The 72,089-nt window shown below is 26.9% G+C and overlaps 4 protein-coding genes across 8 annotated transcripts in view; 2 read left to right on the top strand and 2 right to left on the bottom strand.

The window, feature by feature from the left end:
- Positions 1–11,397, bottom strand: part of LOC129981011 (putative transmembrane ascorbate-dependent reductase CYB561 homolog) — a 13,183-nt gene extending 1,786 nt beyond the window's left edge. For all 3 annotated transcript variants that reach the window (XM_056091600.1, XM_056091601.1, XM_056091602.1), the window contains exons 1-4: positions 11,254–11,397; positions 7,777–7,992; positions 4,068–4,276; positions 2,297–2,451 (exon numbers count right to left, since the gene is read on the bottom strand). In XM_056091600.1, coding sequence (XP_055947575.1) covers positions 2,297–2,451; positions 4,068–4,276; positions 7,777–7,972 — 560 coding nt within the window. In that variant the 5' untranslated portion in view covers positions 7,973–7,992; positions 11,254–11,397. The remainder of the gene's footprint in view (positions 1–2,296; positions 2,452–4,067; positions 4,277–7,776; positions 7,993–11,253) is intronic.
- An 11,969-nt stretch (positions 11,398–23,366) lies between these two features.
- LOC129980651 (uncharacterized) lies at positions 23,367–27,529 on the top strand. The gene is made up of 4 exons (XM_056091031.1): positions 23,367–23,989; positions 25,481–25,787; positions 26,344–26,521; positions 27,371–27,529. Exons 1-4 carry the CDS (start codon positions 23,671–23,673, stop codon positions 27,527–27,529), a joined length of 963 nt encoding a protein of 320 aa, XP_055947006.1. The 5' UTR covers positions 23,367–23,670.
- Positions 27,530–27,877: 348 nt separating this feature from the next.
- Positions 27,878–34,393, bottom strand: LOC129981202 (proteasome subunit beta type-3-like). The gene is made up of 6 exons (XM_056091941.1): positions 34,265–34,393; positions 33,503–33,687; positions 33,275–33,382; positions 32,087–32,264; positions 29,663–29,757; positions 27,878–27,988 (listed from the first exon to the last, which is right to left on the bottom strand). The coding sequence occupies exons 1-6, from the start codon at positions 34,265–34,267 to the stop codon at positions 27,940–27,942; spliced, it is 618 nt and encodes a 205-aa protein (XP_055947916.1). The 5' UTR covers positions 34,268–34,393; the 3' UTR covers positions 27,878–27,939.
- A 233-nt stretch (positions 34,394–34,626) lies between these two features.
- On the top strand, positions 34,627–69,571 carry LOC129981168 (rho GTPase-activating protein 21-like). 3 transcript variants are annotated; one of them, XM_056091883.1, is made up of 21 exons: positions 34,627–34,805; positions 40,141–40,265; positions 44,074–44,232; positions 44,334–44,370; positions 44,625–44,805; positions 45,748–45,802; positions 47,295–48,543; positions 49,778–49,837; positions 51,869–51,992; positions 52,080–52,131; positions 54,556–54,690; positions 55,000–55,089; positions 56,551–56,748; positions 58,165–58,336; positions 59,122–59,270; positions 60,021–60,329; positions 61,990–62,079; positions 62,209–62,334; positions 64,768–64,897; positions 65,273–65,974; positions 67,477–69,571. In XM_056091883.1, the coding sequence occupies exons 2-21, from the start codon at positions 40,263–40,265 to the stop codon at positions 67,917–67,919; spliced, it is 4,464 nt and encodes a 1,487-aa protein (XP_055947858.1). In that variant the 5' UTR covers positions 34,627–34,805; positions 40,141–40,262; the 3' UTR covers positions 67,920–69,571. The 3 variants fall into 3 exon arrangements, with proteins under 3 accessions (XP_055947858.1, XP_055947857.1, XP_055947859.1); XM_056091882.1 differs by having other exon boundaries at positions 58,165–58,339; XM_056091884.1 differs by lacking the exons at positions 34,627–34,805; positions 40,141–40,265 and adding an exon at positions 43,728–43,973 and having other exon boundaries at positions 58,165–58,339.
- Positions 69,572–72,089: the final 2,518 nt, after the last annotated feature.

The raw sequence follows: 72,089 nt of genomic DNA, 5'->3' as shown, positions 1-72,089 counted from the left end.
GGATTTTATGGACCGAGACGAAACAAATCCCAGCTGTGTTTCGACGAATTCAAAAGGGAATCACTATTTAAATTTCATCTATTCCCCTTGCGAGCATGCAAGACCACATTTCTAAACCAAACGTATTTAGTTTTTTCATTGATTCCCCCCCCCCTTGCTGTTTTCCGTTTATTTATGCAAATACTAATTAATATAAAATCTTTGCAGTTTTTCATTTGTTTATTATATGTAATAACTTTGGCTGTTACTATTAATTTGCAACTGTGTTTCGAAAACTCTAATCAAAATAATTGATTTAAAAAAAAGTAAATTTTCAAAAACAAACTTTAAAAAATATTAAAAATATATTTTTTAATAAAAGGTAGTACTCAGATTTTTATTTTTAAAAGAATAAAACTTTTTTTTTTTTTTTTCATTTTGTTTCCGAGTCAAAATGTCTAAGGAAAGTAATTCGAATTACAACGATTGATACAGTATAAGTAAAAAATAGGAAGACAATATTTTCTACTTTGGATTCCACTCCAATTAAATCTCAAAAACCATCAATTCTGCAATTTAGGAATCTAATTTGAACTAAACGTTTATTTACATAAGAAAAAATTATATTTGCTCATGCCAAAGTACTTTTAAAGATAATTTTAATTTTTGAATCATATACCGTGCGGCAATGCGAGATAATCACTGACAATGTTAAAGAGTGTTAAACAGTTTTTAAGTTTATTGCATCTGTATTTGATAAATTGTTATTTATGATATGAAATTACAATGTGTTTTGTGCCGGCTTTTTTCTCCCATCGAGGGGGCCCTCAGAAATGATGACGGGAAGCTTCCGGCATAGTGGGTGATTCTTGCCACCCGGTGGGTACAGAAAGGGTGACGAGTGGCTACTTCTTATCGATGACGGGACATACTTCCCACAGGAAAGGTTGTACCGTAGCCGGTGATGGCTCTTAAGACTCAACCTATAATTCCCGCCATTGTTGCTATCGTGGCGGTTCCATGTGCCTTCGGGCTGGTCGGAATAGCCGGTTATGATTATGATTATGCCAGACTTGAATTGTCTTTGAATAGTTTCAAAACAGGATGTATGCAAAATAGGCCCATATAATGATGATCCATTTTTAGAAAATAATTGTTTGTATGGGAAAGTTACTTTCCCATGAACTGATTCTTTAAGAGATTTGGAATACTTATTGAAAATGTAACATTAATTAAGAGATAAGTTAAATCCGTGTAGAAAGAAAACAATTCGATTAAAATAATTCTTTAAAAGTATTTTGTCCTTTGTAAGTGTACGCGAAGCTATTACAAGCTTAAATGAAAGAATTGAATTAAATTTGGGTGATTCATTTGTTTGAAGAAAAAAAATATCAATACATTTGGATAATACTGATGATGAAATCGGCATTTAAGTCTTATAAGAGCAATTCCACTTGTGATTATATGATGCCTCTCTAAATAAACGTATCATCATTCATTAAGAAAAAGGAAAAAAAAATTATTCAAAAACTCCTTGTCTTTTACTTGCGTAATGGTCTACAGCGTTCTGCTGAATGTTCTGGTATTTGATTAGAAATGTTTGTTCCTACTAAATACCACAACATTCTATAATTTTTTACTTAAAGGCTGATACTATAGAGATTAAAACTTATAAAATATTTCTGGTTTTGGAATTTGGGCAGCAGACAGGAGAGATTTCCAGAAACTTTTATTGTCTAAGAAGCTTTTGTGCATTTTAACCTCTTCGGCGTCCGTAACCCGTCTAGCGCGCTCAAGTGAAATTTCTGCAGGGACGCGCTTCAAGCGTTCTTCTACATTTTAAACGTTTAAAACGCGTTGTAAGTGTTTAATTGTTTGAATTTTTATTTTTGTTTGTTCTAATGAGGCGAAAAACAAATTTTCGAGGACAGGAGAGGAGGGTGGGAGAGTTAATTCCTCAATAACTTTAAAGCAATATAGCAAAACAAAAAGCTACTTTGAAACTAAAAAAAAAAATAATAAGCTTTTTAGTGACATTAATTTTTATTTCCGTGCATTTTTTTCTTATTTTAATGATTTTTTAAAATTCTCTGTAACGATATTTTTTATTGTTTTAATTACTGGATAAAATCATGCGCTTCCTACAGTATTACTGTTTTTGTGTGTATATTATTACTACTATAAAATTAAGAGCAAATTTTAAAATTAAAATAAATTTTGGCAAATAGAGTCTTAAACACTGATGCGATATTTTACAAGGTTTAACCTGGCTCTGACTAAACACGATGCGAACTTTAGTTTCATTACAAATACTTACAGTGAAGCTTTGACTTTCTCCATTATTCCTGAATGGCAACTCAAGACAGCCAGTATGAAAATAATGGTCCCAAAAAACTGATGATATTGCAGATATATTTTACGTAATGATGATTTCACACCGGGATAAAGAAATGCAACAAACCCGCAGAACAACTGCAATTAAAAGATAAATTTCATCCATTTTGAATCAGTACACTTCTATTTTTTAATCAATTCCTTTAAAATAATTCTTTTCCAAAAGTTAAGATTATCTATTAAATTTATTTTTAAAAAGCAATGAGCATATAGGTAAGACATTTATTTATTATATTCATATAATGGAATCAATTCATACTCATATGACGCTTATTAATTATCATTACAAAATCAAGTTACATTTAACATTCATTGTGTATATGAGCGGTTTGTGCTTCATTGTAAAGCGCAAGAAAACGTGCAGTTAATATTCATTCGCAATTGCGTTTTTATACTATCTAACATTTCATAAATTAATACTATTGAATTTATGTCAAGTGGAGTTAATTCATGCTTAGAGGACATTATTTATTTTGCTGTTGTTGTTGAAATTAGCTGTACCAACAGAAGTGATCTTTCCGAACTTTCTTGCATAGTATTTGATAAAATTGTTATTCCATCTCCCTCTGCGTAAAATTTGAGCAAACCAGAATGCCAAAATTGATCAGATTTTCAGAGTTCCGCATCTGAGCAATTTGTGTTTCATTGCATACTGAAAAAATTGCACATTATATACACCTTTTTACGGAAGATTCTATTATCCTACAATCTTTGCAAATTAATCCTTCAAGTGTGGTTAATACACAAGCACTAGAACACCGAAGGTATATTTAGGAGGCCTTTTTTCCGACTGATTGAAACTATAACTTTACGCAAAATTATGATTTTAGTGAGTAGATTACAAATCAAATTTCATATAACTATGTCAGTGTATTTTTAAATTATTTCGTTCACGTGCATGCGAGTGCTCATATCGACAGATAATGAATTCCTAGTCGGATTCCTTTCAAAATTTAATAAAATCGACACTTTAGATGCTAAATCTGTATACCAAATTTCATCTATGTACATTTTTTAATTATTGTGTTCAATTTTACTCCGACAGCAAGCCCAACACACTTCTTCTGAGCGGAATTTTCCCAAAATTTGATAGAAATCTACAAATTTGGTGTAAATATATCAAATTTCATCTATCTAATTCAGATGGGCCGCGGTGGCCTGGTTTTAAGGTCTCGGCTCGTGAGCCGCAGGGCTTCAGGTTCGAGATCCAATTCCGCCGAAGAACCGTCGTGTAAGGGGGTCTGTTGCACGTTAAATCCGTCAGGGCCAAACGTCCTCCAACTGCGTGGAGAGGGGGTGCCAGCTCAGGTGTCGTCCTCGTCATTTGACCGCGGTTCAAAATGACGAGGTCCGTACCAAAATAGCCCTAGTGTTGCTTAAAATGGGACGTTAATATAACTAAAACTAAAACTGTCTAACTCAAAGTATTTTTTACTTATCGTGTTCACAGACGAACATAATTTCAAAAATGTGTTTTTCGAACTCGAGGGAGGGCTGAAAAATGAAGATTCGTTAAAATCTTGAGGTGGAATTTTTTGACGATTTATTTTTATACTTCGAACACGAGAGAGTAAAAAGAATGCCTCGAAATAAAGAATATACACAGTTAGCTCATATACGCTGGAATGTTTGCTATTGACTTAATTGAGTCCATCATGAATATGCAATAGAAAAAAATTATATTTTAAACTAACCTGCGATGCAAACAGTATCACTGTTCCTAAACCAATCCAACTGTGTAAACTGTACAAATTAGGAATAGGAACTGTTCTGTAATCGTGCGAATCAAAGACACATTTCAACGATATAACTGCCAGTGCAAACGTAATTATCATGGTAGCTGTGTGGAGAAGCTTCAAAGTTGCTTTTCCTCGATAATATAGTGTTCTGTACAGCAATAAACCTGAAAGAAATAAAGTTTCAGAAACTGCAATCTTGTTTAATGATATAGCTAGTTCAATGATAATTCTGTATCTTATCATTCTATCCACCAATTGGATCCAAAATTTGACTTAAATCTGCAATTTTGACCCAAAGACCAGTGAGGTTGCTAGAATAAGTGGCGCCTGGGGCATGATATTATTTCTACGCCACTCAGTGATCTTTCTCTTAAAAATATGACTTACACACTCTAATATTTGGATCCCACGACGCTATCTAAAGCAGCGTTCACACGAGGCCAACTATTGCGCTCAACAAAAAGTCACGCTTACCTCAAGAACCTCACGTGATTCCAATAGGACAATGGTAGATAATTTCCTCGTCACGCCTACCTAAGGAACATCACGTGACCCCAATAGGACAATAACAAATGGTTATTTCATCGGGACATCTATTTGCCATTATCTCATTGGGGCCAACTATTTGCCATTGTCCCTTAGGGGTCACGTGATGTTCTTGAGACTTTTAATTGCGCGCAGTAGTTGTCCTTATGTGAACATTGCTTAAGACTGGCGCTCAAGACATCTAAAGCCCTTTGTTTCCCGGCCACTACATCATATAAAATACCGCACGTCAAATTTTATTCATTTAAGTTATTGAGTTATCACGTGCGTATACATGCAAATATATAGATAAATAAATGCACTCCCCCTTTTGTCATATTTGATCTGAAAACTAATTTATCATCCAAATAAACAATTTGGATGATAAATTATATATGTCGAGTTTCATCCATTGAATTCTTTGCGGTTTTGAGCTATCGTCTTCACATGCATACGGAAGGCAGATATATTTCATGGAAATTTCCATACAAATTTAGTGTAAAGACCACATGTCGAATTTCCTTGCTGTAGCTTTATGCATTTTTGAGTTTTGGTATTTAGAGATAGACAAACAAAAAATATTCCAAAAATGAGTTTTTCGAATTCCGGAATATCTAAAAAGTGAAAATCTGGCAAAAACTCGAAATCGATTTTTTTGTCTTTTTCTTTTTTTTTAAATTTTGAATGATTAAAATGCTTTTTCTTTAAATGCGATAAAGTAATAACTATATATAATTTGATTAAATAATTTAATGAAAAAATAATGAAAGTTATAGTATAAAATACATTTCTTATGATCTTTCTTAGCATCTTTTCAGCATAATTTTTTAAATCTAATTTTTACACTGTTTATTTGAATGACTTAGCCTTTTACTCACTACAATATTTAAAGTCTTCCTGTTTCAAAATCTTAAAATTTATCCATCTTTAAAATACACTTTATTTCAGTTTTTTTTCTTTTGTAAACAACGGGAGTTGTTTATCCTAAACTTTCTCACGTACTCTCTAATAAATTTGTCATGTCAGAGAGCTCCTTGCATGGCAATGTCGTACAATAGTTACGAAATATTAACTTTTGGCGTGTATTTAGCATTTTCACTGAATCTATCATGCCATCCATGGCGAGCTTTTTGGCGATTAATCCCTAGTATGCCGTTAATAGCCTCCGAAAATCGAATTTGTGTTTTAGACAAGTTTATCTCGTCTGAAACATATATCTAACACAAAACCGCACTTGTAGTCACAAATTCTCATGACGAATTTGATATATTTAAATCATTGCGTTTTTGAATGATCGAGTTTACATATTTTCTGAAAGTACAGACCGACAGATCGTCAACCTATTGTTGGTTTCGACTCAAAATTCAACAAGAGTGTGTCTACGTTACAGATATTAAATCTGAATACTGAATTTTATTTATCCAGCTCACTTCATTTTGTAGTTATAGTATTAACATATACTTGAACAGCCTGACAGATGGACTTCCTCTGCACAGATTTTACTCAAAATTAGATAGAAATCTGCAAATTTGATGTAAAGACCGTATACCAAATTTCAACCGTCTAGCTCAAAGCGTTTTCAAGTTATCTTTGTCTTAGACAGACATTTTCCTAAAATGTGTTTTTCGAATTCAAGTAGGTCTAAATCGTGGAAATTCGCTAAAATCTTGAGTTCGAACTTTTTGACGATTACTATACTTTCTCCATACTACGTATACGAGAAAGTAAAAATTTGTTTATGTCATCAAAGATAATACTAACTACTACTCCGAATTTAATTTTTAGTTGTTAATTAAATCAGAATTTAACTTGTTTATAATATAATTCAAATTTTTATCTATTTTTAAATTATGATCCACTATAGAGATATAATATATATATATATATATATATATATATATATATATATATATATATATATATATATATATATATATCACTTACTTCCTCTCCTTATTTTGAAATGGCGAAATTAGATGTACGCTGCTTTGTTCTTTTTATCTAATTAGTTTTCTTTAAGTTATTTTAAGATCTAATGACCGGCGTCCTGTCATAGGGATAGCGCGTCTTCCCCGTGACCTGGGCGTTCTTGGTTCGAGTCCGGTTCGGGCATGGTTGTTTTTCATCTGTTCAATCTGTGAAATGTGTGATTGTGCCCCCCTGTAAAAAGGGGTTGTGAAGCGATGTGATGTGTGAGTAGCTAAGACGTACTCTTGGCTCTAGTTGACGCTACTACTACTAATCGGTAGGGCATTGGATTCGCATCCCTTGGGTTGGGAGTTCGAACCCCGCCTCCCAAAGACTCTCCATGTGTGTGGTGGTTGGCGCACATATAAATCTGTCGTGGTCACAAAGTTCTCCATGTCGAGAGTAATACCACTGGGGGTACTGGTTCAGAGGTGATCGTTCTTTGATTCAGATCTAAATTACGCTGTGTGGATGAGTGAATGAACACCGCCCCGTAAAAAGGGTTGTGATGCGTGAGTAGCTAAGACGTACTCTTGGCCCTAAATGGCGTTATTGAAAAACAAGAGACGCTCCTTTAGCTTAAAATCGCAGACTTCGTCAGCGAGCTTGTCCATGGCAAGTGCCATTATAAACAAAAACAATAAGATATAATGACAACATTGTGTCAAATTATCCATTTAAAAAAGTACCAGTAGCTTATGTTTAATATAAATATTTAATAGTATGCTTCAATTTCTTCAAAGTTATTTGATTATATATTTATCTTTGAAGCGAAAGTGTCAACGTTTTTGCTTTTTCTTTACATTTTGAAATAAACCAAATAATCTACTAAAATTGACTTCGCTTCATAACAGTATGATAACAGCGGGAGTAGTTTCCCCCAAGCTTTTTCGCATACTCTCTAATAAAGGTGTTGTCTCAGTGAACACTTTCCATGACATTGGTTAACAATGTATTAATTTTTGGTATTAATTATTAACCTTAATATTAACTTTTGGCTTGAAATTAACAAATTTATTGAATCTATCGTGTGATCCTCGGCTAGTGTCTTAGCGATTAATACCTGGCATGTGGTCAAAAGTATCCAAAAATCGGTTTTTCAGATTCGTTTTCTTAGAAACTTCCCCTAAATAACTTCCTAACAGCCACAAAAAGCAAAAATAATTTTTACCTTTTCCATATAACACGACCAATCCCACTATCGCACATACGGGATGGTAATTAAACTGGTGCAAAGGATCTTCTTGCCATGCAAATCCACCAAGGTAATTTTTGGTCCAAATAAGAACCAAAGCAACATTAAGAATCCCTAATACAGTAATTAATCCATATATTATTTGGTATTCTTTCCTACTGTGGTACTCCATGCAGAACCAACCACAGGAACCTAAAAATAAGAATATAATGAGCCACATACATTTAATATACGAATAGATCTACATAATCCTTTACTTAAAGAGAATATAAATGTGACCAAAAATCAACTATGCAATATCAATCATTAGATGTTTCAGTTTTTTTTTAATACTGAGTGCATTTAATTATACAAAATCTAATGTCTGATAAAAGATTTCCTACAAGATATCCGGGAAAATAATATTAAGGGGCTATAGGACTTGAACAATTAAAACAGACTTCGAAAGCTGGTCAAATGCGATTCTTCTTAATGTAAAGAAAAATTCTTAGCCTTAATAGATTTTTTTTTCTTTTTGCCATAATATATAAGACATTTAACCTTATATTTGTGAATTTTTAAATCAGTGGAATAATTTTCATTGATTAAAATATATGTGGGGAAAAAAAACCCATGTTCCGTGTAAATTATCGAAGGCGGAATGTGTTTGCGTGCAAAGTTTTTCAAAATATAAGCAACTTATATAAACAAATGTTACACCAATTTTCTCCCAAAAGACATAACTTGATAACAAAGAGACATCTTCTTGATGTCAAAGAAGATTGACATACAAAGAGATAAATATTTTAATATACTGGAGTTATTTTACTTTTTATGTTGTTAAAACGTGATAACGCTTTAAAAAAACATTTTTAGAATATGAGAAAGCTCTGAACAGAAAAGGTGTACATAATAATATTTTGATTTTGCATGATTTTCTTTATTATGTGTTTATAAGCGCCTGGAAAATTTCATATTGATACGATGGGCAATTCGTGTTTAATACAGCACGCAAGCTCTGAAAATATAGTATTGGAAAAAAAATGACTTTAAAGTAAACATTTCTGAGTGAAAAGTCAACAGTGACTTGCCCGTTTTTGATTATAGCTTTTAAATTAATAAAAGTACGCACAAATGCAATACCAAAAATTATTCAAAAGGAGTTGGGCTATCAAATGAACAAAAAAAAATTAAAAGTTTAAAGATGGTGAGATGGTCGGCTGTACACAAGAATCCCTTTAAGTTATAATATTGCACTATATAATTATCCACTATTAATTTTTCCTGAGATATCGGGAAAGATAAATCTAATAAACAGAGCTAAATCTCTTCTGCAAAAGGTTTGAATGTTAGTTGTAGAAATACCTAATCTTTGGAAATACATTCCTTGGTCAATTGAGATATTCTTTGTCAACAGCTGTGTATAGAAAAAGCTTATTTATTATTCTCCCCTGTTTATTCCTCAAGATACTAAGGAAATAACAATCAAGATAAACAACCGATAGCTAAAGTAGCTTTTTGAACTAGTTCGGTATATATTTGATTATTGACATTTAATACAGTGACAAGGAGAAATGATATTCGGCAGGATAATGTAATCTAAGCCCCTATTTATATTTGCCTTTAAGAACATGAAATCAACAGAAACGTGATTTGTTTTTGTATCCCTTCATCCTTTAATGACTCTGGGTTATCCATATCTCCTCGTCGTTCACCTCTAGAAACAGGCTTTCAATAGAGAATTCAATTTTTAATGAAATACCATTTTTATCGATAACCGATTTGAGACTGATTTATTCTTTTATTAATATATCATCGTTCTATCAAAGAATTTTTAAAGACGTTAAAATTGAATTAAATAACATGCTTCAATTGCTTTTGCAGAAACTTTGTGAATTTTATGATGTAGTATAAAGATTAAGATTAAATTTCAGAGCAAGGTCATTCCTACAAACTCAATATCTCATATAAAAAAATAAACTTAAAAAATCAGACGGTTATAAGTAAAATATTAGTAATATGTAACTTAGTTTATTTATTACATGCATACAGCATAACAGATTAAATGTATGTAAATATATTTTAGAGGATGCGTGCCGAAAAGAAGAAACTTTTGAAATTTTAAAACTTCGATTTATTTCACCACCTGAGGCATAATGTACGTTTAAAGAATAAATAATAAGAAATATGCCAGTCTACGTCGCGACACAACAGCATAAGAGACAGAAATTTTCCCCTTCGATCATTTTATTGTGAAATTTTAATAGGGATTTCTTTGACATGTTCGATTTAGGATAGGGAATCTTAGGCATCTTTGAAATAATGTGTAAGCATTAAGGATTTTTATCCCTTCACTCAGAGAGTGAGAAGATGCTGAAGTGAGCAATTTTATAAAACGCGTGTAGTATTAATTAAATAAAAAGGGGAAATTAGATCAAGAAATAAGTGAACATTTTAGAATGAAATTAACATGGGCTAAATTAAGATAAAAAATAGGAAATTAATTAGGATTTAAATTAGATTAAGAGATATCATTACATGTATCTGTTAAATTTAGTTCGTATCGTTAAGCAAAATTTAGTGATTTCCATATCTCAAAGACTATGGAATCAAAAAACCTCCAATTGTTGTTTGAGAGAGCTTTAACTTATGTTTTGCTTTTTGAAGCTTCAGATTATCTATAAATCTTCAGATTTCCAAAACAGAATGCCGATATCAATAATAATAATAATAATAAAAACTTTCTTAGTTCGATTATTGAAAACAAAAAAAACTTATAGGTAGGTTTACTGAATAGCTATACTGAAATATAAACTCCCATATCAATGCGATTCATTGTCAAATTATCTATCAAGAATTCTCCCTTTTCGGAACAAATTGACAATTTTTAACAAAATAAAATTTTAAATTAGTAAGCTTCGGTAATTATTGAAGTAAAGACATTAACCTGTTTGTTTTCCTCTCAGGCTATTTTTAAAAGTTTTAAAATTACTCGTTTCCAGTGTCGTCCATCCAGATTTTTAGTTGAGTTAAAAATGAAGCCAGTGTACGAAAAAAGGTTTGAAAATTACAGCATGAACAATTCATTCATTCATTATTTACCGAATTACTATTAAGACATCACTAATTATGAATTTGTGCAGCAAAATATATACGAAGTAACATTTCAGGAATCAATAAAGCGCTGATTTATTCAAATTCCGATGTTTATTTTCCAGAGACAAGCTTATTAAAATAGGAATTGTTGAACGGCAAAATACCATCAAGTGCAGTCTATCCGATAAGAGATATCATCTAGCCACTTAATGCACGATTTCTTCTGTGAAAAACTATTCAAGAAACCAAACCAAAAATCAGAGGCTACTAGAAAAGAAGGCGTGAAAAATATGGCTAAGCCTAAACACAGCTAATCATTTTTAACCATGCGAATTTGAAACATGTTATAGTAATCTTATAAGCAAATATGTTGCTTACCACAAAGTTCAATGATCTTCAGGTTCCTTATTTCTATTTTTTACTGGTTATTTTGACATCTGTTCAAAAACGAAACTCACGAAAACTGTCATAAACCCGGAACAAAAAGCTATCTCTTTCGCCTTGTGATGTCTGCCTGCATTTTTAGCGTCTACTCTGTTGCGAAATGCTTATTTCACAGTTCGCTGATAGCGAACTTTCAGAGTTAAATTTGACCCGAGTTGCATTTTTTACTACTCTTCGTAAATTGAAAGCAAAATAAAAGTTTAAAATTCCTATTGTTTGTTTCTGATTAGATGGGGAATTTTTCCGTTGATTTTATTGTTAAACACTTATTTCATTCTAGAGTAACGTAGTTTGTAGATGTAGTTCAAGAATACTGCAATTTTCTTCCGTTGTCATCTTTTCATTTTAATAAAAAATAGATAAATAAAATCGCCTTCTGTTCTTTTATTTCTTCGTATACGTATTTTTTTAACATGATGATTTATAGGCTCGCTTACTACATGCAAATTGACTAAAGTGACGTGAATGATACAAAACTGATTTAAAATGCTCTATAAGGCAGATTGTTGGGAGTAGTTTATATTGTGAATAGTAGGAATACTAAGAAAGGCAGTTTTCAAGATTTTGATTAGATTTTTAATTAAAAAGTAATCAAAATTTTAATATTTTTATTAATAATTTCAAAACATAATATTGCCCAAGGACCTTTTTCACTTTCTCGTATACGTAATATAGAGAAAGTATAGTAATCGTCAAAAAGTTCGATTTTGAAGAATCTCCAAGTTTTAGATCTCCCTGAATTCGAAAATCATATTTTTAGAAAATGTCCATCTGTCTGTGACAAACATAACTCAAAAGCACTTTGAGCTAGACAGTTGCAATTTGGTATGAGGACTTTACACCAAAATTACAGATTTCTATCAAACTTTGAGTAAAATCTAATCTGAAGTCCATTTGTCCGCCTGCTTGAATATAAACTAATACGATAATTTCAAATCGAAGACAGCTAGATAGATAAGATTAGGTACACAGATTTAACATTTATAGTATAGACACCTGTAAAATTTTGAGCGAAACCCATTTACAGACTGATTGTCTGTCGGTCTGTATTTTTAGGAACAAGTAAACACGATGATTCTAAGACGCAGTGACTTAAATATTTCAAATCTAATATGTGATTTTGTGACTATCAATGCAGTTTTGTGTCAAATTTTTGTTTCAATCAGTTGTGAAAAATGTGTCCAAAAATTAAATTCGATTTTCGGATACTATTAACAGCATGCCAGGGATTATTCGCCAAAAAACCCAACAAGAATGGCGCGATAGATTCAGTAAAAATGCTAAATTCACGAAAAAAGTTAACATTTTGTAACTACTGTACGCTAGTGCCAGGCAAGGCGTTCTCAGGCATGACAAGTTTATAAGCAGAGACTATTTCCGATAGTTTTTTCTAAATTTAAAAAAAAAAAAAGCATATTTTTAAATATAATTCATAGCAGTACTTCCCGCAATTATTCACCAGCATGTTAATAATAATTTTAAAAACAATTTTTGTGTGCATATTATTGCTGCTATACAATTAAGAGAAAACTTAGAAAATAAAGATAGACGAATGTAACCCCAAACATCAACATGCTACAATGTTAAGGATTAAATAATCTCTAGGAATCTCCTTTAATTTAAAAAATAAGAACTTTCCATTTACTAAAAAAATTATTTTTTCTATTTCTCGACAATTTTTTTTTTTTTTTTTCTATTTCCCGACAAAATTATTATTTTCTATCTTCCAATTTGATCTATGATTTAACTTTCAAGTTCGAATTAGAAAAAAAAAAATTATACATAAATTTATCAGCGAAGAGACTTATCTTTAACTTCATTTTGTCAAATAATTGGATGCAATTCCACGTACAATTTTACAGTTTTTAGACTCTTTATCAAAAAATAAAACTAAGAACATAAAATCACCTTCCGAAAATCTAGCTGACTTTTATCCATTGCGCAATATAATCTTGTAATTGATTTTTTAGAAAATGTAACATGATTTCATTTATTTATTCCGTATTACTGTGTAAAAACAGTAATCTCAAAATATTGCTTTAATTTACACTTCATATTATTAAGCTAAATTCAAATGATCTACAAAAATACCCTCTGACATTATTTTTCAAGGATAAATAACTTCATTTTCATGTTGCAGAGTATTTTTATCCTACTGGAAAATTTAATCAGCCTAGAAAGTGATAAAACGTTATTAGAATAATATTACAAGTTTGACTTGGATACGTTTAAACTCTTTTATAAAACCAGCGAAACGTTGTTAGAGCCTAGTAACTTAGAATCATCGTGACATGATAACAAGGACATCTACTGTTCTCCTAGCTTATGCACCCTTTAACTTGAAGTCATATATTTTTTTAATAAATTACTTAAATTTATTCAATTATTATAATTTATTCAAATTATATATACATTAAAATTATTCATTATTATATTTATTTATTTTATAGGATATAGAATGCATTGATAAATTTTAATTAAGTATTTTCTTATTTGCTGTTTCATGCATTAGGAATTTACATACTTGCAGTTGTAAAGAAATTTATTTATTACTCAAACTCTTATTAATTTATGTAAATAATGAATTTCTTTTCTTCAGAATTTTGATTCTATGGGAATGTATCACATTTTCTTAACATTTAAAAACTTTTTAACTCGCTTTCTTATTTATCTATTGTCTGTGGATTTGGTATAAATGTTTCGATCGATCTTAAATTAACTTCCTGATGAACTAGAGACTTGAAATTTTAAACATAGCTCAGAACTGAATGGAAATCCAATATTAATTCACTTTCTTATCTGCTAGTTATTAATTTTGTCAATGTGAGTAGCACATTCAGAAGTTGATTTAAAAATTGAATGCAAAATTTTATATACACAAGACTGAACGTAAGAAAATAATTATTTAAATAAATAAAGTTTTTATTATATCACACTTTTAAAATGGACAAAAAAGTATAAAATAATTTCTCTTGTTCTGAAATTGTTCTGAAAATTAAAGGTTGTGAAATTCATAAATTTTTAAAATTCCAACTACAAATTTTTAGAACAATCTGTATAAGCTTATAATGCTGTGTGAAACTGGAAAAATTATTTTACTTTTTAGTCCATGTCAAAAATAGGGTATATTATAAAAAAATCAATTCAAAAAAAATATCATGTTAAATTTAAATATTAGTATAATAAATTTGTGTTATGTTTCTATAAAAGCAGCAAATAAGTATATATATATATATATATATATATATATATATATATATATATATATATATATATATATATATATATATATATATATATATATATATATATATATATATATATATATATATATATTAAACTTTAATTTCAACTTAATTATATTCCAAGATTTTATCTTAATTTAGCTCATAGTAACTTCATTCTAAAAATATTCTCTTATTTCGTGATCCAATTCCACTTTCTCTACTTAATTAATTCAAGAGAAGCTTTATAAAATTGCTGAATCGGCTAAACGTCAACACTTTCACACGCTTGGCATGAAGGGGTAAAAAACTGTTCAGTAAGCAAATTCTTTTTAAAAGATCCCCGCGTTTCCCTTACTTGTGATTGACATGCATCAGAAATCCCCATCAGAATCTTAATAATATATTAACACTGTGAAAAAAGATTTTCCCTATCAAAATCTCAGGTTATATAAGAGGAGGGATAATTTATTTCGCCCTTCTTCCTCACTTCTGCTTTGTGCCGCGCTGTGGCGAACGCGAAATGTTCGCGTCTTTGTTTGTAAATAATTATGCTTTCCCAATGGATTAAAAAGAATTTAAAAAGATAAGAGGTCTCTTCACTGTCTTCAAAACTGCATCCTGCTTTACAACAAATAATGTTATATATATATATATATATATATATATATATATATATATATATATATATATATATATATATATATATATATATATATATATATATACTGAAAAATCTGTTGTTAATGTTAATGTATAATTACAGAAAAATTATATATTGAAATTAAAGAAAAATGTCTAAAAAATAATTTTGGTGGGATTATTTATTTCGAAAGTATTGAGAAATAAATATTAAAATTTTGATAAATTTTCATTAAAAATCTCATAAAATTTTTTTTAAAATCTTTTCTTTATGAGAACGTACGACTCGTGAAGTATGTACCAAATTTTGTACACTGAAATCTGCACTGATCTGCCCCATAGAGATGAATTATTTTTTTCATTATGCATTTCGAATGATATAGTTTCCTTTTTTTTTTTTTTTTTTTTTGAAATATTATCTAACTTAACCTTTTAAATGGCAAATGGTGAAAAGATCTAGCAACAAATTTTTTTGAATGCACATTTTAAATAAGATATGTATAATATATTTACGTGGTCTTGAAAATTTTCTAATTAATTCCTATAATTAAAATGAATTAATTAACAAATTGAATGCGTTGATATCTATGTACAAAGGCATGCTTACTATATGCATGTAAAACACTTGGAACTCTAGGTCTGCCATAAGAGCCAATGAAAACAAACAGTGCTTCTGAGAAACCATGCCAAATAAAGAGTTAAAAACATTAACACGCTAATTTGTACGAAGAGTGATGCAGATATTCAGCACAGTAACTAGCTTTAGAATTATATGCAAAATTCATGTTTTCTCTAATTTATGGGACAGTGAAAATGTGAGATCAATTTAAGTACAGAGAACTGGATTAGCTTCATGAATACATACAACCTGACAAATCTGCATTTGAAGAACTGGTTAATGTCTAAGAAAAATTATTATGCAGTTCAGTTTTCTAAATCTACTTCATTGCATTGAAACTAAATATTACAGTTAAATATTTATTTTTCGTTTTTCCTGGAACTTAAATCGAATTATAGTAAAGTATTGTAAATACAGGGTGTGGTAGCTTGATTGGTAGGGCATTGAATTCGTATCTCTTGGGTTGTGAGTTCGAACCCCGCCGACCGAAGACTCTCCGTATGTGTGGTGGCTGGCGCACATATAAATCTGTCGTGGTGACAAAATCCTCCATGTCGAGAGTAATACCACTGGGGGTACTGGTTCAGAGGTGATCGTTATCTGATTCAGATCTAAGTTACGATTTGTGGATGAGTGAATGAAATTCGCCCTGTAAAAAGGGTTATGGAGCGTGAGACTAAGACGTAATCTTGGCCCTAGATGGCGTTACTAAAAAACAAGAGACGCTCTCTCGTCTTAAAATCGCTCACTTCGTCAGCGGGCTTGTCAATGACAAATGCCATTGGAAACAACAACTGTAAACACGACAAGTATTAATTAATCAGAAAAAAAATGACATTTTCAACAGTGTAGTAATCTATATTATAAAAAGAAAATTATATTTGCCAAACTGTTATGAGTTTGTAAAGGCAACTCCAAATTTGCATTACGAAAGAGCCGCTACAGAGCTTAATGCATTGTAATAAATTCAAATGGATGCATTGATTGAAAAGGGATTAATTGTGACCAAATTGTATAAGTATTTAATGACCTTTTTTAATCGTATTCTAAAGCAAAAAAAGCGGGTGTAGATTTATTTATTTATTTTTCTTTTTTGCATTTTCTTTGATAAGGAATTATCTGCACTCACATGAAATTATGGACCGGATGCAATATCATGAACATCATGAGTGCTCAGATTTTTATTTTTAGAGCTCTACGCATGCTAATTTTTTACTTCAGAACATAGTGAAGAAAACCGAATATACATTAGGTGCCTTGTTTTCGATTAAAATTTGACAGAGAACTACACATTTAGTAATAAGAATAGGCCACATTTCATTTAACGGAGGTATCTTCTTATACATATATGCGAAAATAAAGACCTTCAGACAATCAATTTTCAACTGTTTACGGATTTGATTTCAATTGTTGATTTCAATGTTTTCAAAACTGGTTTCAATTTTCAAATTAATTTCATTTTGATGAATTTGACTCAAAATTCCGTAAATATCTACACTTTAAATACTAAAATTGTGTTCCAAAATTAATTTCTTCATGTCATCATGGTTTTGAGTTATCGTGTTTCCATGCATGCGAACTTGCAAATTGACAAACGACCAACTCTTTGACGGATTTTATTCAAAATTTGAAAAAATCCTAAATCTATATACCAAATTTTATTCATCTAGCTCCCTTCGTTTTGGAGATATCATCTCCGCTTGTACTATGATAACCATACAGTTTTCCTGTGAATGGAATTTGTTCAAAGCTTGTTAGAAATCTACAAATTACATATAAAGTTTGCATACAAAATTTCATCCGACTAGCTTGAAGTGTTTTTGAATTACCGTGCTTACATAGAGATAAAATTCCAAAAATGTATTATTTGTACTCAGAAATGTCTAAAAAGTAAAGATTTGTAAAAATCTCGAATTCATTTTTTTTTTCTGCATACTCCGTATACGAAAAAGTAAGAAAGATAATTAATATCATTGCAACGCGTATGTCTGATAGAAAGTGAAAGAAGGAAATGTATTTCCAGTTGTAAAACGTGCTGGTATCTATATCGCGGTATTCTAACTTCACTTTCTTAGTCAGCACGTAAATTGAACAAATAAAAATCGGAACTGAGAACAGAATCAAATAATAAACATTTTAAATTTCAGCATAAGGGGAAAAAATCAAACGATTAAATATTGCTGATATAATAGAAATGACTTGAATTATATTAAAACGTTGAATATTTTTGTTGAAAATCATCATGATGTTTTCAAAAATTGTCAAAATTTAGGGCGAGGGGGGGGAGGGGAATTGCACGGCATTTGAATTGGTATTATTAAAATGAAAATTTTTAAAATTTTAAAATGGTTAAAAATAATTTTTGTGCAATAATATTTTTGGGAATTATTGCCAAAAAAATTCTAAAATATCATTTAATTTTTAATTAAAATTTCAAAAAAAAAATCGTTTTTAGGTGCAATATTCCATGCGCCCATAATCAAAGACTGTCTATGCTAAATTTGTAACTCTAGACTAAACGGTCAGGCCGACAAAGCTCTAACACACACAGATACACCTCCATATTTGTCATTATTACCAATAGAGATAATAAAATCATGGAAAATTAAATTCCTTTATAATACCATATTCCATATTGTCAGAGTTTTGGGGTTTGTTTGTATTTACCAATAATTAATATTTTCAAATTATCAAAAAGCACAAATAATTTAATTAGTCAATTTCTGTTAAATTTGTCGTTAATAATTGTATACTGCTAAAATTTTAAAATCAGTTAAATAAATAAAATATGAATAATTATAGCATAACACACATCAGTCAGTAAAATTTTTAAAATCGACTGGTTATCATTTGGATTTAATTTCCAGAACAAATATAGTATTACTCACCAATCGATAACTTCAAAGTGAATACTCCTACCACTTGCACACCTAATCAGATATTCTGAGAATCCTTAACCTCGTGTCTCATCCTAAATCCTTAAAACTGGTTCTAGCTGTCGCTCAGAAGATTAAACTGTCGATACGCTCGCTCCACTTGTTTCTAAATGCCTTTTTTGTCTTTTTCACTCCTTTTTGTACATTTTTAACTTCGGAGGTTGCATTTCTACTAGACGGAAATGGGAACTACAGTGTTTGAATGTGATTATATTCGATTCTATTTTGTAATTGCACCAATCTCAAGTTTAAATTAGTTTAGGAAATAAAAAGGAAAGATCAGTTGTGAAGTTTTGGAGGGGTGACGTGTTCTGTGTGGCTGCGAATGGAGTAATATAACAGGCTATGATTCATAAATTAAACTATAATACCAGTTTAGGAAAATCTATAGTCTTGCAACAATAATGACGTGAATTTTTATTCCCCCCCCCCCAATACTCGAAATGCGAAAAAAAAAAGTAGTGTTGACAAAAAATTCGAACTTGATATCTAGATACTCTAATTCGAACTCGATATCTAGACACTCTAATTCGAACTCGATATATAGACACTCTAATTCGTCTTGTAACAATAATAACGTGAATTTTTATTCCCCCCCCCTAATACACGAAATCCGAAAAAAAAAAAAAAGTAGTGTTAACAAAAAATTTGAACTCGATATCTAGATACTCTAATTCGAACTCGATATCTAAACACTCTAATTCGAACTCGATATATAGGCACTCTAATTCGAACTCGATATATAGACACTCTAATTCGTCTTGTAACAATAATAACATGAATTTTTATTCCCCCCCCCTAATACACGAAATTCGAAAGAAAAAAAAAAGTAGTGTTGTCAAAAAATTCGAACTCGATATCTAGATACTCTAATTCGAACTCGATATCTAGACACTCTAATTCGAACTCGATATATAGACACTCTAATTCGAACTCGATATCTGGACACTCTAATTCGAACTCGATATCCAGACACTCTAATTTGAACTCGATATCTAGACATTCTAATTCGAACTCGATATCTAGATACTCTAATTCGAACTTGATATCTGGATACTCTAATTCGAACTCGATATCTAGATACTCTAATTCGAACTCGATACAAATCTTGTGTTTCAAACCTTCCTAAATTCGAAAAACACATTTCTGAAATTATATGTCTGTCTGTAAACACGATTACTCAAAAGCGCTTTAAGCTAGATGCATGAAATTTTGTATATAGACTTTATACAACATTTGTGGATTTCTTTCAAATTTTAAACGAAATCCGCTCTTAGGAAGTCTGTTTATCTTGTTGTCCTAGGAAAAGTGAAAGCGATAATTACAAAACGAAAAGAACAACATGAATAAAATTTCCTCACAGATTTATAATCTAAAGAGTAAATCTTTATCGGTTTCAAACCAAATCTGTCAAGGAGCTGACCGTCCATTGTATATTAACGCGATAAATACTCCAAAAGCACAACAACCAAAATAAATGAAATTTAGTACGTGATCATTTTATAAAAAATTTAATTCTGTATCAAATTCTAATTTTAATAATCGAAAAAAAAAAAAAGATTTCCAAAATTTATCTTCGGTTTCCTTTACTATATTATGAAGCAAACAACTTTCATGCGCAAGACTTTGAAATTAAATAATTCGAGCATTCGAGACATTCATGGGTTTCTCCAAGATCCATTCTTTTAGGGAAGAGGGAGGGGGAGAAGAGATAACCCCTTTATTTCAGAGTAACAGCATATTTTACACATTTTCAATAGAATATGTGTAAAATAAATTGAGGAATTTTACAATATAAAATTGTGCATAGTATAATAATGGATATATAAATATACATGTTTTGTCTTATAATTTTACAAAATATTATTTTTAATTTTAAAACATCTAATCCTATAATTAAAGAGAATTTAAATCGTGTTTAAAAGTGCTAGAATCTTTTTACTATTTTCTTTAAAATCAAATATTTGTTATTTCAATTTGTTTCAACATTTTTTTTACTTAATTTTTTTTTTTTAACCAGCAGCAGTCGTCTCCTCAAAACTTTCATATGTACTCTCTAATAAAGTGTTATCTCCCTCCACCCCTCGCAAGAAATTGTGACCTTGGGACAGGCAGAAAATGCGTTACATGATATTAGCATACAGTAGTTACAAAATATTAACCTTCAGCGTGAGTTTAGTATCTTTACTGAATTTACTGTATGAACTTAAGGAGATTAATCCGCGGAATGTGGTTAAGGGTTACGATGACAGAATTAGGGCGTTAGACTCGTTTTTCCAAACCGATTATAGACGAAATTTGATACAGAACTGCAACTGTAGTCACAAAATCATATACCAAATTTTGATATATTTAAATCGTTGTGTTTTTGAATTATCACATTTACATTCTTCTGAAAGCACAAACGAACAAACATCCAACCTTATGTGGGATTTGACGCAAAATTGAAAGGTGTCTACACAATTGAGGCTAAATATGTGCACTGAATTTTATCCATCTAGCTTTCTTCTTTTTGTAGTTATCGTATTAATTTATATTCGAATAGCCGGACAGACATATTCCCTCGGAATAGATTTTGATCAAAATTTGACAGATATCTACATATTTGATGTAAAAACCATATACCAAATTTCATCCGACTAGCTTGTGGTGATTTGGGATGAGCGAGAATAGAACCTGGGACCTTGTGGTTCGCAGCCCAGTAACATGACCACGATACAAAAGCAATTGCTCGGGTAGCGTAGCTGTTAACTGGCTTATAAGCTATTCACCACAAGTTCGAAGCGTTTTTGAGTTACCCTTGTCACAGACAATCATTTTTCAAAAATATGTTTTTTGAACACGAGGAGGTCTAAAAATTCAGTCGGGGAAAGAAGGTCGTGGAAATTCGCCGAAATCTCAGTTTCGACTTTCTTTTTACCTATATGAGACAGTAAAAAATACTTAATTAAGTCAACAATTTTTAGGAAATTAATTTAGTTGATTAAATAATTTTAAATTATTATCTCTATATTTAATAAAGATGAATGTGTACCTTAGAGTGATTCTTTAAAAAAATTTTTATCTAAAATTTTAAATGATTTAAAGTAATCTAGATTTTGGTGTGTTTTTTTTGGATAACTTCCAAAAATATCCTTGCACGAAAATGATTTTTGTACCGTTTTACAGTCCAAAAAATTATCTTTCCAATGATGACGATTTAATTGTTGTAAAATTCCTTAATATAGATTTAATTACTTTTAAATATATTTTTTAAGTATATTTCACAACAATATTTCCATTGTTGTGAATGAAACTAATATTGCTTTTATTGTGTCATCAAATATTCAGTCAAGGGATTTTCAACAATAGTTTTAAAACTAAAGAAGGACTCCGTTTTATATCTATGTAACTTACATGTTTAATAAAAAAGTAAAGTCAAGTATCGATAAATTTAGAAGATAGATGAACCAGACGTAATAGCCCTACGATGTTGTTGAAGTGAGCTCCATTAGACAAGTTCATATACACAAGTAACAGAATTTTTATAAGACTATTAAAAAAACTTGACTTTAATGTCTAACAATTTAACGGAATCTTGGATATGAAGTCTTATCTAAAAGATTTAATTGAAGTTAAATATATCTAATATCTTCTATGAACCAACAAGTCGACAATGGTGATAAATTTTTAATAATAATGAATTTAATTATTTCTTATAAGCATTTTTATTTATTAACATACAAATGTGGCATTGAATGGAAAAATTCCTTTAATTTTTGAGACAAATAACGTTGACACTGTTAATTTCAGGCCGAATTACGAATGTAATAAATAGAAATATTTTTTTAGTAGTCCTCGGTTTATAATAAAATTCATGACAGTTCATAAATTAGTTTAGCTGCGTATGAGCTCAAGAATTTCTTTATATAAGTCACTCTTTTTTAAAAATTTGGGTAATGAAAAACCAAAATGAAGTATTTGTTAAGAATAAATGTTCAACTTTTATTTCTTTTTAAATCAAAATTTGAATTCTTGAGCACTGTAGTGTTAGTGTTCATTGTATTTAGAAAACACTCCAAAATAGAAAGAAATCACTGTCAATTTATCCTTTTATATTATCAAAAATTTTTTAGGATTAAAAATAGAGTTAAAGGTCAGAAATATTATTTAGTTGATATATGTGAGTCCTTATTAATTTGAATAAAAAATATTAAAAAATAAGCATCTGTGAATTTAAATGCCAAGTTTCGTTCACATTACTTTCTTTCCCATCAATGCCATTTGCCTTAGGATAAGCCTCAGAATAACGCCTGTGGTTTCAAGTTGTCAAGTTTCGTCATTGCTTTACTGTAACAAGCTTTTGTTTTCTTTTCTTCCTGTAAGTTATACTCAATGGATTTCAATATTAAATTGCCGTATCAGTTTGGTGGGTAACACGTGAACATGATTTGATTCCATTGCTTCTCATTGGTTACAGTACTAAATCATGCATGAGATATTAATAAATTTATTAATAATATTAGGGTAAAAAATATTCAGCTGAAACTTTTAGCTGAAAAACTGGAATTATAAATCTGTAATTTTTTTAAACTTTGATTTCTATCAACTGAAGTGAAGTCATGCAGATGCTGTGTGTAAACAAATGCTTCCATAGAAACGAAACTAAAGATAAACAGTGGATAGAGACTGAAGTGTAGTGTGACATTTACTAAATGTCAAAAGTCTGTAATCTTATACTTTTTCTTTTATTCTCTGACATCTTTTTTCCATGGATTTGAAATAAAAGATTTGTTTTAGATAAATGGTATTCAAATTCTGTAATTCTAATTTCTGAAGATCGAAAATGAAATGACTTTCTCATTTTCTAAGAAATTTCATTCTAAAGTAGAAATTCCGTTTGATTTTTCACAATTATCTATTTTCAAGTTTCATTCGATCAACTTTGAGAATGAGTTCAGCTAGTATAGCGAGACAAAATCGGAGAAAACGCCAGCGACAACTTCCACCTTTACCTAGTACAGAGAATACACGGTCCAATGAAATATCATCAAGTAGCTCTAATCCACCTGGAAGCCATATGGGACTATATGAAAATACTTTAAGTATCAAATCTGATCAAACTGATCAAGATGCAAATGTAATTGACCCAGAAAGCAAAATAAATCACTCTGATCTTAATGGATCCTATTCTGATACAACTGGTTGTAGTTTTATAAAATGTGATGTATCAAGCCGACCAATAGGAAAAGTTTTTATTGAGGATGAAAGTAAGTTCTAAGGTTATAGGTTATTTTTAATGTTTATTTATTTGTACATTTTATTACTGATTTTTCAATTTTACATTTCTTTTAAGAATTTACTAACACAAAGAGCAAGTCAAAGTTGATTTTCAGACTATAATGTATTCAAAGTTAAAAGAAATTTCTAAATATAGAGTAAAAATTGTGATTTTTGGTATATGATACCAAAGCTATATATTCATTTCTGTATTAGCAAGTCAAACATTTATTAGATCCTCTAAATATATTTCTTTCTGAATTATTTTTAAAAAATTTATTTTTATCTGTATGTTTCTTTGACATTTTGTAATTACAATTGTTGAGCTTATTGCTTATTACTAATCTTTACACAGGGATTTTGATGAAATTTAAGAATATGGCATAGATTATTTTCACCACTTTTTGCCATATCATTCTAAAATGTTGGAAAGTTGCCAAATATTAACAAAAGAGTACAGTTAAGTTGATATAAATGATAATCTATCAACTTTGAAAATTTTCAATTTGACAATTGCACCGTGTTTTTAGTTTAGCCAGGCTTTTCAAATTATTTTCATATAATGACAGATTTTGGTTTAAAAAGCAAAAACACCAAAATATGCATTAAAATAATCTTTTCCTATATTGGAACTGAGATATTTTATTAAGTTTAGTATAATGTTTTTAAGAAAAGAAATAAATAGAAAAATGTATAATTAATTCATATTATTGATTTTTGTTATTATATTATATCATACATTTTAAATTTTATTACTCCTTGAAATAGAAACTATCAAGTCTCATTATTATAGGGAATATTATAACGAGGAATGAAGTATTTGTTATCTGATATAGATTATAGTTTAAAGAATAATTTGATTCACTTCTCATTGATTAAATCATTTCATAAATAAGTTTTATAAATGATTTCTGACTGATTTTTTTTTCAGTTGATGTATCTTTCATTGATTCATTTTATAATTTCTCTTAAGATTATTTAAAATATCTTTGATTATTTCAGTTTGAATTTCTCAGAAATTTAATGATTGATAACTTGTTGTAATAAACGTGGCTTCTTCAGTATTATATTAATTGTATGCCAGCGATTAATTGCTTGCATACAATTAATATAATTTCAGATTTTTTATACTTAAACCATTAAAATAAATTGTACTTTTGTAATTTTAATAAATAAAGTGTCTACAGTTAGTATAATCGAAACTATTTTTATAAATTCCATGTTTGAAATTCTGTTATTTAATTTTGGTTGATTAATAGAATTTTAAAATATATCTTAAAATTCTTTTCTGGATATTTAGGTGCATTTCTAAAATAAAAATTTAAGTTATGATAAAAATTTTTGTTTATAGATGTTTGATATGTGTGTGTATTAAATTTTCCTTATTAAACAAAATTTATCATTTATAAAATTTTCAACTGCTTTAAAATAATTTTTTTAAATACATCTTTTTGATTAAACTTTTTCTTCCCTTTTTTTAGGAGGCTTTAAAGCAATTGATGCTAATAATTTATTTCAAACATTTAATAATGACAATTCACAAGAAACAAAGATTGAATCTGCTATCGACTTAGCCTACAAAGCTGAAAGATGTTTTCATAATTTCAGTTTTCTGTGCCATGGACTTTTAGGAGGCATGTCATTCTTGGAAACTTTATTTTTGATTCATCTTATTTCTACATCATTTGAACAAGAGGAGACTTTGAAACATTTCAAATTTTTGTCCCAACCTGTTCATAATTTATTTAATTTCCTTTGTATAATCTGTTGTGTATCTGTTTTTGATAGGTATGTATAATATTATTTTAATTTTATTCATCTTATATAGAGTTGGTACATAAGTAAAGGATATTTACAGAGTTTGTTTCTAAGTTATTTATATTAAACTATAATTATACACTGCATATCCAATTCTTTTCAGGAGCTTATCATTTTAAATATTAGATATTTTTTATTGAAATCTGTTAAACATTTTAATTTAATGATTTAAATTCATTTCAACTGAATTATTTGTTGTTTCCTAATCACTATAAAATAATGATTCAGAAAAGATAAATTGTTATAAAAATTGCTTAGTAGAAATATTGATTATCTTAATCACCGTTATGATTATTATATTATTTCACGTTGAAAATATACTTATCAATTTATAGAAGAGTAGCACAGAATAAATTTCCATTTTTTTACAATAGCAATATTTTTGCTTTTATAAAAATGAATATTATATATTTGAATGCTATTTAAATCAACAACTTGCATTAAATTTTTATTTTGTGTTACTTCTGTTATATTTATTTAAGAAATACTTTATAGTCTCTTGAAGTAATTTTGCAATTAATTTCAGGTACGACATTGGAAACTTGAAGCAGTTCATAAATTATCTTAAGAAATGCAAACTAAAGTGCATTGTGATCATCATATACCCTATATGCCTACTGTTGAGTTTCAGCACAGCTAATGTGGATGAGAAATTATGCCTACCAGATAGGAATTCAACTATTTTAGAGTCATTTAAGTTTGATGTAAGTGATATGATTATAGAAATATTGCAGGCTTAGTGTTATTTTTTTCTATCAGCAAGTTTGCAGTGTTAAAGTCTAGAAATAAAAATTAATTATTTGTTAACTAAGTAAATTGGATTATTATAAATGAATTTAATGCTATCAATAATCACTTATAAGAACTGTTCCCTTGTTCTATATAAGATTTTTTACCGCATTTTTTAAAAAATTACGGAGCAATACAATAGAAAATGTTTGATGTCAAAAGAAATATAAAAACAAACAAATATAAAACTGACAAAAGCCAAGACTTTCATATGGACACTTGTGGACTTAATATATTGGAAATCTGTTTTCAATTTTATTTTCCCACAGACTTGTATTCTTTCTGTTTGAAGAGATAATATAAAATATATTATTTTTCTGAAATATATAATATTAAATTCTTTAAATACATGTTTAGTATAATTCTTTTCAGAATTTCTAGTTGAACTTTGATATAGTATTATTAAATTTTAAGGTTTTATAATTATAAAATTTAAGTAGCTAGCAATCATGGAATGCCGTCATATATATAAGTAGTAGTTGGCAGCACAATCAGGATGGTGATATATTTATTTGGACTGGTTTTACCTGAATGATTCATTCTGTCATGATTTTATTATCTAAATGACTTACAGAGAATACAGATACATATATAAATAAAAAAAAGTTAATATATATACGTTGATTTTTATACTAAATTTTAATTTTAGGACAAATATTTTTAACACTAAAGTTAAAATTTTTGTAAGCTTTCATGAGTGATTCAAACTTAAAATATTTACTATATGGAGCTAAGCTTATTGTAATTTTTACCTTTTCTTATAGGATGCTGAAAATGAACTATTTTACTGGAAAACATTAAGCATATCAAAATGTGCTTGTGCATTTTTGGCTTGGATTATTGTATCACTGGAACCAAATCATAATTCATTTTTACATCATTTAAAGAATGTTCTACAGAGAAATCAAATAAATTCTGAATAAAAAGATTTTTGATTTGTTTCTATAGAAGTAAGTAGTTACAATCAAGCAATTAAATAATCATAAATGCAAATCTCATACATTCCAACATTTTGTAATACAATGTAGTTAATACTATATATATTTATTAAGTAGTGCTGACCAGTAAATGTGTTAGTTTTATTTTACAAAAATTCTTTAATAATTTTTTTAATATAAAAATAATGCACAATAAAGCCAAAACAAATGCAAAATTTTTTCTTTTGAAATTTTTGAAAAGAATACATGTTAATTTCTTTTCACTAGTTTTATTCTTTTAAAAAAATCATAAAAAGCAATATAACAAATTTGAGGCAATGAACATGACAGCTATTATTAAAAAAGAAAAACCAATTTATTAAATATGTTAAATGAAAAACATTTTCTGCAACTCCTCAATCCATTCTTGTCTTCAACAGTTTTGTAGTTACTTTATCCTTTTCACTAAAAGATAAATAATAAATATGAGGATAAATACTTTTAATACAATAATTATATAATTACATATTTTAATTTCAAATATTATTTCTTAAATGCATAATATTTTTAAAATTGATTTAAAAATGTTTTAACTTTTTATTTTTAGAATAATATAAAGGAAATTGCTTTTAAAAGCAAGCCATTTTGTTTTAAATATGGCTAATGGTTATGAACCAGCTTATTGCCAATTAGCAACATTGTATTTTAATCTATCTATATCTATATATCGCTTTCTCTCTCTCTCTCTCTCTCTCTCTCTCTCTCTCTATATATATATATATATATATATATATATATATATATATATTGAAATTTAATTCAACTTAGAATAAAGTATAGTATTCTCAATCCTATAAAAAAGACAAGTGAAAACATTATTTTTGTTTTTTATCAATACTCATACAAGTTGTAATCTGAATAAATAAGGTTTTCAGTATGTAACCTATAACAACAAGTAATAGAGTTTCAATTTTATTATCAAAATATTTTAGAAGATAAAATTGAGTATGGTGCTTAAAAGCAACATATTTAAAGGTTAAAAAAAATATTTTACTTTAATTTCATAAATTTACAATATTCAAAGTTATATTAGTATTTTTTTTAAAAATTACTTATCTTGGGATTCAACAGAACCAAATCTAGTAAAATGTATCCATTCATAATTCAAATATCATTCAACAGGATATGAACATAGAACTGTATAATTAAACTTATGATAAAATTAAAAAAAAAATAATTTTTTTAAATAAAACAAATTGTTACTTAAAACTGAATTGATTATGACCCTTCTTCTTTAAACTCATTAATGACAACATGAAATAATTTTTATAAGCACAAGCAAATATTTTAGGATCTAGAGGAAAAAAATCTTTAAACATACATTTAACTAATTCTATTACACAACATTCCACAAATAATATTTATTCATTCATATACATAAAACAAGTATTATTAATGAATAGACCACTAAGATTTATAAGATAAGAAGATTTTTAGTATAATAAAATTGGCTTCATAAGAAAGTGGATCATGATAATATTAATATCTATTATTGATATTTTTATGATTTGAATTAATTAAGAACTAAGCTTCAAGTTAATTAATTGAATTTAGTATAAAGAAGGCAGTTTTCTAAACTAACTTGCCTACTTTATTTCTTAATATTTAGAATTTAAGGATAAGACGAAAGAGCTCCCATCTTTTTTGTTTCGACACAAAGTAGTTGCCGTTTCCTTAACTTGGCTGTTATTCTAAATAAAATGAAACTTATTGCATACTTTTAAAACTCCAAATTATGTACAATGAAATATTATTTAACAGAAAAATTAACTGTTCATGGTTCCAAAATAAATCAGAAATTTAATTGCTAATCATATTCTGCTATGTATTTCCTCTTCCATATAATTATTGCAATCAGAAACATAATAGTGCAATTTTTAAAGGAGAGGTAAGGCAATTTAGTTTAATCTTACATGAAGTTTTTAAGGAAGAGGCATTTTACTTGAAGTAAGAATTGTATCTCACAACTCAATATGTACATTAATATCATTTAGATATACATATAGTAATAGATATATTAATAATTCTTTTGTATTCAACATAAAATGCTTAAGAATAAACTACTATATAAAAACTTACATAATATGAACTACTCCACCCCAACCAGAAATGGCATCACGGTCAAAAGCATTAATCAATGCTTGTGAAATTTTTTCAAAGAGTTCTTCAGGTCCCTGAAAAAAAATATTAAAAAATTAATAAGATTCTGTATGAGAAATTGTATTCTTTTATGAGAAATTCGGTATAAGGAAGAATAATTTTTCCTCTTAAGGGGACAGTGGACTTTATTACACTTTTGAGAATTACAGGGTTATGAAATTTTTTATGCATAATATGTATTAAAATATAAATAATCAACTTTTTAAAAAAACAATTTAAACCAAAAGATATTATTTAATTTTTTTTTCTTATTACCCAATGTAAATTTATCTGGAACAAAATTACATATGATTTTGTAATATCAATTAAATAAATTTTTATGCACACTTACTGAATTTTCATAGGAATTTTATGCTTTTCTGAACTAAAATTGACTTTTAACAAGCTAAATTTGAAACATAAAATACATACCCTATTTTCTTTTAAAGTTTGACTGAAATCTTTATTATCAGTTTCATTCAATTTCCTCAAAAATTAAATGAAACTGATTTAATTTTTTTAAACACATGGAACATTTTTAAGATATTTAAATCCAATGACAATATTATTTTGAAAAAAGTCATGCACTTTTCCCTTTCTTAATCCTCGAAATATTTATTTTATTGACCAATACATTCTATAATGCTAATTTAGTTGATTATAAATGTATATTTTGGGAAAGAAACAATAAAACTAAAATTGCATGTTTTCGTCCATTTTTGCTTATTTCAAAGTCCACTGTTTCCTTAAATGTTGAAGATCATTAATTCATAAGGTATTAATCTGGGCAAAAATATTTTATGAATGTATATCGAAGCAACATTAGCTTTAAAAATAAAGATGATATGTTGATTTTACTTTGACAGTTAATGTCTTAGAAACACTAGCTAGAAAGACTTTACAGTTAAAGAATATCAGAAAAAGGGAAAAAATTTTAATGATTATTCTACATCTTGCTTTTTATGAATGATTCATTTTTTTTGTTAGTTTTTATCAACATTTAAATAATATATAGAAAACTGGAAATATTATTTAAAAAAAATTTATTTGCAGATTTTTAATTTATTAAGAGTGAGATGACAACAAACTAAAAAATTACAAAAGGCATACCTCTGAAATCAATATAAATACATTAATTAAAATTTACACATAAACCAAAAGTGAATATTCAAAATAGTATGTTTATGGTAATAAAATAATATAATTTAAATTATATATAAATATATATGATGAAAAGTAAAAGCTATAAGATACAACTTTAAAACTAAACTAATTATAGGACTACTATAAGATAGGATTTATTGTAGTCAGTCAAAACTTAAATAGAAGATGTGTAGTTATGAATGGCTGAATGCCCATTGAATGAAGCAATGTTTGTTTCCGAATGTCTCATGTTCAAAAATTCTATGCTATTAAACAATCTCTACTTTTAATAGAATTAATTATTGAAAATTATATTTCACTTCATAATTTAATTTTAATTGCTTTGGTATTTTTCTTGGAAAAATTTAATTATATATAATAATATACCTTTTGGAATTCTTTACACAATTAATTTAAATTATCATTGAAATACAGAATTACATATATTCAACATTTATGTAATATCCACTTAAACTTTCAGCATTCAAATTTTAATTATTTTTTTTTTTCTGTACTCCTTGGAGTTATATTATATATTCTCCAAATGTGCAACAAGAAAATGAATGAATTTTATGTTATTAGAATAAAGAATGGTATATTACATAAAATATTATATTATTTATTTATTTCTTTAATAGAACTGAATAGGAAAATAAAATCAAATAAATCATTGATATTCAGAATAAGCATATATGCAAATGTAAGAATAACTACTTATTCTCTTAATATCTCAATAAATCTGTTCATTTAACATCATTTGGGATTTAATTTACACTGAAAAAAAAGATACAATACAAAGTACTTTTAAAAGATATGAAATATAGGCATATAAAATAAATAGGTATTAAATATTAAAATAGATTTTTAAAAAAGTAACGGTCATTGAAAAAAGAAGTCACCATGTTACATTTGTTTGCAAAATATTAATTGGAAACAGACATGCTATATAATATAATTTAAAAAAAATAATAGCACACATCTGAACAGAAACAGAATGCTCTTCAATAGCATTATTGATAATTCTTCTTAGTAGGATTTAATCAGAAGCATTCATTGTTAAATAACAAAATTTGGAGACAATTGCCTACTATTAATTTCAAGTGAATCTATACTTGTATTGTAACATATTAATTAAATGCGGGTTGTAATTAATAGTAATTTTCATTCAATTATTAAGTTGCAAATTGTTCAAGAAAAAAGCTTTCTTTATTTCATTCTTACCATATCAGGTTCCCATAATGCTTCACACATTCCATGGGCTTGATCATCACAAGTTCCAGATAATACATAATCATCTGGTACATCTTTTGAACCTAATACATCCATATTACAAATGTAAGGCTCCCAAGTGCCATATTCTAATCCAGCTATAACAGGGCATACAAAATATGGACCAAACCTTAAAGAAAGGATTATATATATTATAAAAAATAACATACATTTGAAAATAAGTTTATTATAAGAAATGGATATTAAATATGAAAACTTATAATTAAAGTATAACATAAAAAATAATATTCTAAGATCAGCAAAATCTTTGCCATTACATGGACTCTCTGCAAATTTATTATTAGACTTTATATCAATGGTCAATTTAAGTAAAAAAGTTTATCCTCCCAATTATAATACAAGAAACATAAACATATATAATTTTTTTAAGGGAAAAGATTCATCACCTATTGATAAACTATGCTACAATATTATCTGAGTAATTAATAATGTTGATTCTGAAATATACTGAACATCTTTCACATTGTATGTCTTTTCATGGGGAAAAGAGAACCTTTTTATACTGTTAAATAAAATCAAAGAATTTTCTTCATCATTTGTTCTACACTTTTTGTTATATCTTTTTATGTAGATTATGGATTTATCAAAATAAAATGCTTTTTCACTTAGCAATGCAATTTCTCTAAATAAAAAAAAGTATTTTTAAAAATAAAACTTTTAAAATTGAAATATCTACATCTATAAAAAGTTTTTCTATACAGTTTCACTGTAGTTTTATTAAGTTATTAAATAGTGTAATAGAGCAATAAAAACCCTATATATGCTAGTCTTATTAAAATGTTATTTTTTTTTCAAGATTATTTCAGAAATTACAAAATAATTTTTAAGATTTAAGAATATTAATTAATTCAACTGATCTTGTAGAATAATATAAAATGAAAAATAGATTCAAGATCAATTATTATTAAATAAATATTACAAATTTTAATAGAGATATAAGAGATTATAAATATTAATGATTAAACTGAAGAATATGATACAATCATTAAATTGTAATTTTTTTAAAGGCAATACATTGTTGAATAGCATAATTTTATGCCCTTTAGCTGATTAAATTATTATTTGATATACATCATCATAACATAAGGAAATATCAATATTAAAAATAAACATACATACCTCCTTTCATAAAGAAGGTTAGATACTACTGAACTGAAAACTTTAGGAGTCATTTCTCGACCTTCCCTTAATTCATACATGTTCAAACGGAATTTCAGCTTCTGAGCACTAAATTAAGATTAAAAGAAAATAAAAAATTTTCAAAAATAGAATATCATAAAAGTGAGGGGATAAAAAATTTATATATTTCCCATGAGAGGGAAGAAACATCATTCAGTCTAAACTTACACAGTAGCAGTATCAGTTGCCAATCCAGGTAAACCTATATATAATCGTGGACCCATTTCATATATTTTCTGAAAATCCATACCGACAGTTTGTGCTCTCACACCTAGTCTTCTGTCAGCAGCAATAGCAACACATTCTTTTCCTTTCATTGCAATAATAATTCCACCATTGTATTCTAAAATACTCTAAGGATAAAAACAATACAAAACAAAAATTATTGAATCATTTAAAGGAAATGAAAAGCTGATACTAAATGTCAAAAATGATATAACTAGGAAAATAAATAAATAAATTGCGGTGTTTTCATGGTAGAAACTTCAATAAATTAATAGCTTTAGATTTAAATAACCGACTTATTTTTGACAGTTCTTGATTTCAAACAATACTTTTTGGATATATTTATCTAAGATTTTATTTGCATAAGCAATAAAATCACATATACATAATTCATAACTTTAGCATACATGTTATGGATCCATGAAAAACTGGCTCAACATCATAAATACAGATTCGAAACTGAAATGAAATTTGAAAAGTCAATACAATTCCGTATAAGCTACTACTCTACACTAATAAGTTAATGACATAGAGTAAGCCATTCGCACATGAAAAATTTGAAGCAGTATAAGAATTCTTTAATTCATTCATACAAAAGAATTTTTATAGATTACAAGCAACTATATAATAAAATTTTCAATGCTATTTATATATGTACATGCAAAACCACGAAAATTTTCTATTCAAAAACGAAAGCAAACAAACCATTTTGATGCTTTGAAATCGGGAGTTAAAAGGAAAAAGTAATTATTTCTGTATATAAACGAAATTCTTTAATTTCGCCGAATCATTTGATAGAAGCTGTGTACAATTAAATAGTGTTGCCATTTTCTAAAAATCAAAGAGATCAGTATGTATTTTAACACTTTATAAAAAAGTAAATGGAGAAAACATAAATAAAAACTATTTTTCTGAAAGATCATCCTAATTTTTAAAAAAAGTTTCTATGTTCTGAATTTTTTGTTTTAAAGCTTGAAAGAATATAACGAGAGAAAAAAAAATGAAGCTTTAAGCCTCTGTGCTTTAAGCTTATTAACTGTGATTGTCTGATAGATTTGTCGCCCATCTCTGTTTTTCATATTGACTACAGAATTAATTGATGTTTATGTAAGCGTGACCATTTAAAAATTCATTATTTTTTAAAATTTTTAAAAATATTTCGTGCTCAGAAAAAAAGAAAATTGTTTATATAGAAGACATTGTATGTCAGATTTTCTAACTAATCAATAAAGTGTATCATTGTCAGGTATGTATCCGTTGATTTGTTAAACTTTTTAAAGTGACATTGCAATATCAGTAAAAATTGATATAATTTTACTAGCTGTTGATTCTGATCCGTATTATTTATCAAATAAAATTTTAAGTAATTATAAAATGCTGCTGATTAGCCAATTTTTTTAAATACATTTTGAAAGGAAAGGTTTCAAACTTAGTTTTGAAATCAGTTTTTAGCTCCGAAATCTGGAGTTCTCTTTAAGTAAATTTCATATCTTTATGGTAATAACAGGTGAGAGAAGATTTCACATCGGTTTAATTCCCGATAGTCTTTTGTATTCCCTTGGTGAAATTATAAGCCAGATTTTAACATGACAACCATGTAAACAATAAGTTTTGATTTAGTGTGGAAATGTATTTTCCTGGTTGATCACTATTGGCACTCGCTATTTCTTGATCACTACTGGTACAATAATTTTATAAAGTATTTATTATTATTCAGAAATTAGTATTAAAATGTTCATGTTGTGAGTTTTTATAAAAAAAAAAATATTGGCAAATGTGTAAATTAAAAATGTTATGAATTTTTTATGCAATTATATGTAAATAATGAAAACATTTCATCCATTGAGGGTATCTGCTGTCTAGTTTGTTTGTTATATGAATTTTTATGAAAAAATTTTATTTATGATAAGATTTATTTTTGAATTTTTGTTAGTTTACACTTTTTGCATTTGAATTTTGAAAAATTTTGGAAAAATTTTATTTTATAATACTTCTGATTTATTTTATATAATAATTTAAAATTGAGCATGACATTTTGAAAATAATGAGTTAGGATGGATTATGAATTTAGTCTTTATTTCATCAGTTTGTATATATATATTTTTGTCCTACTATATGTGCGATATTAGTTATAATTTTTCTTTCTGTAAATGTGATATTAATAATAATTAATATTTCTATGATTGTGATAATTTAGTTTACCTATAAATTGACGAATTTTTTTCAGTGATAAAGTTTTCATATTAAACAATTGTTAAATTGTTCTATATAACAATATAAATTTATTGTTTTCTATATAAACATATAGAAAACAATAAATTTATATTGTTATAAATAAATTCTATATAAATTTATTGTTTTCTTTCTATATGTTAACTATTTAAACTAGTCACAGAAATGTATTACTTATAACTTAGTAGGATAATGTCACTTTAAACAGAGCAATACATTTATTACGAGTTCTGCTGAAATTTTACTCTGTTTGTGCATTTAATTAATAATTTTTTTAATTACAAAAATTAAGTTTTTCATAATTGTTTTTTATGTTTGATATTAATACTATTTGTATGCAAGTAAATGCCACTTATTGTAAATAGTACTTTTAAAAAATCATTGTAAATATTAAATGTATATATGTAAATATTAACAGATATATAGCCTTATGAAAAATCTTTAAATTTGAAAACCATTTTTAAGCACCTTAAAAGTGCTTAGTTTTGAAAAAAGGGTTTAATTGTCTTGAGCACTCCTTACAATTTTCTTTGTCTCCTGCAAAGAAAATTGTAAGGAGGGCTAAATATATTAAAATAGTACATATTTACTTTTTCCCTTCCATTATTGGTCATTTATCCCACTCTCTCTTCGACAATATGCATTATTGTTTATTGAAATATTGGGAAGATTATCCCTGAGATGCAGTACAAAATACTTATTATGTCATACTTTTTGCAACTAGAAAAGCATTAGAAATTTAGTGAAATTTGAAGATGGGGAAGAATTTGTTTTAGTTATACCTGATAAATATAAGTTTAAACTTTTTATGTATTAAAGAAAAATATGTAGATTTGTTTGACAAGCAGAAAATAAGAATACAGTACACTCCCGATTATCCGCGGAATTGGGTGGCGCAGCCACCGCGGATAACAAAAATCACGGATAATCCGAAAAAAGCTAAAAACGGGTATAGCAAAAGAGAAAACAGTCATTCCAACTTTGAAAAAATCGTTTTATGTACAATAAAACATAAAATAAACAGCAGGAAATGTTTAACTAACACTTAATATTTTAGTATATCACTCAAAACTAACCTAAAATGCATTTTGTTAATGAAAACAGAAAAGTGCTTTGTACTTACGAGAGGCGTCAAGGATAGACAGAAAAATTAATACATATGTACTGTTTTAATACTGTAATGTATTATGTAATAACAAAAGCATAACAGTAAAACTGCACCTGTTTTAAGAAATCAGTCAAAAAAAAAAAAAACACTTTATGCGGCATGCGCGGATAATCGCGAGTCTACTGTACAGCAGGATGAATTTGGTGTATCAAAGAGAACAGGAGAGAAGATGCTCTAAAAAGACTTACAGTGAAGTCTCTTTAGTCCATTACATATTCTATCATTGTTCTTGTGAATATGCCACTTTAGAGCAGTCTCTTGAACAACCTATTAAAAAGATTTTACTATACTATATTGAATTGTAATTCATTGTGGTGTGTAATTACCGTAGTCGATTGCATAAAATCCAGTATGATGATATTTTTAATTTGAAGCCTTAAGTTTTCAGTGATCATGATTTCTGTCATGCTTTTTTAAATGTCCCTAGCCCTTTGAAAATTTTTATTCGTTGGACAAATTTTAATATATATAACATTTTATAAACTCAACAAATTTGAGTTTAATAGAGAATGTCCCAAAATTAATGCAAGATTTGAATTTGTCACCATTCATGCAGTAAAGTGTTGGCAACCCTATTAAAAAAACATTTGACAGCTAATAATTTGGGGTTAGTAAAAATGTTAGAATGTATTACAGTCTGTTGGATATGATCTGGTTGCAGAATTTCATCTTTAATTCATCTAATTACACTTGATTTATATCCCTGCACAAATAAATGTTTCATCTCTGAAAATCACCTTCTTCCAGTTGTTAACAGTCCGGTATTTTTTGGCCTATGCAAAATATTTTTTCATCATTTTCTGAGTTAAAAATTATTTTTTCCTTGATCTTGTTGTCCTACAGCCAACTTTCAGAAACCTTTTCCAACAGTTGAGGTACTCACTTCAACTCTATAATCTGATAAATTCCTTCAAATTAAATTCTCTTTCTTGGATTTAATTTGCTATTTATTATTAGAATTTTATCAGTTCTTGGGCTAGTTTTCTGTTCCTGCTCACATTTTCCTATTCCTTTTAGAGACAATGATCCAAAAGTTTGAAAAGTTCTTAAAATTCTTTCCCCACCAACCACTGTAACTAAATCTTTCGTAGTCATAGAAATGGGTTCATTAAGATTGCTTATTTTAGAATGCTTCCACAGATCCATCTTTGAACATGCTTATTTTAGAATGCTTCCACAGATCCATCTTTGAACAAGCAAAAGTAACACAGAACGTAAAATTATAACCAGCAGCTGCCACACTGAAAAGCTCACATCTGAACTACTGATTGACTAAAACTGGTCAAACGAGTAAATTATAGTCAAGGTCGATCCGTCACATTAACTCTAGGCAAATATACCTTGTTTGAAGCAGTTTGGGACATCGCTGATAATCCCATACCAACTCAGACAAGAATAACATATTTGTCCCATTTAATTTGAACAATATAAGAGGATTGAGTTTTGATTTATAAAGTATATCAAAATTTGGCACTAATAATAATTTTTGTTTACTTGAGCTCAATTAGTTTATGAAGATTAAAATTTTGAAGTAAATAATAATCTAAGTTAGCTATAAAAATTATACCTATCAATTGCTACCATTCCAATAAAATATTATCCAACCAACATATGTGTGCAGTAAATTTTGCGTTTATTTTTGAACATATAGAATGGTGAAGGACACAGTGATGATAATTGAATGTTTTTTATGTACCTTTTTTCTTAGACTAATGATGTCTAAAATTTATTTTACATCTGCAGTGCTTGCCCCAAGATTACTTACTAAATTTCATTTATCTTGCATGTTATTTTTTTCAAGTTATTGCATTTTCAAACTAACATAAATAGAGTACTTATTAATGGATTAAGTCCAAAATTAGTCCAATTTCTGTTAATTTAAAATTTTACAATAAAATTCATCTATTAAAATGTATTTATTTAGATTTTTAAAATTATTGTGTGCAGATGAACAGATTAACAAACAATCAATTTGTAGATAGATTTGAACTAAATTTAATAAATGCAAATATTTATTAAATTTATACATTTATAGAAATTTAATAAGTGATATCAAATTTAATGATACAGATCTACAATTATAATAATAAAAAGCATGTGGTAATTTTCACATTCCATTTTTGAGTTATGTACTTAGATATGCATAATTTTGAATATGTATCTGAGAATATTCTATATATATATATATATATATATATATATATATATATATATATATATATATATATATATGAGAGGTCTGAAAGCAGAGATTCATTCAAATCTTGAGTTTGATTATTGTAAAATTTTTCTTAGAGAATTAAAAATATTAGCATTTATGCATTACATATATACTTGATATTAGAATTTATACATTACATTTATAAAAAAATTTACATAAAAGTGTAAAATTTTTTAAAACTAAACATGAAATTAGCTCTTGCTCTTCATTCATTTCTTCTGAAGTCGGGATTTGTTCAAGCCATGAAATACACAAAAATGTCAAGGTAAAATATGTTCAGTTAGAAAGTTTATTTATTATTTATATATAAAAATTTTGAAGTATAGCAATTACTGAAATTTAGTTTTTCTACAAAATTTATAGAATGGAGTTACTAATTCTTTTTTTCTGAAAGATTTAGTTTTTAAAGATCATTGTTGAGCTTATGATTAATTAAAGATTTTGTCAAACTTCCAGATATATGTTATATTATTTATGTTATAAAAGAAGCAAAACAGTTGTTTACATTTGCTATATATTTTTTTTTTTTCACTTTGGATTGTTTCAAATAACAGTTTTCTAATTTTGGTAAATAATTTTTAAGATTCAAAGCAGGCTAAAAATGTTTTGATTTCTGGAGTTTGTTGATATTGTATATTAACTGCATGATATTGAAATTACCCCCCTCCCCCCAAAAAAGATATAATATTTATTAAATCCAAGTTTAATGAAAAAAAATCTGTAAATTTAATGAAAAAAAATCTACAAGCATATTATGTAGTCTGTTGACTTGTTGGCTAATGACATGCAGTTAAGCTTAAAGTTCGTCAATGACTTGGGATTAATACTTAAATACCAGTGTTATAAATTCTAATTAAATAAGATTTTTTAGATCTGATCTACGAATATTCATTGTACTGAAATATATTATTATGTATATAGCTTGTAAATTAATATTCATAATGTACTTTTCTGTTATAGGTTTAAGACTGGATAAACAGTGTAAATACTTAATCATGTTCCAATTTTTGTTGTGGATCAAGAGTGGAAAAACAGTTTTTTTACTCTTCAGGAGTTATTAATGCATTCTTGAATGAATTTTCATGGTAAATATTGTTTAATCATGTTTGTAAAGTTAATTAAGTTTTTATTTGTTTAATTAAAAATTTTTTTAAAGGAATGATATTTGGCCACAATACTTAAATGTATTAATGGGGTTCCTCTTAGTTTCATTTTAATGATTTTGGATCCATAAATGATTATTAACATATATTTAAAATGAATTCTAATATACTAATGGGTATTTATAAATACATGATACTGATATTTAATTTAAATGTAAGCATTTATATATTAACTTTAAGCCAGTGCTTAGTTGATAAAAAAAAGCAATGATTTTTTTATTTACTACAATCCATTGCATGCTGGCAATAAATAGATTGTCATACATTAAATTCTTTTACTACTAAAATTTAACAATGTTTGCAAATGTATATTAGCTCCTAAATTTATATTATATGTTTGTTCCTAAATTTGTTTAATTTTTGCATTTTTACTGTTTAATATTTGTGTTTTTATTATTTTCATTTAAAATATAAAAAAGTTGAAATTTTTGAAATAGCCAGTATAAATTGAATTGAAATAGCCAATATTGAAATAGCCAGACAATCCTTATAATTATGTTGATATCATTGCTCATTATAATTAAAAGCCTTTAACTGCCAAAGATGGTTATAAAAAATGCAAATAGTACCTATTCTTATTATGAATTTTTCCAATATTCTTAAATCTTGCTCTTTTTGTATTTGAATTTTATGATTATAATTAAATATGCTTGAGCATATCCAGAGAAATATTTAACTTCAGCTTTATGGAGCAAATATAAACAGTATTATATTTATTTAAAAAAATATATATTTTCCTTTTTTTTTTTTTTTTTTTTTTTTTTGCTTAAAGCATATGTATTATTATTTCTTGTGGATTTCTAATTGCAATATGTATCTTTTCAAATTAAAATAAGATTTGTGTGGTCGATTCATGATGTAAATTGAGAGCAAAATGTATAAAAGTTTATTTTAATGCATTTATTTTAACAGAGTGGTTATTTTTGAATTGTCTTTATTAAAACAAATTATTATAGAATTTACTTGATTTAAAAAGCTTATTAATAAGTCTTGAGACTTACAAGGCTTGTCTTAAATTTGAAATAATAGCTTCAGCATTCTTTATATATTTCAAAATTAAAGCAACCATTCACCATGACTCATATTATACTGAATTATTAAATTAGCCAATGCCTTTTTAGTATTATTTTGGAACTATTGGTTTGCTTATAATAATAGCAGTAATTCAGTTAAATTGAATAAATTAAATTTTAACAAAAATTGTACAATTATATAATATTTTATATGCAATTTTTAATACATTACTATTATATTATACAATTTTTATTATATATATAATGTTTTTATATGATATTATACAATTTTTTATTATTTTACAATTATTATTAACAATTACATTTTTTTTAAAAATTTCCCAATTATTGTGTAATAGAACTATTAAATTGTATCACCCTGAAATATTGAACACATATATCATTATTTGATAGAAAAAAAAAAATGATGAGAATGAGTTCAAATCACAACCTATGTACTGAAAGATGTAAAATATAAGGAACCTCATTGATTCTAAAATCTATGAATGCTAGAAAAAAATTTGAAATTTAACTACTACTAAATAGATTGATGATATCAATTAAGTCCAGATATATGTTTATAAACACATTAAAATAGATGCAATACTTTTACTGATTATCATTTGATTTGAAAAATTATCTGTAAAATTCTTGTCACTCTATGAAAACTATTTTAATTTAATTTTTATATTGAAGAAAAATTGGCATAAAATTAGTTATTTCAAAGAAGGTGCTGCATTGACTGTTATGTTGATAATAAATCTAAAAATCATTTAAATACAGAATATTCAGGGAAAAATTGTTCTATAGGCCTAAACAAAAGATTTTTCTTTATAAATTTATTACAAAAACTTGCTTTGTTTCTTAAAATGTTTACTGTAAAAAAATGAAACCAAAAACAAAACATATCTTTGAAACTAAGCTTTGATCCTTGTAATAAATACATTTATAGTATCAAGTTTAACATGTTTAACTTTAAAATGTACCCTAAATATGTTTTATTCTTATATTTAACATTGCTTTGTTTATCATCTTAAATATGGCATGAAATATTTCCCCTGATTAATTTTTAACAGGAAACCAAAAAATTATTAATTTTTATCTTAAGGTTTTGAATTATTAGAATCTTAAAAAGGTAAAGTCACAGTTTCTTTTTTCATTTCTGTTATGCTTTTTTAAAGCCAATTTCATTAATTTTAGTGTTATACAATCCATATAAATGAAATCCATTTTCTAAAATAAATGTGAAATTACCATTTAGAAATTGATAAAATGTATTTGGAAATTAAAAAGAAATCAACAAATTAAAAAAAAAATCCTATCAGACCCTCTTAAAATTGTTCTGTAGATTTATAGAAAAGAAATGCTTATATTTATATTTAATTATCTATATGTGAAGTAATATTTTGTATTTTTTTAAAAATATTTTGCATGATAAGCCTTTTTAATATTTTTAAAAATATATAATATAGTAAATTTAAATTCAAATTGAGGCTGAGAATCTTTGTTTAGCCACTAATGTTCTTTAAGATTAGATGATTATTTTTAAATAAACCTTCTAAAAAAGTTGCAATCAGTAGATAGCGTAAGACTTAAAAATTTTAAACTAGGAATACTGTTTATATTAGCTGGAGAAAAAATTTATATAAATAGTTTTGAAATAGATTTGTAAAATTTTGATTGTAAAAAAACTTTTATAAAAAAGAATTTATTTTATGTGTAATTTTATTTGTTAAGAAATGATCAATTTATAAAAAAACCTGCATTAAGTTTTTAGAGAGATAAATAAATCAGAATCAATCAACTAGATATTCATTTCTTATAATATTCATTTCTTATAATTATAATTTTCACTTTATTATTACAGCTTTAAAACAATTTTTTATATGTTTTTATGGAAATTTTTAAAAATTGTTTCTAAAATGCTTAATATTTTGAAAAAAGATTAATAATTTTTTTTTTTTTTTTTTTTTTTTTTTATAATGCCTACATTCTTGAAACTTTTTAAAAGTTTCTAATTAGATAAAATGAACAGAAAGAAATTTCACATTATTTAGAAATATTTTGAAATAATAGAATGCATTTATGGAAAGGATAAATTGAGAATTATTCTACTTTAAAATTTAAATGCTACTTTCTAATTTACATGTATTATGTATATTATTGAATTTTATCTTTAGGGAAAAACCCAATGATGAGAAAAGTTCTATTCTATTTATTTTCTTAAATACCAAAAAGCAGCTGTAAAGTAGTGGGTTATTGATGTATATTTAAAAATAGCATGCTATATTTATACCTTATCCTGAGTGCTCTGTTAAGTGTTGCTTGATGTGTTAAGCTCCATTCTTGACATTGACTGTGGTGTGGCTCATGTAGTGCTTCTTCTTCTTCTCTCCCTTAAATAAACCTATCTGTGCTTGTAGTTGATCATCTTCACTACTTTTAAAATTTGCTGTACAATTAATGGAACTGCAAAGTATTAAGCAGATATGAATCTACTTAGCATCTAATATGCCCTTTGAAAATAATTTTATTATAAAATGTCAGTCATAAAATATTGAAAATGCAAATCTCAATCCTGTAATGTAATAGGTTTTGTTGAAGAATTTCAAAGCAAGTATGTATAGCTATATAGTAGTTTTAAAGTAACTAAATTTATATGGCTGTTACTCATGTTGATTTCAGAATTACTAAAATGAACTGTTTTATCTTTAAAGGACTCTTCAAATGCTCTTACTAGCTGCATAAGATACACATCAGATTCTAATGATAAATCTCATCCTCGTTCTGTTACATTAGTTAAGGACAAAAGTGGATTTGGATTTACTTTGCGTCATTTCATTGTTTATCCACCAACAAGTCTAAATCATGGAAAAGTAAGTAATTTTACTTAGTAAATACATAATTAAAGTGAATCATATTTTCTTGTAAAGGTCAATTTATAATCTAAAAAAAAATATTTTAAATTTTCTTTTAGAAAAAACAAGGAGCTAATGAGGATACCTCTGTTGCAAGTAAGGGTGTACTTATTAGTTAAATATTATGTTAGATTATATTTATAGTTGCATTTATTGCATTACTTAAACTAAAAATTCATATGATTTTTCTATTTTTTCATTTTATTATGAACGAAATTAAATTTTGTTTTAAAAACGTGGTTTGTATTTTAAAGTTACTGGAATCAACTTAATAAAATTTATCTAAAAATACTATATAAATTTAAGTTTAGTATTATATTTCTGTTTTATTATTTATCATTTCTTTTTAGCCACACAATGGAAATCAGACTATAAAAACAAACCTATGGATACCATATTTATACGGGAAGTGAAAGAAGGTAGCCCTGCACACAATGCCGGATTAAACAAAGGAGACCGAATTATTGCCATTAATAATCATCCATTATCTGGTAAAACATACTCAGACATCATTCATTTAATCCTCAAAAGGTTAGTAAATGGCATTTGATTTTTTGCTGTTATTGCAATTCCAAATTTTAATTAAAGTTAACAGATTATGGACAATTATTTTAGTGTGCATTTCTCCCATTTTTTAATCCTTTTATTTCTCTTAATATATTAACTTTTACATTCAATATTTTTGGTTCACATGACTTTTTTTTTATAAGTAAATGTAGGAAATTTAAAATTTGGTAGGTCAGAATAGGAAAATAATAATTGAAGGTTTCTTGCTTCAAGTGGTGAAATAATTATGATGTTTTTTGATTGCTATTTCTTGATAATGGGGAATGATAATAGTGATTTATATTAAATTATGTAGTATTACTGCTTTACTTCGATATCATTATTGATTTTCATGGATTATAGCTGTAATGCTAAATATGTAAATATTTAGTGATATTTTGGTTTAAGATGATAATGCATGCCTGGTTTGATAATTAAAAAATAATTATAAATTGAAATTGCCATTGTATAATTTATGATAATAGTAATTGAAAAATGAGAAGGAAAAAAAGAATAATTAGAATAGAATTTCTAACAAAACTCTTTATAAGAAATCAATTGCATGTTATCAGATTTTATTTAATTGTTACTGTAAAATTTTAAAATTATTTAATTGTCATTTTATATTTTAGTTTTTCTATTCTCTCAAGATAAGATCAGAATTCATTTATAGTATTTTAAGCTTATTCATAAAATTTATTTTATAATTTTTATAACTCCAGCTATCTGCTTTGCATTTTATTGTTTTATTAAGAAATACAATAATAATTTTTTTTAACAGTTTGCTTACATTTCTATTAAGTCTAAAACTTTATACATATTTTAATAATTTTTATTGCTTAGCATTATTTTGTAATATTTAATGGTACTTTTAATTTGATGTCTCGCAATTGTAAAATAAAAGAATTGATTTTTTTTTCTTTTTAGTGGCCAAACTTTGAGACTCTTAGTTGTCCCAAAAGAAGATGACATTTTGCAATTAGTAAGTATTTAAACAATAATATTACTAATAGACGGATGTATGTCCCACTTCCCAAGAAATGCATTATTTTAAAATTAAAAGGCAGTTTCTTTATTTGATTATTAATATTTCTGCATTTAAATATTCAATTTTCTATTTCTATAAATAATGTGTTTTTAATGCAAGATACAAAAGTTTCTATTTTTATATTATTTTTGATATATTAATTAATTTTTTTTTAATATTAAGTCTTACACAAGAAAATGGACAGTAAAGTCTATAATTGTACTACCCATTCTTTCAAAATTTGAGTTTCTTAAAAAAAGAAAATAACTATTTAGATCGTTTTAATTAAATATGAATTTTAAACACTGGTCACAATGAACTGTTTTGTATTATTAATTTTTCCTTTTATATTTCATTATTTAAGCAATAATGAAATCTTTTTTTTTTTTTCCCTGAGTAATAATTTTGAAGAGTTTGGGATTTTATGATTTATTTATATTGATGAAATTCTTAATGTAAATGAATATTGAAAAATATTATCATATTTCAGGATTATTATCAGAAAAATTAAAACCCAGTAACAACATGTTTTTCTTTTTTACTTTGTTACAATATTCTTATGAAAATTAAAACTGCGTTTTAAAATTTTGCCTTTTATCATCATTTGAATCATTCTCTGAGGTTTCTGCTGTCTATCAACTTTCTTTATACTCTATTTTATTCTTCATTTTAAAGTTCATTGAAATTTAAAGTCTTAAATTTTTTTGAAGTTTTGAATGGTACTATTTTGAAGCAAAAATTTTACGAACTGCTTACGTCTTTGCATTCTTTTCAAATACCATTATGTTCAATTTTTTTTATACATGATATATTGAAAAAATTTTCTATATACAGAATTAAATGAATAATTTAATTTTTTTAATATAAATGTCTTGAACTTTCAACTCTGGATTATTTTGTTTAATCTTAAACTCCTTTGTGCCAAATTGAGCCAAAGCTAGAAAATTAATTATGACTGATATATTGACATGTTTCTCTTTTTTACTTGATTCTAATATGTTTTGTTATAAAAAGCTTGTTTTAAAAAGTTATGTTAAATTAATTTAGCAGAATCCCTCCCCCAATTTCCCTTTTCCTATTTTTATTATATCTTGATGTGAATCCATAATCGTAATAGAAATGCTATATTAAAAGTAAAATAATGCAACTTTTAATTTTGCTAATTATGTTAGAAGTATTCTCAATATTACTCTACTTTCAATTTGCTTTGCAAAATTCTGTTATTAATAATAATTTATTATATGAATTTTACTAGTAAACGTTGTAAGATTATTTTATTTAAGTTTTTTTAAAATTATTGAAAAGATTTACCAATTATAAGTTAAAAAAATTATCAAAATTTTTAATTGGAAAAAAAGTCAAAAGTTTTTATATATATGCAAATGTTTTATTTGTACATTTTGATATATATATATATATATATATATATATATTTACTTTATTCCAGTATTTTGCTTCCTCTGCATATCAGCCGGTCCATCGAGAGCATAAGCAACACAAGTATCTTGTGCCCTCATACTGTCCAGACTCAGAGCAATCAAACCAGCAATACAGACAATCTTCTTATGGTACTTATCCTGGGAGAATTCATAAGAAATCTAAAGGCACCATTGATAAAGATGTGGAAAGTAAAAGAGGGATTCAGCACGTTTTCTTGGAGTCCGATGATGTGAATAAAGATCTTAATTTATCCAGTCCATCACATTTGTCTTGTGGGCTTGAAGATAAAGATTATGATTTACCTTCACCTGCAAAGTGCATTTATGAAGGTAGCTGTTTTAGTGAAGATGAAGGTCTTTTTCATCATGCCAAAGATTTTGAAAACGAAGATATATTAGAACTGCAACCTCCCAAACTAAAAAGTACAGTTGCAAATTTGTATTACAGTTTGTGTCGTGATCAACCTCCATCAAATTTTGCATTTGCTTCGGAGGAAAACTTAAACTATCCCATTTATATGTCCGATTTTGATGATATTGTACACTGTGATAATATGGCTGAGTCAAAAAGTATTTCTGAAGCATTGCATGGAACCGGTGAAACCATATCGTCCCATCCTATTTCAATGTCTTATCCATGTGACAGGCCTCAGTATGGAGAAAATAACCATTCCTGTGATAGAATTCGGGACTCTGCTCATTTATCTCTGTTAAATGAGCAGAAACCATCTTATTACTCTAATAATAAGATGATTAACTCAGAAGATTTAAACTTGCATTATAACCCTGATACAAGTTCTAATAATTCCAGTGCAATGCATCGAAAAACAGGTGAAAGAAATTCCATAGCCTCAGACTATGATTTCAGTGAGAATCCTAACATACCATCTATAAATATTGTTGCTCAACGACGCCATCAGTTTGAATCTGGAAACCTTTTAGCTGAATCAATGGAAAGAATGAACTTGTATAGAAGTGAATTGTCACGTATGTCAATGCCAAATCATGTCCGTCTAGTATCATCCAGAACTGCAGAATTTGAAACTAAAACTGGATCATCTGTAAATTCACTTTATGCTCAGAAGTCAATTGAAGTTTCTAAAAAGAACGAAGAAAGTTCAGAAAGTCATATGAAATACAATGACAATAGAATACAATCTTTTGATTATGATTCTACACTTGATCATCAAAATAGTAATAAAACACCTACAGATGATTCTTTGATTGTTGCTGATTCACCCGAAACCACAGTTACAGGTAAAAAAATATGAATTATGTACTTATGCTTATGTATTGAATAATACAATGGAACCTCTCTTAATGAGCATTAATTTATTCCCAATCTTTCCCATAATGCAAAACATTTATAGGATCAATGTAAATAAAAGAAGATAATATTTTTCATTCAGAATAAAAAAAAATCAACAGGTTTAATTAATAATTTATAACAATTTATTATATATAATATATGCTTTTATATAAAACAATCTAAGGCTACTTGCTTTTGCTTATGCTTCAAAATGTGACAAAAGAAAAAAAGAAAGGACACAGCATTATCATCAGATAAATTTGTAGCATACGTAAATTTAATTAAATTAATTCTTCTAAAGATTTGATGCCGTAGTTTTCTATACTTTCAGCATGTTTCTTGTTTTACTGGAAGTTGATGAACTGAGGCAGTTTTCTCCACAACATCTTGTTAGTATACAGAATGTGTTTCCTAGCTATACTTGTATATGTACTCTTGTGTTGAAATTTATCCCCCTCATATTGCAATATAAAATCATGACACTTATCAAAGTCTCTCTCTCTTTTTTTTTGATACTTCACGTAACTATATATTTTATAATTTTATTTTTAATTATAAAAACATCAACAATCAAGCTTTAAATGCTGATTAATAGCTAATATACAAGTAGTAGTGATATCAAAAGCTTTATGTCTTGATGAATTGTAGTCCCAAAAGGGAACTATTTTTTTTAATAAACTTTAGCACATTAAGAATATTTTATTAAATATCACTAATAAGACTAATAATCTTCCTAGTAACCAGAAGACACTAAAATTTAAATTTCATAATTTTTTCAGCATTATATTTATTGACTGATACAAAATTAAATAAATTTTTTATATTCTTTGCAGTATTTTTTTCCCAAATGGAAATATGTCTCTCTCTTATAGTTTAGAAATTAGTAATTAGGAATCCTTTGTATGAATGTGAATTGAGAACCTCTTCAATTTTATTTTGTTTTAGTGCTCTTTATTTGCAAGACAAATAATTAAAAATTCAATTTAAATTTTTTATGGTTCATTTTGCAATTTTTTTTTTGTTTTGTTTTCTTCAAATCTTATATTTTTAAATCTAGTGACTTTAAAAGAACTGAGATAATTTAAAGATTTATAATCTCTTGTATATAAATTGCATACATATTTGCTATTTTTAATAAATTTAGTTAAATGAATTGTATGAGATTTTTTGTTTCCATTTTAGCTCATAGTGACATAAACCCAGCTGTAACTGGAGTTGTGCATCGCCGAAAAACAGTTCCAGGTATTATAAAATATTGTAAACTATTTTAAAATTTTTGATTAAGAATTTGTGAAACTCTTATAACTTTATGCAACCTTTAATTTTTCAAAATTATATAGAATTTCGAACAATAATATTCTTTTGCAAGTGGATAAAAAAAATAAAGTCTGTGCTAGTATAATCATGTTCTCTATCTTTATCATTTTATCTAATGTTAAATTTCTTTCTATTGACCCCTAGCACTTGATTGCTGTTGCTATGGTGATATCGAGTTGCTTGCATCCTTTAACCTGAAAGCACATATAATTCTTTTCTTTTTTTCTTTTTTTTTTTACTAAGCAATCAGACAGACCTTCAGATTTATTCATTTTGGTTGCTAATCAAAATAGAAGTATCACAATCATCAAAAAAAAAAGGGGGATTATATGTGTTTTAACACACATATTGGATTATATGTGTGTTAATGTGTGCAACCAATGTTGCTGTGGTGTCATTTGAATGCTAAGAGTTAATATTCAGTTGTAATTTTTTTTTAATTATTTATATGAGGTATAGATTTTTTTAGAACTCTAAATGGAAATTTATTTTACTTGAAATCTGTTTCCATTGCATTATTATAATTTTTTTTTTTATTTTTACTGTATTGATTGGCAAGTTTTTACTCTTATCCAGTAATAAGAAATTTATTTCATTCCAATGTATCTATCCTACTTATGTATAGTCCCTTTTTTATTGAATTTGCATCATGTTTGTTATCATTGCATAATTATATAAGTTCTGTAAGTACATTTGGTAATTCTATATGCATATATTTTTTTTAGATTTTCTTGGCAACTTTAAATATAAAAATATACAGAAGTTTGGAAGTATAAAATTTTCTTAAATAATGATCTAAATGCCTTTTTTGTTATATTTTTAAAGATATTTCCTTTACTTTTTGTCATAACATGTTAGAAAAATGAAAGTCCAATGCAGAGCCTTGTGATACTCATTTGAAATTAAGAGCTGTCCAAATTAGAAAGTAGTGCATATTGTTTAATTTTTAAGAATTGTTGCAAAGTTTTCATTTTTTTTTCTATTTAACTTAACAATTAACAATAACAACAAACAATTAATATCTTTGAAAATTTGTAATCTTTTATTTACTTATTCAGTTTGTGAAAATTTCTTATTTTGCTGCAGAATTAAGTAAAAAATATGACTCTTCCAAATATATTACCTTTGACATAGATAAAATAAAAAGTGTAAATTTAAGTACGAAGTTCCAGAGAAAGAAGTGACTGACTAATCAAATTTTATCAGTACATTTTTTGAAAATTGGAATAATGAAAGGTTTTAAAAATAAATAGTAGGTTGTATTTCTTTTTTATTGATGTTGCTTTTATTTTATCTAATGCTAATCAGATGTAAACTCATTCAAATAATTAGAAATTACTGGTCAAAGGAAAATACACATGTAAAGATAATTAATTATAATCCTGTTCAGTAATCATTAATAAATTACTAGGAAATTCATTAAAATGAAATGATTATTGTATGTAAATATAATTTCATAACTTCTAATTTTTTTTCTTTCTCTCATAACTCATATTATTGTGAAATTTTTATAAAAGTTCATGGAATAAAGTTCTGTAAGGTAATGAATTGTGCTAGGATTTATCCTTGAAATATTACTTCTAGAAATGAATTCATTTCTATATTTGAACAAAATTGTATAAAACTTTTAATTTGAAAAAAATGATAATGGCTTAAATAAAAGCATCTTAGTTTCAGTTGTGATAATAGGGAATAATTAGATTGTGAAATAATGCCATTTCTGATATTTTTGTGATATGAAATAAGATATTTTGTTTCTTTTTAATATGTGCAAATTTTATTGTTGTATATTAAAATAGCATATTATAGCCATTTTATAAAGAATTTTTTTAAAAACTGCAAAAGTATTTTTAACTGATTTTATTTCCATATAAGGATTATTCCCATTTATTTTTCTATTTTTTACACAACAGTTTTAAAAATTCTAATATTTAAATAATTAAATTTTTTTTTTAGTATCCTCTGATCAAGATGAATGCCACATTGTACGGAGGATATCATATCTTCGAGCTACTGCTAACGATAGAATGAATATCGAATCTGATTTAAGTGAAGAAGATGAAACTTCTGACCCTTCTAGGTATTTTTTCCTCTTTATATTTTCTAATCTTAATTAATTTGAAAATGGTGCAAGTTCATATATTGATATAGATGTTTTATGTTTCAGTCCAAATAAAGAATTCCGTATTCAGAAGTTGAAATCTTTCTTTGGAGAAAAGGTAACATTAAATGATGTTGAATTCATTTTACATGCATTATAAATAATAATTCTCATTTAATGCCTTTTAAATTAGGATGTACAGGTTGATTAGCAAAATTCTTTTAAGCCTTTTAAATCCAAAACTGCGTCTCATATAGCCAGGAAAGTAATATGTACCTCTAGTAGTATGATTATTGAGATAAGCCTCAGTGTTTCTAGCAGTGAAATAGTATTAAGGAAGTTACAAAAATTAAAGGAGATTAGATAAATTTCCAGTTAGGAAAATATACACTATACCATAGTGAAAACACTAGGAAAAGTTTTTTGAAATTATCAGTAAAATTCATAGAGATGTTTGCAAATAAAACTGTTAACTTTCCATGGTTTGAAAAAGGACTCATCCTAAAATTGAGGTTATTGCCCACTAAGGGCATTTTTCAAAAAAAATTTTTGTTGTTTATTTTTGTTGTTGCTTAACATGGGAAAACTGTATTATAATAATAGAAAATGCATTTTCCAGTTTTAGATTAACCCTTTTTCAAGTAATGGAAAGTGCGCTATTTTAATCATAAATACGCTATTTAAATCATAAAAAATTTTCAGATAATTCCATAAATTCTCCTGGCTCAGTAAATACAACATATTCATATTACTATAGGTACTCATTACTTCCTTGACCATATGAAATTTGTTTTAAATTTAAAGGGCTTAAAATGATTTTACCAGTCACTGTATATTTTTAAATTGATTATTATGATTATTTTTGAAAAGCTTATTTTCAAGGAAAAAAAATCGAGCCTGATTAAATTTTTAAAAATTTAAGAAACCTTATAATTTCATAATTTGCCAATACAAATTTTTCAAGTAAGTATGTGAATAGAGTATGATTTGAAGTTCAAATTTCTTTTATTTAGATTTTTTAACATTGGAATTAAAATCCTGTTATTAAAAAGAACATACACAAATCTTGTCAATTAAAAAACAAAGTGAACTAAAGAAACAAAGAGAGCTCAAAGGAATAGTTATTGGAAAAAGTAATTCCTATATAGTACATAAAGAAATATGCTTTTATAGAAAACATTACAAATATTAGATATAAATATAATATGAATATAATAATAGATGGATATAATAAGCATAACTTAAGCAAAAGAATTGCATACTAGATTTTTTTTTTTTTTTTTTTTTTTTGGCATTAGCTGGTTTGCTGGATATATAGATTGTATTACTTCAAATCTATATACTCGTTTCATTATTTAATGATCATGATTCCTGAAGAAAATATTTTTAAGCATCAAATTGCAACATCAAATTATTACATCAAAAATTCTACATATTTTAACATACATCAAAAATTCTATTCATTGTGTATTGAACCTTGTAAATACAGTCAAGCTCTGTGATATCATAATGCCATTAAAAACTTAACCTTCTGGTTAGTCTACCTTCTAATTTTCACGGTAGATTCATATTTTTTGTGTAAATTACATAGAAATAAACAAAGTCCATCTTCCTTGGCTTCAAACAATGGAAGAAAGTCATGATTCAAAATTTGATGAATTAATGAAATCATTGTGAATTTTAATGCATCAATGAAATTTATTTTGTAAATTATATAAAAAGGATTTTTTTAAAAAAAATTCCAAAATTCAGAAAAAAGAGGCAAGCAGTATCAATAAATAGATAGTACAAAAACACAAACTCATGCCAGACAAATTCATGAAATAATTTAATTTTTTAATTGCTATTTAAACATATTCTGAAATCCATTTTAATGAATATTGTAGAAAAATGTTTTCCTTAAATACATATTATTTAATTAATGAGTAAATAAAAATTTGATAAAGAATTAAAATATCCCAGAATGAATATTTTCAATGTTTTTTCTTTTTGGCTACTTAGATCAGTACATAAAAGATTATGCATCTAAAATTATGCATTAAGCAATATTTAAAAATAAATATTTGAAAAAAAAAAGTAATTCAAATCAGAATTTGTAATATGGGATAATGTAATAAAAAAATTTAGACTTATTGAATGTTAAAAAAAAGATATTTTTAAATAGCCATTGTATATGAAAATATTTTATGAATTTGATGAAAATTCAAATTTATTAACTGTATTTTTTTCAGATCTTTATAACTTTACAATTTTTGTTTTAACTGTTAACGCTTTAATGAGAACTTTTCTGCATTTTATTACACTAAAAAATGGCTTTTAAAAATCTTCCTGTGTTATTTTCCACCTGATATTTAAAATTTTCCAGTCTTTGCTCGATTTTTTTTCTGCTTATTTGATTTAATGTTTTTTACTTTATATCTGTTTTATATGCAAATCTTAAAATATTTTAAATTAAGCTATAATTCTTTATGTAAAAATCATAAGTAATTGAAATTTTTTTTAATTAATAATATTAATAATGGAATTATTTGAAATATTTTAGACTCCAAAAGTTAAGCAGGCTTTGGTTCCTGTTGATGTAACAGATACGAATGGTTGTTCTAATCAAGAAACAACTGAAGAACCAAAATCCATTTATGGATGGGTTATTTGTAAAGTTGTATCTTTGGAAGGAAAAGTAAGATTTTTTTTAATGAGCTTTAATTTACTACAATCTAAAATGTTGATTGTATTATTTGAAAAATGGTGAGTGAAAATAAAACAGCTTAAATAATAACGTGGAAATAAATTATTATTTTAAAGCAAGTATTTTTAATTTCTTTTTTTACTGAGTTGCTATTATTTGTGTAATTTTATCTAATAACCTAGGTCTCATTGTAATTTTGCAGAATAGTATGGTGAATGATATTTGCTGCATTATTTTTATTATGTATATCTATAAACATTTCTGTAAAAAAAAAAAAAATTACAATGTAATTATTTTCAGCGTTCTAGTGATAGGTCCTGGAGGCATGTATGGGCAATTTTAAGAGAAAATATTCTTTATTTATTGAAAGAAAGACGTGAGCCCTCAAAGGTAATTAGAAATATTTAATTATTAGTTTTTCTGTTAGTTATTTTTTAAATAAAAATTCAAATGTAGTTAAAAATGAAGGTTTAAGAAAAGAAATTTTTATCTTCTCATGACTATATATTTCGGCAATTTTAAAATTTTGTATTGAAATTAGTGTCATTTGAAAAATACATTGATCACAAACAATTTGTCAGTTTTGCAATAGTGTTGTGAAATCTTCAATTTTGGAAGAGTATTAAAAAAAAAAAAAAAAAGATGCTATAACCTTACAATATATTAAACAAATAATTAATTTTCATTTGATACTTTGAAGAACACATATATATATTAAATTTGAAATTTTAAAGTGGCAGGTTTTCTTTATAGTTATCATAATGCATATTTGAAAGATTGATCATCGTGTAACTGTAATGTTATGCTAATTGCTCCACTATCCACTCTACTCTGAAAAACACATTTTGCTCTATTTTTAGAATATTGCTGCTCATTTTTATTATTATTGAATAATATTATCTTGTATTACTTGAATATATATTTTAAATTTCTTTAAAACATCTATTATAATTAAAAATTTGTATTCTAACATAAGATTCTTTTGTACACAGAAATATGCATAATGAATTATTATTATGGAGTTTAATTTCATTAATTTTAAACTCTATGTTCTTTCACTAGAAGAATGATGATTATTTCTATTTCATGCAATTATACTTGGAGTGTAGAATAAATTTATTAGTTTTTCTAGCGACATATTTTATTTTTGTAAAACTATTTATCTGATGTTGGTTTTTATGAATTTTGAGATTATTTTATATTTATTTAATAATTTTTTTTTCATTTTTTTCCCAGCAACATAGAATTTTTAATTCATCCTAGAAGACAAATTCATTATTACTTTAATAGATTTCCTAAAATATTTTAAATTATTTCCAAAATGGTTTTAAGATAAAAATAAGTTATTTCTATTGATTCACTGCATCATCAATTATTTTAAGTGTTTTGTAATTTTTAAGATAATATTTATAAATTTAAACAAACCTATCTAAATTTTTGTGACCTGCTTGTTTTAAAACCATGTGAAATGAGGATGGTTATTGGTACAAAATTTGAAGTCCTTATTTTCTTTCCCACAGTGCTCAGAGTATTTTTTAAAAAATATTCTTGGGCCATCAGTTATTTATGTAAATATATTTCTGCTTTGCTAAGAATTTTCTCTAAATATAACACTTATGTTATATTTTGAGAAAGCATGCATGACATAGCATGTTTAATTTTCAAGTAAATTCTGTTTCATTCATTTTACCTTTGATAATCTTTCAAACATAATTTCAGTGTTAAAATAATTGTATGTAACATTATTTTTAACTTCCTAAATGATTTTTCTTTAAACTCATACAGAATGTAGTTTTTTCCAGTTAACATCATACTAATAATGAGTTTAATAAGTGGCTTTCTTACTTCTAGGGAACTATAACCGGTGATGAACATGTGATAAATGTGAAATATAGCATAGCTAATGTTGCAAATGATTATGTAAAAAGAAAGCATGTTTTACGCCTAATGCTTCTTAATGGGACCGAGTACTTATTTCAAACAGAAAGTCATGCAAGTATGATGGAGTGGTTGAAAGCCTTAAAGATATTTACTAGAGAAATATCTGAGGTAATTTTTGTTACAATGAATTATTTGTTAGTTATCTGATTTTAATTACTTATAGTCTTTGATTTTTATGAATTATGTTCTGTAATAAAGCCATAAATATTTAAAGAATGATTATTTATTTTGGAACGATTCATTGTTCACATTACTGTTTTAAAGTTTCGGTTAACAAATCCATTCTGTTGTTCTATTGCAGTCATATATTTTGGTTAAAAATACTTAACAATATATATTTTTTTCTATTTGTCCAGAAAAATGATTGTTGAAATTATTATAAACCTATGTAAGTAATGAAGTATGGCAATCATTTTGAAATAGATGATTAAAGTAAAATTTAGTTTAAAAAATGTATTAATTTGTTTCAAATTCTGAGAAAATCTAATCAAGTTTAATGAAGTCTAATTTTGTTTAGTTTATAAATTGGTAGTACTTAAAATTATATACATTTCATGTTCCATTACTAAAAAAATTATTTTTTACACATTTTTATTTTTAATCAGATTTTTTTTATGATTTATCGACACAGTTTTGTAATGAAGTCTTCATTCAATTCTTCATGTGCTAGTTTTGAAATTTTGTACCTAAGAGTGTTCTGAAGAACATTACACTTCTTTAAGATTTTCTGAATTACCATTAAATTGATTAATTTAATTAAATTTTGATACAACACTGTATGGGCAAAACTTGGTAGTAAATATTAGAAAAAACTTGGTTTCAGTATTTTTAATTATTTATAATATTGAATTATCAATTAAAATCAAACTATAAAAATAATTTTTCTATATTAAATTTAATTTATCTGCATATCTCAAAATCTGATTAATGCAATGTTCACTCTAACTTTTTATACACTAGTTAGGATTAGAAACCCCAGAAAACTGTAGATCTAACAAAACAGAGGAAATTTTGCCTATTACCAGAGCTTAGAAGCTATTCCAACCTATGCAATCCAACTTTTTATTCAGTATATGATGTTTTCTTGTGATCCATAGTGCTGTGTACATAAGATTTCAACCATAGCTTTGGCTTGGATAAACTTAAATTACTATCAAGACTTTGAATGTAATCATTTATTAATAGATATATATATTAAAAGCTTCTGTTTAGCTATTTTTTAAATTTATTTTTAATAATAGCCACAGTAAATACATATTACTATGAAATATGGCCTGGGACTAAAGATGGAATATTAAAAATATATTGTAACTTTAATAATTTAAATGCTAATAAATGGATATTGGCACATTATTATTTTATAAAAATGCTTCTTCTCTCAAACTTCATAATCACTCAATGCATAAAAATTCTAAAAATATCTGAAGTCAATAAAATTCTTTTTTAAAAATGTTTCAACTATTTTTAACATAAAATTATTTATATTTTTTTAGCATTTAGTTTATAATTGTTTAAACATTCCAGCTTCCAGATTGGTTGAAAAATACATCTGTTTTGGAAAAGGCTGCTGCATATGAGCAACAGATTCAGAAAGGAAAATCCTCTGGACAGCATCACAATGTTCGAAAATTAGTTTTCCGCCATCGCAGTCCTTCAGAACATTCCCCTTCTGTTAAAACACGCAGAGCATCACAAGGTGGTATGTATTTGTATAATAGCAAAAAATGCTTGCTTTTTAAATTGCTTTTTTAAATGAGCTATTATAACCATGCTCATAGTTAAGATATCTCTAACTTGCTGCTTTTGGAGCCCAACTGATTCGCTAGGAATAATGCTTATGTTTAGATTCAATTATATTTCTTATGCATACCTTGATATTCATTGCTTCACCTTCAAAATATCTTTGAATTCCAAATTGTGATAGACATCAAAGCCATATCATTTTCGTAGGCTTATGCTGTTTCTGCTTATTTTGTGCATGCATGAACATTCTTAAAAATATCAAGTTACATGGCATGCTAACATGAAAAAACTGCCCATTTCATCTAACTACTAATTATACATTCTCTAATACAGTGCTATCTCTTCTTTTTCTTAGTCTTTATGAAAAATTATCAGTTGTTTCTATTATCTTTTAAGTTGGATGCTGCTTTGTTTAATACAAACCATGAAATATATTTTATTGTACCACTCAAATTTGGAAAAGGTTAATTTCAAAAACACTATTCACCATTGATATTAATTTAATGTTGAAATGAATAATGTAATGAATTTATATAAATTGCTCTTAATTTTCCTATTACTATAATAAGGTTAATTCTATTCTTTTTCAAATACTAAATGATTTTTCTGTCTTGAATTAGTGAATGTTTTTTTTGTGTGTAAAATATCAAATGAAATTTAAATGTATTTATTTGGATGAGTTCTGTGCTTTGTGCCTTAAAAAGATTTTTTTTATTAATGAAAAATCATTGATTACAGATGAGCTGGCTCTTACCAAAATTGGTGTGCTGTGGCGAGATCGAATGGTGCAAGGTTGGAAAAAAGTACACGGAACAAATTCTCATATTCCAAAAGGTGCATCATTTGGTGTCAAACTAGAAAATGCTCCACCCGGTGTTACTAATGAGGTAAACAATTTGGTTAAATCACTAGTCTCCATTTTTCTTTGTGTATGCATCTCTTTCACAATGATTGATTGAAAGAAGGAAATATCTGAAACCAATGAAATTTCTAATAAAAGATTGATTGAGTTTATATTTTCTGTGTTCCTCTCTTTTTATTGAAATGATTAAATTTCTCAAATATTTTTTTGAAATCATTGCATCAACTTTACTAAATGAATTTTTTTGGCATTTAAGCTGCTTACAGTAATGATGTTATACAATTATTTGCTGTTATATATGAACTTTTCAATCATATCTTAATACTTCATACAATTATATGCAAACTTGGAAGAAATGGTTAATTGAGAGAACATTTTAATTAGTAAGAGAACATTGGTAAGAGAACATTTTAATTGTGAATAATGTTTAGAATTGTTATAAGTAGACTGAAATCTTGACTTTATTACAATCTTTTATCTAATTTAAAATTTATGCATATTTACCTATTCTAAATTTTTAATTTACTTTTAGAAGATAATCATTTTTAAAGGGGAAAGCTGCACTTTGATAGTTTTGATCTTTTTAAGGTCATATCTACTACTACCCTGTTCATTGTTTATGCCATTGTTATTAGATGCACATAAGTTTTAAAATTATGTGTTAATACTTCATAGGTGGGGGGAGGGGGAATAGTGTTTACTTATTTATTTTTGAAGAATAAAACTTATTATGATGATTACTTAAAAAAATTATTTTTCATTTTTAAAATTTTAGCATATTCCATTGATAGTTGAGCTTTGCATACAGATAGTTGAGAGCCGAGGATTAGATACAGTTGGAATATACCGTGTGCCTGGCAACAATGCTTCAGTAAGTGTTTTGACTGATCTAGTTAATCAAGGCATAGATGATGAACTTATCAAAGATCCTCGTTGGAATGATGTAAACATTGTATCAAGTCTTCTTAAAGCTTACTTCCGTAAATTACCTGAACCCCTGCTCACTTCCTATTTATATCCTAAATTTATACAAGCTAGTGAAACAGAAGATCCTGTAAAAAGATTGAAAGCTATCAAGCATGTGGTAAGCTTTAAAAATTTTTTCCATTTTTCATTCCATTTTTAACTAAGAAAACAACCTATTTTTTGTGCTAAATATAATTAAGTAATAATTTGTATTTGTATATTTTAGTTAACAAAACAAATTTTTAAGTCTTATTTAATGCTTAGTACCCTTTTTGAAACTAGCTGGATTGCTGTAAATACTGGTTATGTTTCATTTCATTTCATTTAAATCTCTGATTTTTAACTCCATGGTTATAGTTCTTCTAATAAAGTATATTTAAGAAAGTATCTTATTTTCATAGCTGGAAATTTCTATCTTATTTTCAAAATTTTTATTGTGTACCAGAACTTTCCTAACTAATAATTATTTGAAAAGTAAGGCTCATGTCCATAAGTATTTTTGTCTGTATTCACAAACTTTCAACAATTATACTCTTTTTTAATATTTTTAACAAAATTAAATGTTTGTTTCTTTCTTTATTTACAAAATTACAATTAAATTTTATGTCATGAACCCTCTGGCTGTGTAATTCTTTGAAATTACTATTTAGATGTGATGTTTGCAAATAAGTTCAAATATTTTTCAAAGAAAGTGAATTGATACTATATGTTACATGATAATAATATAATATAGTGAAGATCTGTAATTGTAAAATTAAACACTCTAAATTGCTAAGAACACAGGATGGAATAGAAAATGGATTGATGACCATCCCACGGAAATCGCAGGATATGCAGCTGGGGGTGGGGTTAATAAAATAATTCATATGTTTTAATGATGCCAAACACATCATTCACTTGACAATCCTTGAAATTATTGAATCAGCACAACCATCAACGAAATTAAAATATTCTTGGATAATTTGTCATTTTTTTGTGATTTCAAGGACATTTATATAAAATCTTGTTCTTTTGATTGACATTAAAAGTTTTGTTTATTTCTATTCAAAAATGTTTAATTTTGTCGTCGATATTTTATGAACTTAAAATATCATTAAATATATTTTCATATTTTTAAAAATGCATAATTTGTCTTTTTTTTTAACTTTAATGTAAAGAAAGATTACACTCTGAAATTTATTAAAGGACAGGCATTCTTGTTCAACGTTAGGAATTTAGACGTCAATCATTTATTCAGAATTACAAAATGTGATATGTATTTGAGCTGCTTTAATCTGGGAAATTTGGATAAATATTCGAAAATGGATGTTGCTATTAAAAAAAAAATAGTTTGTGTAAATCTAAGCACAAAGATGATGTAAAAAGTATTTTATATGATTGCTGGATGATATATTTCTATATCATTTGGCATTTACAATTTTATTATGCCAATTGTGTAATTAATTTTTACGCCAATTATTTTTATTTGGAATGGTAAATAATGTTTGAATAATTTTTTTGGTAAGCTGCTTTTGCCAATTATACATTTATGAATTTTTCATCCTCTCTTTTTGAATTGTATTGTTACCTGTAGTGTAGATTAAATTTATAAAATATGATGTAAATCAAGCTGCTAGTTGATGTTTTCTCAGAAATTAGGAAATGCAAAAACCTGCATAATCGAAAGTTATGATTACTGCTTTTAGTATAACAGTAATGTAATGTTGAAATTATAACTCTATGTAAATCTATTATTTTTTTAATGATTAACTCTAGACATTTTTTTTTTTTTTTTTTAGCTATATCATCTGCCTGTTCATTATTTTGCTACTTTGCGCTACCTAATGTATCACCTCAAGAAAGTAGTGGAACATTCTGCAACTAACAAGGTTAGTTAGATGAAAACTATTATAAACTCTCTGAAATTTTATATTTTAAATTAACTAATGAAATTTTAATATTTTTGTATTTATACTGTGTTTACCTTGACACATATTAATATCTTTATGTTAATTTAGATGGAAGCTAGAAATCTTGCCATAGTGTTTGGTCCCACCCTTGTCAGGACCACTGATAATAATATGGTTGCAATGGTAACAGACATGCCTCAACAGTGCTATCTCATTGAAACAATGATAACTTATGTAAGTGTAATCAAACTGTAATCTTCTATCAACATGTAATTTTCATCTCTCTTTTTTTTTTGTAAATTAATATAACCGATCTTTAAAGGAAACGAAATTTTTAAATTTGCTATCCTTTAATGTGATTTGTCTCCTTCAAATTACTTCTGTCCTCTATTTATGCTCCACTTTTCCGTTACTAGAATAACTCTTGGGATCTTTTTTTTTTAGGGTAGCATGTGATTCAATAGATGGAGTTTTTTTTTATTATTTGAAATATTTGATTTTTCAAGGTAAATTTCTGGTGAATGAAAAAAAAGCTCATTATGTCAAGCATGGAAAGTTATGTTTTTGATCTACATTTGTACAGTCCAACAACTTCTCTTTACCTTGACCCTTTTTTGTGTTTTACTCATCATTTAAAGGAGAAGACATAAATTTTGCTTCAGTATGATGTATCTTCAGATTATTAATGAAAATTTTCTGCAATGAACTTTAACCATGGTCTAGATCTTCAACAATTAAGAAGTAATCTTAATCATACTTTACAGAAATCAAAGCATTCTTTTCATCTCTGTAAATATTGTCCTTTAATATGAAAAAGAGCCCTATTTTCAATCATCTTTGGGAAAATGTGCCATCTATGTCAGTACCATTCATTGCATTAGCTCTGGCTAAAGACAATCCTTTTCAGGAGCTTATTGGAATGTTTGAATAAAATATTTTGCCTTTTTTTTTTTTTTTTCATACAACTGCTTTTCTGAAATGAAAACTTTCATGGGGCACATGATATACTAATTTAATTATCCATTTATATAACAGGAGTTTTAAAAAAAAGTATATATGTCGACAAAGATTAATGCTGCATATCATTATAATTAAATTTGATTTCACACTTTAATTTTCCAATTTAGAAATTTGGTTTCACTTTTTTTGGATAGGCCTTTAAATTTTATGTACTATTTTTTTTATTTTCTGGATTATTCATATAGTGTATGCATTTTAATGTATTTGATTGGTGATAAATTTTTGAATTCCTCTTAATATACATAATTAATTGTAAATTCAAAAGACATTTTTTTGCTGGTATAATTATGAATCCATTTTAGTGTTGTTACAAAATCGTTCTATTTTATAGCAGAATATTATAATATATACTAAAATGCCACTGAACTAAGGATAGATTTACCTATGCAAATTGTGTAGTGGTGCACTTTATTTATACATGTACAAGTGAGTTGTGGTAACTGCATAAGTAGCTAATGCTGCCAGTATGTGTAAAACTTCTGATTTAGATGCCTCCAATTGAGAATGCATCTCAACTCATGGGCCATCAGTTTCCAAAATTATTACAGAACTAGGCTTTGAAAGATTGGCTGTGTCAAGAGTATATTGCAACTATATGAATAGTAGGGAAAAATTAAAAAAAAAAAAAAAACTTGCAGTTGAGGAAACTACAAAGGACAATTAACCCTGAGAGAATGTGAGATGGTTCAGTGATATTGTGCATAACCAGTGGAGTCAAACTCAGATCAAATTATCAGCCATGTTGAATTAGGGTGCCAGTCGTACAGTGAGTAAATGAACTATGCAACACTCGCTTAATAATTTTAGATTTGAGAGCAGTAAACCTACAAGAGTACTATTGCTCAATGCACATCTTGCTTTGGCAAGAGAACACAGAGAATGGATTCTAGAGGACTTGAATTGATTAACATGAAGTGACGAGTTTGGATTCCAACTGCTTAACGCCATTGGGAGATTGAGAATATAGCATCATGCTCATGAAACCATGGATCTTGCACACCATGCTGGAAATATACAAGGGTATGGCAGTTTAATCATGATCTGGGATGTTTTTTCATGTCAGTGTTTAGGGTCATTGGTACTTATATGAATCAGCTTCAGTGTGATTTGGGGCATAGTTCTGCTGAGCTATCATTTCCAGCCATTTTTGTTGTACTGTCATTCATACTGAAATGGAGTGTTCCAATGAGATATCTACACTTCTCATAGGTTTTGCCTGGCTACTTCCTGGTTGGTTGAACAGTCCTCTGATATCTCTGTCATGAATTGGCTACTTAGAAACCTAGATTTAAATCCTGTTGAGCATCTTTGGGATACTTTAGAGAAAGGTGTAAAAGCACATAATACAACATCAGCAAGTCTTACTGAATTATGAACAGTTCTGATTGATTTTAGCATGTCATTTCTGTGGAATGATTCTGCAAGATTGCCAAATCTGAGCCTCTGGCAGCTATTATCAAGCCCAGAGGAGGCCCACCTCATTATTAACTTGCTATCCTAATTCAGTGGTTCTTCAATGTAGTATGTATAATAAAATAAAATTGTAATATATCAAAATAAAGTAAAACATTACAATCATTGTATTGTAAGTAAAGACTGGTAAAAAATTCATCAACTAAATAGTGGGCTGTTTTATTTTTATTGTAGGCAGAATGGCTCTTTGAAGATTGTGGTGATATTTTACCTGTTGAAATAAATGCCCAAGATAAGCGAAAAACCCATCCACCATCAACTGTACAGTCAAGTGCTCTTCTCAGCAATATTAATAAACTTGATGGTATGCTTGTTGTCTTTTTTTTGTTGTTGTTGAAGTAAATTCTGTATTTTAATGCAGATTTTAAGCTTTGTAAAATCATATTATAACTATATTCAATACTTTTAAGTTGTTAACTTTTTTCTTAAAGTATGCTGTGAAATATGGAAAAAAAAAGTATTTGATAAATTATAAATTAATGAAAGACTTTAAAATAAATTGGCAAATGTGGGTATATCTTAATGAGAAACTGCATTAGAAAATAATATTTTTTAAATAATTTTCATACATTTAGTTATGAAAATTGTTATGTTATGAATATTTTTATTCAAATTAACATAGGTATATCTGCTTTTATTTATAATTTTCTTTACTTTTTTTCCTTTCTGATTACTGTAGAAGAATCATTACCACATGAAATGTTTGCATCGTTTTGCAATGCTGCTTCTCGCCATTTGAGGCACCGTCAGAAAAAGAAAGATCCTGCCAGCTATTCAAAGAAAAGATCTGGTATTATTGCTGATGATGCAGACATATTGGGGAACCCAAATGATTGCAGTATTCCTTCCAATTTCACCACACCAGAAATCATTGATCCCAAAATTGCTGATTCTGAAAACTTGTCGGATATAAGTTTTGGGAGTTGTTCTAGTCTAATTTCTGGTTCCACAAAATCCAAACAGCGATCCACATCCAAAGAACCTGAGCCTCAAAATGGCACTTTGGTTGCTGACAGACAAAGTTCTGAATCCAGTCAAGAGACTTCAAGTACTTTTCCTATTCCTGAGGAAGAACAAGTAGGCCATCGGTATAATAAATTAAGTGCTCTAGCTCAAGAAAAAATTAAAAACTTTGAACAGGAAACAAAGGCCCTTTTAAGAAGGGATGGCCAGCGACCAAGAACATCAGTTTGTGCACCACAAGTAGAGTGGGAACAAATTGAAAAAGAATGGCAAAAGGCAAAACTAGAATTAGAGCAAGAGGATTTGTTAGATTATCTTGCTGATGATCCATCGTATCTTTCCTGTCTTCTTGGTCGAAGTATGGAGTCAACAGAATTATCTCCCCCTACTGAATTTGCTGCAGCTGAATCATTTAGAAGTGAGTTTACTTACTGTACTTCAAAATTTAAAATTTTTTATCATAGCGAATTAATAGAAGATCATCTTAAACTGAGAGTTCCAGCCTCTAATGTTTTAGCTCTTTAATAATGTATTTAGCTTTTTAACTGTGGATGAAACTATATATGCATCTATAAAAGATAGATCACATCTACATCAAAAGGTAGAACAAAGATTTTGGGGATTATATCTATAAAAGATTTAAAACTTTATTAAACTACTGGTAAATATCTCTACATCTATTGGTAACCGCTATATATAATAAATTTGAAAACATGAATCATCTGTTGAATCAATGGAATGCAAGACAGACTTGCTAAATCACTTATTGATGACAAAGGGTGCTGAAGGGTTAAACTTATGATTCACTGTATATAAACTTTAATTTAATTTATTTATTTCTGTATATCACATTCTTTGATGTTTGCAAGCAAAGAGACGTTACCAAATCCATTTCTAATTGAAATAATGTAAAAACATTTCGTTAATAAATCTTACTAATTAAATTTGATTTTGTTGATATATCTTTAATTTTTTTTTAATCTCCTCAAAAATATTTTTTTAAATTCATTGATGGGATTAAGAATTTAAGGTGAAAAATTTAAGAATTTTGATTTACAGATAATTTTTTTATTTGTGGAAAAATTATTATTATTATTATTTTGTACATGAAATGGAAATAATTAATATCTAATCTTGCTTAACATGCTTGTGGGCTAAGTGGCATATTCTGCTGTACTTGATGGGACGAAACATGATATCCTGCCCTAGATCTCCATAAACATTTTAATAAATGTTTTACTTAGTTTATTTAAATGGAAATGGTCATTTCTAACTAACTTAGATGTAAGGAATAATTTATGTTTACAAATATAATATATTTTGAGGGATATTAATAATAAACTGATTTTGAAATGAGTATTTAAACTTTGTTCTAAAGGATAAATATTGCAACCTAAAAATTATATATATATATATATATATATATATATATATATATATATATATATATATATATATATATATATATATATATATATATATATATATATATATATATATATATATTAAGAAAATGTTTTCTAACCTTTTCACAAATTTTATTGTTGTAAATTTATAATTTAGATTACAAAAACTACTTTGAAATCGCATGCTGTTGTCCCATTTCAAATTTAGCCATTTTAACAGCAGAATAACTTTTGAAAATATAATCCTCTGGTTTTTTTTACTTATTTTGTGTGTTATAGAAGATACTTGATACATCAAGTATGATTCAGCTCACTTGTTTTATTATAATTTTCTCTGTATATGGTACTAAATGTGATTTTTTTTTTTCAATAATGACAAACACTACTGCATTTACGTTATTTTGGAATTATCTTCTATTTAATTTATACTTGTGCAGAATAAATAAATAAATAAATAAAAATAAAAATGCAGATTGTTTTATGTGACATATTTATTTATTATATTTTACTTTAGGCAAGAGTGGCATTCCTTTGAGTTCAAGTTCCTCGGCTGTGACAGAGATTTCACATTCACCTAATATAAGATCACCCAATTTTTCTGTTCCAACTCTCTCTGAATCTCAGTTCCAAAATGACAAATTTACATTGAGAGATGAAAAAATCTCCAATCAACAAGCCTCAGACCCACTTCGAACAAAATTGGATAAGTCAGATATTCCAACTTCAGTCAGTCAACCCATCTTATCATCTGTACTATGTGATAGGACTTCTGGTTCAGCTTTTGAAGAATACTCATTGGACTCTGTTAAATGTAAGCCTATGTGTATTATAAATGCTTCACACTCAGAATCCACTGAGTCTAAAAATGAATCAAGAACTCGTCCCGTTGAGAAAGATGGCTCTGAAGAGGCATCTGCATGCTCTTCTGATGCAACTCAACCACAAACTCTTAGTTGATATTTTTATTCGAGCATCTCTATGTAAAAAGATGTATAGTTAATTTATTATATCAGATTAGTATAAGCCATATTGTTTGTGCTCCCAGTGAAATAAAACAATTTTTTTTTTCTTTTCACGGCAGAGATGATATGAACCATAATTTAATTTGAGCTTCTTTGAAACTTTGTTTTCCTGCAGTGGCTAAGTGGCAATATTTAAAAGAAAATTTTAGCATTTTCTGACTCAATACATATTATTTTCACTAAACATAACCAGTATTTTAAAATCATACTGATTCGTATATGAAAGTATTCTTGTAAAATACATACCCTCAGTGAATTTTACTTTGAATATAACTATCTTAAATTATGAGATTAATAAATGAAGCTGCAGATTCTTTTATATCTTAAGTGATATTTTATCTTTCATATTTTTATCAGCATTTTGAAGTCATATCAATGTGTATAAAATTTAAATTAATTTAATCTATTATTTTCTACTTTTATATTTTTAGTGAAATGGACATATTGAATCTTAATTTTAAAGTTGGTCTAAAAAGGAAATACCGTTTTTCCTTTGAAAATAATGATCTAATAATAATGAAAAAGTCAATAGAATCTTAGAATTCTTAATTATTTTACATTCATATTTATGAATATATGTTATATTATTTAATATTAAATGTACAGTAGACTCTCAGTAATCCACATATCAGATCAGATGACTACTGGATTACTAGAAGTTCATTAAAAAATTTAATGCATTTACATCATACCTATATATATTGTACAAAATATACTTAATTATACTATGTATAATAAATATCATAAAATATAAAAAATATAATTCAAAATCATATCGTGTGCATTGTGTCAAGGACGCTAGCATCTACATTTAGGGACTTGTTTACTTTTTAACTCTCTGGTCTTGCCTTTCTGAAAATGCAGGACTTGAAGTGGGAACAGATTGGTACAGTGCTGGATTACTGAGTCTATTGTAAATTTGTTGAAAATTTTTTTGAATATTTAAAAATTTATAACTTTTTAAATATTTTTTAATTATAATGATTAAATGAAAGAGATTATTTCAAATTATTTTTAATTACTGAAAAATTAATTTGATAGTGTAGAACTTTTAAAAAGTACAGGAAGTTTTTAAGAAAATTTTGACAGTTAAAAATTTTATTTATTTTTTATTTGCATAGTGATTTTTAATCTTTTAAATCATTTGTTTCCCCCAAAAAATTCTCGCGAGCTTTCACTCTGTGTTTAAGAACTTTTTCATACTTTGGTATGCTGAAGCTTTGTTATATTAGATATCATTTTATATTGTAATATAGTGCTGCACACTTCCTTTTTTTTTTGGTGGCCAAAATCTTATGCCAATCACTTCTAAGAAGGCCCAAACTTATTTTTATTCTCAAGAGCTGTGATAAAAAAAATACTTGATTATAAGTGACAAAGTAATCAGTGCTTTCAGTTATTTGTTGCATATGTATAAGTTTTAGTTTTGCACTTGTAGTGGACAGAAAGAAATCACTTATAGTAAGATTTTTATTTTGACACTTTTAGTGCTTTTATTGTAGTTTATGTGATGAGAGATTCCATGTAATTTTGTCTATAGATAAGTTTTGTTTAAAGAAATGTCTGTTATAGAAATAAGGATATAATTAAAATATTGCATATAATTAAGTTTTTGTTTGTTATTTCAATACAATTGATTTTACACACTTAACACATGCATAGAAAGAGGGGCTGTAAATATTTCAAAGAAGTGTTGTATATATACAAAGAAGGTCTGTTAATACTTCATACAAAACAACCAGTAACAAGTGAATCATGCTCATTCATGAAATAAATTAAAATCTTGTAGGCCAACTCTTCAAAATAAGAAAGTATTGAAATATATTCCTGAACCCTTAGACAAATTTCAGAGTCTTGCCATAAATTCATCTAGCTTTGCCAACAGATCTTAAATTTCTTTTTAAAAAGAAATGTCAAACAAAATATTTTAATTTTTTTTCTGTTTTGTTGACAATTTTGGCAAAATAGTCCTTTTTAGTCCTAGCAAATTTGTGGAGTATATGTAAAGATGTGATATGTTCAACAAAAAAGTGCAAATAAAATATGAAATTTTTTAGGGAAATCACAATAAAAGGTATTTTAGAATTACTTTATTATCTGTTAACCAAAAAGCAGGGACAGTCTTTTAAATGGTTTATAAATTTATTTATCAGTATTGCATTTGCATCTTAATTTAAATGTATGTTGTTTCAATTGGAAAACATATCAGGTGGGATGAAAATCCATTTAAAGTAATTAATGAGAAACACATTTTTCCAATTCTGCTGTAGAAAAAGGACAATGAAACATAGAGAATATATAGTACTAGAATCCAACATTGAAAAAAAAAAAATCTTAAAATGTGGGTATTTTTTTGTTGCATTGATTTAGTAGTTGTACAATTCAGATGTTTTAAGAATAATTAGTCATGAAGAAGATTTGATACTCTCATTTGTTTAGATTTAAAAATTCCAAAGATCTTTCTTACCAGAAATTATGCTTTTCCCATTTAGAATGATTCGAGTTTTGGACTAACCAGAATATAGTTGCATTTTTTTTTCTGTGTTAAATTATACGAGATTGTCATTATGCTAAGATATAGAAGGAAATTCAACATAATTTTTTGATACATAATTAAAAGTTTTGTTCTAAAACGTTCTTTTAAACCATTGTTTCATTTATTTTTTTCTTTTTGTACACAAAGTATCGAGAAAATATTGCAATCGTCAAAAAATTTAAACTCAATATTTGACGAATCTATGAATGACTATCTCCCTGAAATTCATTTTTCTTGTCATATCTATCTGTCTGTGAACAGCACAATAATAATAATAACAAAAACGTTTTGAGGTAGATGGATGAAATTTGGTATAGGGGCTTAAAATCAAATTTTTAGATTTCTATCAAATTTTGTATGAAATCCATTCAGAGGAAGTCTATCTTGCTGTTCACATACAAGTGATCTCAATAACTACAGCATGTGAAGTGCTAGATAGACAAAATTTCGTTACACAAGTTTTAATATCTAAAATATTGATTATTATTAAATTTTGGCTCACATCTGTCAGAGGATTGACAGCCTATTGGTCTGCTCTTTTGCATGCTTGTAAACATAATGATTCATTTCACTTAGCTTAATTCAATATGCGATTTTGTGATTACAACTTCAATTTGTGTTAAATTTTGGTTACAATCAATTGAAAAAAAAGGCAACCAAAATGTATATTCCCGTGATAGATTCAATTAAAATGTTAGATCCATGCCAACGATTTATATTTCGTAACTATTTCTCACCATTCCTATTCAAAACATTCTCAGCCTTTCACAATGAGAAGGGAATAAGACATTTACTTAAGAGTTTGCAAGAAAGTTTCGGGTTGACCATTCCTACTGATTTTAAGACAGGTTTAGATATTTAATGAAATTATAGTTGATTTTGATGTCCACCCCCTATCTCAAATCAAATATTTCATAAATTGTTATTCAGTCAGTGCCTTTCAGAGGAAATTAAATTTTCTAAAGCAAAATTTTTACATCATTCTGTTAATATTAGATAGTTTTAATATTCTTCGTCCAAAGTGTTCCATAGGATTTGAATATATTGAATCATTTTAGAACGATCTTCATTTAAAAATATTCATTATAAGGCAAAGAAGTTATTTTTGAAGTATATTATTAATACTCGTTATTATATTTTAATTTATAATTGTCCGAATTGTCATTTAGATTATGTTACTCTTATTTTACTTTTCACCTCAATAATTAGCATTACCCTCTAGCTGCGTATACCACGGTTCCTGTGGGTTGGCAATGAGTTTCGCAGTTTAGAGTATTTATTTTTATGATTATAGATTTTTATTATATTATTACCGTATAACATATAGTATCAGTTCACTTTCTTTGAAAAATATTTGAACTTATTTGCAAACATCGCATCTAAATAGTGATTTTAAAGAATTACGCAGCCAGAGGGTTAAGACATGATACATAGTGGACGTCGTTTAATGTGTTTACGGTTAGTATTATTATCCGTTTTATATTACCAAAAGTCTCTCATCCCGGGAAGGCGCATTCAAATGCATATAAAAATATTCTTTTAGTGTGATCATTACATATTATAATATCA

This window comes from Argiope bruennichi, chromosome 8 (genome assembly GCF_947563725.1).
Source record: "Argiope bruennichi chromosome 8, qqArgBrue1.1, whole genome shotgun sequence".
Classification (NCBI taxonomy): Eukaryota; Metazoa; Arthropoda; class Arachnida; order Araneae; family Araneidae; genus Argiope; species Argiope bruennichi.
Note: the sequence above shows the minus strand (reverse complement) of the source record. Positions and strands in the feature narration are given on the sequence as shown.

Coding starts and splice junctions, on each gene's coding strand:
- LOC129980651 (XM_056091031.1), top strand. CDS start 23,671: ATGAGTTCAGCTAGTATAGCGAGACAAAATCGGAGAAAACGCCAGCGA. Junction 23,990..25,480: donor AGTTTTTATTGAGGATGAAA/GTAAGTTCTAAG, acceptor CCCTTTTTTTAG/GAGGCTTTAAAGCAATTGAT. Junction 26,522..27,370: donor TAGAGTCATTTAAGTTTGAT/GTAAGTGATATG, acceptor CTTTTCTTATAG/GATGCTGAAAATGAACTATT.
- LOC129981202 (XM_056091941.1), bottom strand. Junction 32,265..33,274: donor AACCTTCTTTATGAAAGGAG/GTATGTATGTTT, acceptor CCTTTCTTTAAG/GTTTGGTCCATATTTTGTAT. Junction 29,758..32,086: donor CATTATGGGAACCTGATATG/GTAAGAATGAAA, acceptor ATTTTTTTTCAG/GGACCTGAAGAACTCTTTGA.
- LOC129981168 (XM_056091882.1), top strand. Junction 52,132..54,555: donor AATCTTTCTTTGGAGAAAAG/GTAACATTAAAT, acceptor GAAATATTTTAG/ACTCCAAAAGTTAAGCAGGC. Junction 65,975..67,476: donor TGCAGCTGAATCATTTAGAA/GTGAGTTTACTT, acceptor ATTTTACTTTAG/GCAAGAGTGGCATTCCTTTG.